This window comes from Hibiscus syriacus, unplaced genomic scaffold (genome assembly GCF_006381635.1).
Source record: "Hibiscus syriacus cultivar Baekdansim isolate YM2019G1 unplaced genomic scaffold, ASM638163v2 tig00111356_pilon, whole genome shotgun sequence".
NCBI lineage: Eukaryota > Viridiplantae > Streptophyta > Magnoliopsida > Malvales > Malvaceae > Hibiscus > Hibiscus syriacus.
In genome coordinates, this window is record NW_024063068.1 from 1,110,967 (window position 1) to 1,183,055 (window position 72,089).

General features: G+C 34.1%; 2 protein-coding genes and 1 non-coding gene across 3 annotated transcripts; 1 reads left to right on the forward strand and 2 right to left on the reverse strand.

The window, feature by feature from the left end:
- Window positions 1-23,977: 23,977 nt before the first annotated feature.
- Window positions 23,978-24,058, reverse strand: LOC120159325. The gene has a single exon (XR_005519343.1). It is a non-coding gene; the product is annotated as a small nucleolar RNA snoR35 (small nucleolar RNA).
- A 3,469-nt stretch (window positions 24,059-27,527) lies between these two features.
- On the forward strand, window positions 27,528-30,362 carry LOC120159273 (glucan endo-1,3-beta-glucosidase 13-like). Its single transcript, XM_039169905.1, has 4 exons — window positions 27,528-27,742; window positions 28,454-29,728; window positions 29,986-30,019; window positions 30,153-30,362. The coding sequence occupies exons 1-4, from the start codon at window positions 27,688-27,690 to the stop codon at window positions 30,301-30,303; spliced, it is 1,515 nt and encodes a 504-aa protein (XP_039025836.1). The 5' UTR covers window positions 27,528-27,687; the 3' UTR covers window positions 30,304-30,362.
- Window positions 30,363-37,490: 7,128 nt separating this feature from the next.
- LOC120159283 (profilin-3) lies at window positions 37,491-39,157 on the reverse strand. Its single transcript, XM_039169916.1, has 3 exons — window positions 38,994-39,157; window positions 38,300-38,437; window positions 37,491-37,820 (listed from the first exon to the last, which is right to left on the reverse strand). Exons 1-3 carry the CDS (start codon window positions 39,114-39,116, stop codon window positions 37,686-37,688), a joined length of 396 nt encoding a protein of 131 aa, XP_039025847.1. The 5' UTR covers window positions 39,117-39,157; the 3' UTR covers window positions 37,491-37,685.
- Between the last annotated feature and the right edge of the window lie 32,932 nt (window positions 39,158-72,089).

Here is a 72,089-nt window from a genome sequence, read left to right on the forward strand (position 1 = left end):
AAACAACAACTACAAAGGCTACGTTTAGAATAAATTTTGTTATAGATGTTACAGATGTTGTACATATAGTGAGATAAAAAGGATATTACAAGAGGTGTGTTGAAATGTGAAGTAGCATGATATGAGGAAAAAATAAGAAGAAAGTTGAGAATATGTTAAATTGTTAAGTAGTTATGTATGAGTATAATAATAAATTATGTTATAAAGATTAATCGTTTGAATATTAAATTAAGCAGTTTTAATTTTGGTATGAAATAGTATTAAACTACCTAGTTGCTATGTGAATTCGGATATAAATTGGAAATTAAAACATATCATTACTATTGTGTGATTAAATAGTATGATAATAAATGAGAAATTTGAAGATTTTAAAAGAAACAAAATTTTACCTATTTCAAGTTAAAAATGTTACATAGAATATGTTTGACATTCTTAACTTGTATTTGGGTATGAATGCGAGTTAAGGGTGTTATAGTCTTTATCTCTTCATCTGGCTTTATCTTGAAGTTCGCATAGTTCGAAGTAAGAATGTCAATATTGGACTTCTCACATTGGTTTGTTTCTTCATGTGTCACCTCCAACTTATCCCAAATTTCCTTAGAATTAGATAATAAAGTACTCTACTATATTCATTCGGGCCAAGAGTACAAAAGAGGAAGTGCATGGCTTTGACATTGAGTTGGGCTAGCCTCCAATCTTCACTTGTCTACTCCGACCTATTTCTTGAAGGGTTAGGAGAACCATCAGTGATGACATCCCAAACCGAAAGATCAGCGCTTGAATGAACAATATTATCTTATTATTCCAATAGGAGTAATTGGCACCATTGAAATAGGGATGCCTTGTGATGGAATGAGAATCCTTGAGGTAGTACGATCCAGAGGTCAAAGTCAACTTCTTGGTTCTGTAAAATATTGACAGAGCTCTTCAAGAATCATCTTAAGTTTGTTACACCTTCTAATGAGTCAATATTTGATACCAATTTTTAGGATTTTTGAGCTTATATGAACAACCGAAAAAGTGCTAAGAGAGGTTGAATTGGCCTTTTGAAAAATTTGCGTGTGGAAGAGAAATGAGAGAAAACTTTGCACAAAGATTTATAGTTGTTAAACTTCTTCAATGAAGTCTACATCCACTATCTTACCTCCACACTAAAGATTTATAACAAATTTGCTGATTTGTTCTTTCTTTTTCTAGGCTCAAGAGTAGCCTTTACAAATTCCATAGTTTTTCAAAGGCTAAACTTGAACCACTCTCCATTTACAAATGATAAGAAATGTAAACAAGAAAACCTCACAAGATATGTGTATACAAGATTTAATCTCACAAAAAAACAATTGAAAGATATATAATAAGCTCAAACACTTATGTACAAGAGAAAAAGGAAAATAAAAAGTGAAAGGGCTTTTCTCTATATCTCTATTGCTAAGATAGATGTTGTAACTTTCTTCTAGTTTCTTTGACTTATTTTTACAAGTTGGAACATATTTGTGGTCGTTCCTAGTTGTTGGAGGATGTTTGGAGCCGTTGGGGACTTTTGTTTTTGCAAAATAAAATTGTTCAGAACAGAGAGTATCGATATTGCCTAAGATATTAATAGTACTTCCTTCATAATATTTAAATAAACTAGTTGTTAGTGATCATTAGGCTTGACCAGTATCGATACTAGGATTTCACGGTATTGATATTACTATGTAAAGTATTATCGGAACTCCTAGAGTATCGGTACCAATTTTACATTCTGAAATTTGAACAATTTAGAAAACAACAAGTAGTATCGATACTACCAAAAGAATATTGATACTTCTCTTACTTGTGATATTGATACCTCAAGAACATTATTGATAATGTTCATGTGGTATCGATACTATAAGAACAACATCAGTACTACTTACCCAGAAAACTATTTTTGTGTTTAAATACTAATTTCGTGGACTTTGAATTTTTTTTTCAAATCTTTGAACAAATTCAATCAAGTCTAAAATCATTTTTCCCTAGTTTGTTATTGATAAGTGCTTAATTTAGTTAATATTTTGCTTTTAAATTACTCAATCATTGTTTTTTGTGGCTTAATTGTTCATTTTGATTCATTTTCTATGCATTACGTCAGACTCTGGAAATTACACAGAAAGGACAGAATTCGGCAGTTTTTTCTTTATTTTCGGAATCAAAGCTGACTGGAATTCGAATTTGGATTAAACTCAAGTTTTAGGATAATGTTTTAAACATTATATTTTATCTTTATTTTAGGTATTTTAGTTTAAATAGGTTTTAATATTTTAATTAAGTTTTAGGATATTATTTTTATATTTTATCTTTGTTTTAGGTATTTTAGTTTAAATAGGTTTTAGTATTTTAATTAGGATTTAGAATATTATTTTAAATATTATTTTTGTTTTAGGAATTTTAGTTTAAATATTTTTAAGTGTTTTAATTAGGATTTAAGATGTTTTAGCTTGTTTTTAGGAATTTGAAGGTTATAAATACCCTCTCAGGGTAAGCCTAGAAAGATATCTTTCACTTCTGAGAATTAAATCTTCTTTTTCTCTCTAGTTTTCTCTCTATTTTGTGCCTACTTCTTTATTTTCTTTTAGAATTTTGTTTTCAATTATGCTAAGTATGACATTGGTCATGCTTAGTTAATTTTCTTTTAAGTCGAAGGCTAAATCGATGGCTCAATTCCAAACGTGAGAATTGTAAGGTACTTAAATAGCTTCAGATTTCTTTCTCTGTTTTCTAAGCTTACTTTTCAAATCAAAACAATTTCGACATTGGTTCGGATGCTGTTATGGTTAACTTTTGAAGAATGATAGGCTTATTGAACCACATTCGACTTCCTGAGAACACACTTAGCAAAATTGTTTGCTAAGAGGAAACTGAGATCGGAATCAGTTATTGTTGAAAAGACACAATCCGAGTTGGCAGCGAAGAATTGTCCTTGTAAGCCGATGTGAATCTTGAAGTAAAAATTTGTTTCGATGATCCGAGGAATTTGAGGCAAAGCTGAAGTCTGAGACTACTTTCACTATAAGTTTCTCTTTATCTCAATCTCTTTCAATTATTTATTTAATTATTTCTTTTATTTAATTCTTATCTTTTATTTTAAAAATAACTTTTAAAACCCCCATTTTTATTTTACTACTATTATTTATTATTTTATTATTTTCTCTTTTATTTATTATTATCTATTTTTTATGCATTTTCAACTTTACGGAATTCTATCTTTTCCTAAAATCAAGAAAAAATTTTACTAAATCACAAAAACAATAGTCCATGTGGACCGACTATGCTTCTCTATACTACATTTTCATTTCTATTTAATTAAGAAGTCGGAATTATTTTGATTGTAAAACGACAGTTATCAGTAATATTAAAACATAGGTTCAAGAATGGCTATCATCGTCTCCCTCAAAAATCAAAACATTCATCCGCACCTCCTCCTTATATCTCTCAAACTACCAAAGCATGTGACGCCCAGTCTAATTGATCCATGGTAAAGAAGTCAGAGGGGGACACAACAGAGAGAAGGGAAGTGAGAATAAGGACAGCATGAGCAACACCGTATATCTTTTCGACAAGAATCACCCCCTCATGCGCGCTAAGAAACACGTTAGTAATAGTAGCATTGTTTAGGGCCATGCTACGGCTAGCTCCGCATCCAGCATTACCATGCTAAAAAGGAACGGCCACCTGTTGGAGGAAGCACCATGTGAGCTATGAGGAACCGTACTCAGGATGACACCGGTAAAACTGCTACAACGATTACCTTAATGCCTCACCACATGTTAAAATAAACACCTTGTGAGTGTCGAAATGCCTACGCTATGGCGTCAAGATGCCTTTACCCTGATTAGAGAAAAATTGACATTTCCTCCTTGATGTCACCACGATAATGATGCCTTTACGTGACAACTATGTCTCTCCTAGGGTGACGAGATGTTTCCTCCCTAACCGAGGGTTTTTAACACCCTCAATCTTATCTTTTGATACAATGACTCAACCATTACTACCAACGTCTAGTCAAGCCGATCAAGAAAACTCAACTCCTCACGGAAACGTCGAAGATACAAATATCCTCCCTCTTACCCTCCAAGTGAGAAGTTACATCGTGCGAGATGTTATCCTTTGTTAATCTTATCTTCCATATGAGATGTCATCTTTTGAATGACACATTATTCTTTGTGAGAAACTTCACTCTTTACAACTCTCTACCCTCCAAGCAACCCTACGCCCCTAGAGAATTGAGATACTTTTGCCCTAATTTGGTAAAGATACCTCAATTTACCTGTGGCGTATGAAACGTATAAAGTTATATTTTTAAAAGCTCTTACAAAATAAATACACATACATAAAGATTTCAGTATAATTATATTTTTAAAAACTATATCGATAAATTGATAAATAAAAGTTGTTAAAAAATAAATTATGATTTTAAATTCCACATTGCTTACTAAATTTGCGTACTAATAGAAAGATCATATAAATTAGTTTGTAATAATAAATTTACAGATTTTTTTATTGACAACACGAACACAATAAAATCGAAGTACATACACGTTAATTGTTTTTGTTGTTAATTTATGTTTAGAGTAATTAGGTGTCTATAGAGCATATTAGACAAACCCTATGAATGCAAAACTACTTACCAAGGGATTTATCTCTCAAGATCTTTCATGAGCACATTGCTTATATGGGTATAATGTCATTTAAGGATATTTAATTTTTGAGAAACTCTATGAATGCAAAATTACTTACCAAGGGATTATCACTCAAGGTCTTTCATGAGCACATTGCTTATATAGGTATAATGTCATTTAAGGATATTTAATTTTTTAAGAAGTTTGTAATTTTAAAATGCTCATCCAATATAGACACGATTTTAGTTACCATGATGTTGAATTAATATTTTGATATAAAAAATAAATTGTAAAATTAATTTTGGACTTGATCGAATTAGTTGAAAGATTTATCAAAAATAATTCAAAGTCCAAATTAACTTTAAATGTTTTCTAACTTAGTCGAACATTTTCAAAACCATACTCGATTGTTTTGGCACTTTAAAGTCGAGTTTTAAAGGTATTTTGGCTCAAAAGATCGATCTCTTTGACCAAAGGATGGATCCCTTAGATTCCAATAGCATTGGATTGATCCCTTCACCAAAGGAATGATCTTCCGATGAAAAGGATCAATTCCTTCACCAAAAGGATCGATCCCTTGATGAAAATGATTGATCCCTTCCCTTAAAGGATCGATCTCTTTCTTGCAACGATCGAATTATTTGAAAAGGATTGATCCTTTACACCAAAAGATCAATCAATTGTGCACTAAATGTTGTTTTTGGTTGTAGATAACGATTATTAATGATCTCCAATGACTCCAAACGGCTATAAATGATAGAAGATGTATAAATTGAAGATCAAAGCATATTGAATCAACACACCAACATCGAATAGGTCTTTTATGTTTAATTTTGTCATATTCTTTGTAACACACTTGTGAGCTACATTGTTAATTTGCTCAAGTATGATTTGGGTGAAAACTTATTTGATTGAAAACATATTTGTCTTTATGAGGTTTTCTTTAGTTTGCTAAATTTGTGAATTTCTCTTATCGAGAGAGTGCAAGCAAGATTTTGGGTATAAACCTTGTGTGTTGTTGTAAGGTTACACATTGTCCTCAAAGGTTAGCAAATCTAGTGGATTTGAGAAATCCTTAGTGTGTATGCTAAGGTAGTGGATGTAGACTTGGTTTAAAATTCGAACTACTCTAAAATTATTATGCAGTTTTCTATTTTTTGGTTGCTTCCACACCAAGATTTTAAAAGGCCAACTCACCCCTCTTGGCATATTTTGATTGTACGAAATAACTAACATACAATTAAAGATATTTTGAGGTTATTTTTTATAAATAAAGATTATTTGAATTTATCCGCACTCTAATTTTGATTAAATTTAATCTCACTTAAATTTAAACAGGGTCAATTGAAAATAGATATACTAAGATTATATTTTACATATTTTTCATGCTACACATTTATATTTGATATATGTCATTTAGTTATGTTAAGATACATGATTATAGATGGTTTAACTAAGTATATGTGATAAAAATTGACTTGGTTTTATGTTAATATGTTTTGATGAAAGAGATTGTTTAGAATACCTTTTAATTATGATAGTAATCTTTTAAGTTCACAAGGTTACGATGGCATACACTTAGGTATTTGTGTTGGAGATTGGTATATCACATGTACATTATATATATAATAAGTAATAATTACAAGTTATTCAATGTCATAAATTAGTTAATCCAAATATAAAGTGATCTATTAGTAATTTTAAGGTTAATTGGAATTTAGTAATTAAATAAAATACAAGATATATTGACGGAGCTAGCATAGGATGAGGGGTGTCAAATGACACTTCAAATTTTTTTTAAAAAATGCCTATGTAAATTTTTATATGTATAATATACATAAAAATAAATTACACCCCTTTACAAAAGAAATTGACATTATATTTAAAATATATATATATATATATAATTTTATTTAAATATTATAATTTAAAATTATGACACCATAATTTTAAATTTCTAACTCTTGTTGAGATACATATACACAAATAAACAAATAATTAATTTCTAATTAATACTATGTTTTTTTTATTAATCTAGAGTGATTATAAGTAGAAATATATGTTTTAAATACTCTCAATCATTTGATAATGAACGCTCAAATACCTTACAATTGTTAGTGTTCGAACTCCAAACCTTTAAGGGTAACAATCATCCCTTTAACCACTGAGATAACTTATTCTTGCGATAATAGCTTATTAGAAACTAAGATCTATGTGAAAAGTTATTTATTATGATTATGATCTCCAAATTATACATGTGTTAGCTTTTTGACATAACATGTTCAAAAAAAGAGAAAGTTGTCATCTCTTATATATTTGTTTACTAATTTGCAATGTTTTTAAAACCGGACCGGACCTTAAATCGGTGAAGGTATTGGTTCACTGGTTCACTGGTTTAACCAGGTTCAACCGGATTTTATATAAAATAATATTGTTTTAAATTTTACATAATATTCAAAACAATATTAATATATATATAACACTTTTTTTAAGTTTACAATATTAAAAGGTATAAAAATATCACAAGTCATAACATATATAATATAAAAAAACATAAAATCAAGTGAAACAAAATGATTCAAATCAACTACAACATAATATTTAACTATAATCAAAAAATAAATTTGGGGCTGAAAAAATCATAACAAACGATGTTGTTTGGTTTAATTTTTGTAAAAAAAATCCCACATGGCTAAGAAACATAGAAGAGCATCCCAAAAGTCTAAAGAGTAAAAATATAAGAACAAAACAATCACACATTGCTAAGAAACATAGAAGAGCATCTCAACTGACTTCTATAAATACTATAGGTAATTTGACATTCAAAATTATGGAGCCTTTTGGTGAGTACAGAGCGAACTATTCTTTCGCTTCAATTGAGCTCGAATTTCATGCTTCAATTGAGCTTCTAAAAATTTTTTGAGTTCGAGCCTTTATGAGTTCAAGTTTCAATATTATATTTCGAGTTCGAGTTGAACTTGATATTTTTTAGCTCGCGAGTTTTTGAGTCGAGTTGAGCTTACTTTTAAAGTTTTCGAGTTCGAGTCGAGCTCAGCAGTACTCGAGTTTGACCCGGCTCGTTTAACAAATGACGTCGTTTGGTTTAATTTTTTTAAAGAAAAAAAGAGAATCGGTGGTTCACACCGGTTTTGCCGGTTTTCAGCCGGTTCACCCCGATTTTGTCGGTTCTCAGTCGGTTCTTCCAGTTCTTTATCAATTCTGTGCTCATCCGGTTTTGGGAGTTAACCGGACCGGACAGGCCACCGGTTGACGGTTAAACCGATTGAACCGACCGGACAGGCCACCGGTTGACGGTTAAACCGATTGAACCGACCGGTCCGGTCCGATTTTAATAACATTGCTAATTTGAAACATCAAAATCAGAAGATTTAAGATTTTAACATCAAGATTCAAAGTTTTTCAATTTATCTATAAATTTAGATATATTCTTACATCTATTATTTTCCTTAATAGTACGAACCGAGCCAGCTCAGTGGTAAAAAATTATTGTTATTCTTTGATGTCCCGGGTTCAAGCACCAGGAATGTCAGGGGTGTTAGCGTCAAATGTCAAATAGTTGAAAATTATCTTTGAACATATATTATCTTATACTTACCTCATATTAAAAGAAATTAATATTCAGACGTGATATATTTTGAATTTTTAGTTTATATTAATTTTGTTTTGGTTACAACACAAAAACCATTATTAAACCTTTTTTTATAAATAAACCATTATTAAACTTTAAACATTATTAAAGCACTTCTGATTGGATCAAATCTTTTATAACAATTAATAACGTACAATCATGATGATAATTATTATTATTATCACTGTTATTAATATATATACACGTCCAAAATCCAACGTTTGAAAGGCATCTTTCCATCATGTTCTGCAGTTTCTCACGACGCCATGACAGTTTATTATTTTCTTATTTTTTTACAGTAATTATTTTTTGGGTAAATTAAACCAGTGACCACTCAATTATAGTCTCTTTTTAATTTGATCACATTTTTTAATTTTTGTCAATCAAATTATCCAACTATTTAAATGCATTCAATCAGACCACTTGCCATTAACATTTAACGGAAGTGTTGACGTGACAATTAATAAAATTAGTATAAATATACATTGATCCCTAATATTTATACATTCTATCAATTTGGTCATAAATTTAATTTAATTTAATAAATTTAATTTCTAATTAGATTTGGTCATAAATTTAATTTAATTTAATAAATTTAATTTCTAATTAGATGGTGACACATGTTGTGTGATTGGGGATTTTTTAATTTTAATTTATTTAATTTAATATTTTACCCTCCAATTAAGTGGTGACACGCTACCTAGAAGGGAAAATGAGTTAGTGAAAGATGTTTTGTTGGTGTTATTAGAACTTGGGAAAAATGGGTTTGATTCAGCGATCCTAAACCACTCGGCCAGCGGTATATTTAGTACTAATTTACAACAAATGTTATATATCCTATAGCAACTGATAATAGAGAAAAGGGAAGTCAAATTACTATGGTAGGGACCAAACCATGTATACTATGCAAAGGTGTAATTTAATCACTAGGCCAAATTATATATCTTAGCACATTTTACAACTTGTTTTATATATTCTTAAATATATTCAATGGTAAAAGTAATTGAATACAAGATTTGAAAATAAAATTATAATTATAATTTTTATTTTGTAATAAAAATTAAATTATTAATTAAGTTAAAAATAATTAATTTAATGATTATATATATAATTAGAAAAATAATTTGACCTAGTGGTTAAATTGCTAACACCATTTCCTGATGTCTTTTTCGAGTCTCCAAATTAACAATGTGACTTCTATTTTTCCTATCATTAGTACCTATAGGATATATAATAGAGAAAATAACCTCAGTAACCAAAAATGCCTTATAATATACGATTTTAACCAACTTTTTTTGGATTTGCCAAAATGACCAACTAAATCGCAATGCGATCGATAATTCGCAACGCGATCTCCGGTATCGCAAATCAGTTTCCAGATTCGCAACGCGATTCTGACTATCGCATTGCGAATACGTAAATCGCAATACGAATACGTAAATCGCAACGCGAATACGTAAATCGCAACGCGAATACGTAAATCGCAACGCGAATCTGACTATCGCAATGCGATTTACATAGCGCCATTCGTATCCAACGCGTATTTTTTTCAAATTCCAAACACGAATATATTAATATATCGGAACATTGAACCGTCCACAGTATATCCCGTAATCGTAACTCATAACCTAAACCTTAAATCACAACTCAGTCTCATCTCCATCTCTCACTCTCTAAGGCGACATTCGTCCCCATCTCCGACGAAATCAGTCCCCATCTCCGACGATATCAGTCTCCATCTCCGACGAAATCATTCACGGTCAGAAATGAAAAATCAACCAAATCAACCACCGAGGGTTAGTTTTTTTAATTATTTTTATTTTGAAATTTTTGCATTATTATTAGGTTTTTCATATTGAAATTGATGAAAAGTTTACTGGTGTTTTCAATAATAGATTAACCATTTCACTTAGATTGCTTATTATATTATTCGATTGCTGCCAATACTGCTAAACTGTTTAGTCTTTAACCCTGTGAAGTTAGTATTTGTCTTTGTTTTGTCTTTTGGTTGAAGTAATGCAATCCATTCAAGTTTCTTTCAATTTTAGTATTTGAAACCGAGAATGACTATCGCAATGCGATTCTGTCGTTGCGATTTTCATTTCGCGTTGCGATAGTAATTTTCGTGTTGCGATTTTCATTTTCGTGTTGCGATTTTAAGTTTCAGAAACTATTCTTCTTCTGCAAATTGAAACTTGAATGAATTGCATTACTTCAACCAAAAAACAAAGACAAATACTAAATTCACAGTGTTGGAAATTTAAGTTTGAAGAATAAACTACTACTCTTTATGTTTATTGTTCTTGTTATATCTTCACAGTGTAGGTTTTGGTATATCTAACTTGGTATGTTTATTGTTTTTGCAGAACTTTTATTCGGCTCAATTGACCTTAAGAAATAAAGTAAGCCTGACCAAAACAATTGAGTCGAAGCTTTCACCTGCACAAAGAAAAATATTTGAGGATACTTGCTTCGGGCCATGGCTGAAAGTACAACATCCGGGTGGAGATGCTATGTTGACCCATCTGTTTCTTCAAACCATGACTAGCGATCTACCAGAGACTATACAACGTCGTGATGAAGAGATATGGTTTGATTTTCCACCGGCGTATACGTGTTTTGGGCGGGAGGAGTTTTACTTAATCACCGGTCTACGCTTTGGACACGATGATGTAGATCGGTACACTAGACATATTACCCGCCTATCATGGTTTTCCCGAGTTTTTCCTGAGCTGTCAACGGAGAAGTCGAATTTACACGTGGAAGACTTGACGAGATTATTTAATAAGAAAGATGGTTTTACTCGGATTGATGATGTCGATGTTGTCCGAGTATGCCTTCTAATACTTTTGCAAGCCGACTTTTTAGGCAGAGAGGCCCGACAACCTATTCCTAATGATCTAATTAAATTGGTAGAGGACCTAAATGCATGGAATCTGTTTCCGTGGGGTTCGTATCTATGGAAAGCTACATGGAATAAGTTGTCGTCTGCCTTTGATGATCGAAAAAGTTTGCGTAGCGATGGTTCCAAAGACACTTTGTCAGGCTTTATTTGGGCCTTTAAGGTAATAATTTTTATATAATGTTTCCAAAATTATAATTAATTCTTTAACAATTACTAATGTTTGTTATTATATTGTTTGTAGATTTGGATATTTGAGGCCTTTCCCGCCATGCAGACATATGCATTAAAAACTTCTAATGATATTCCTAGGGCTATTTCCTGGAAGAGGAAACGGTCCTTGCAGCAATGGGAAGATTTACTACCGTATACTACAATAAATAATGTAAGTTAACACAAATACTACCATATGTTTATAAACAAGTTATTACTAGTACACGTTTAACTTTGTTTGAGCTTTTATATTGTTAGGAGGCCAACACTCCATTACAGAGGCTGACACCCACGAAATCTGAGCTTGCCACTGATTGGTGGCAAGCTAGTAAGCGTTTTTTTGATGGCACGGATGATGAGCAGCCACCACTTCGAGAGCCATCACCTCACCCAGAGCCATCACCTAATCGACCCGAATATACACCTCCACAACGAGAGTCATCACCTATTTTGTCACATCATCGAGCCTCTTCTCCACCATCACCTCATGATAGGCGACCGGAAAAGATGCCACGACGTTTATCTCCCTGTTCTCCACCTCCACCTCCACGGGATGAGTTAGGGGAGTTACGTAATGAGGTCAATGCCTTGCGTGAGGAGGTCGGTACTTTATGCGATGACAATGGTGCATGGCGTGTTGAGGTGTCTACTTTGTGTGTTGAGGTAACAGCTCTACGTGAGATTGTAGCATCGTTGTAGAACGAGGTTCATACTCTACGTAACGAGGTAAGTTTAATATTTTTCATATTTAACTTGATGATAAATTTACTCGTAATTTCACTTAGATTGCTTAGTAAATTCATTCGGTTGCTGCCAATATTGTTTATTCTTTAACCCTGTGAAGTTAGTATTTGTTTTGGTTGTCTTTTGGTTGAAGTAATTCAATCCATTCAAGTTTCAATTTGTAGAAGAAGAATAGTTTACTATCGCAATGCGAAAATGACTATCGCAACGAGAGAATCGCAATGCGAAATGAAAATCGCAACAACAAAATCGCAACGCGAAAATGACTATCGCAATGCAAAAATGACTATCGCAATACGAATTTGACTATCGCAAACAAAACAGGTTAAAGCATAGAAAAGCAACCATTCATTGAAATAAAAACTTAAACATCCAAGTGAACTCCCACCAAATAGGATTAGTTCATGGTGGGGTTCAAAATAAACAAGCACAAAGCAAGTTTCATCCATTCCTTACAACCCAATAACAAAATATGAAAGCAAAAAACTAAGGGGAGGAGAGAAAACCTTCGACGTGCACTGCCCAATGCTTCCCTCGGCCACCAAGAACTGCTCCCATCGAACTAGCTCCTCTCGGATGCTCAGGATGCCACTCCCTCAGGCTTGTCAAGGAGAAATGCTACGGCAAATAGGATTTACGGAGAAATATGATACCTTCTCTCTCTAACTTTTTAAGCTCAAATCTGGGTGGAACCAAAGTCTTCAACAATGTGGCTTCATCCTCTATTTATAGGGGAAAACTAATCCTAGGACTTGGTGTTGACTTTCCTAGAAAACCCCAAAACCATGGTTAATTTACATGGGAGTCAGGCAGGACATACTATGATACAACCTGGATAGCTGGCTGAGTGACCGGTATAATCCCGTTGCAAGTGCCCAATGACAGACAGGATCTACAGGGTCAGGCGATGTCATTAGCAGGACCAGCGGTTGCAGTTTCGATCCCTCAAGGCGGATCTTTAAGGTGGATTTCTCGGGCAGAGCTCTTAAGAAGTCAGAGACAGCTGGCTTCAAAAATATCTTCTCGCACTCAAAGCACTTTCGAAATGCCAGTAGAACTTGGCAATTGCATTTTGTTTAGCTATCTCCTTATGTCACGACATTTCCTTTCCTCTTTTCCCTTGCTTTCAATTCCTGCACATCATCAGACAAGCACCTTTCCCATAAGGCAGTACCGCTTTAAAAATAAAATGTCACGACAAACTAAATTCCACCACATGCAACTAAATTCTTCTAAATGCATGTACATGGTCCTAAATGTGCTATTAGACACTCAATAACTTAAGTGAGAAGGTCCCAAAATGTGACCTTTTACGAAGTTATCACACCCCCAAACTTAAGCTATTGTTTGTCCTCAAGCAATGGATAGTAATAAGCAAAACAAAAATACCATGACAAGTTCAGAAGCAGAATAGTCTTATGGGATAAAATTTCAGCCCTCATGACAGATGGCTTCAACATGCCAGACTGGTTTGAGAAATCTAGTAGTGTCTCCTAGGGCAAGATTCTTTGTGTGGGTGTGTGCGTGTTTGTATCTAACCCATGCTTAAAAAACTTAAAAATTTTCTAAGCAAGCTTTCTTAATTTGCCATGACATTTAGAAATTTTTACTCCCACCTTGTTTTCTTTCCTTTATTTCTGCTACGAGGGTAGTCAGCCCATCACTTTACCATCCCACACTCTAGGTGAAAGGGAGCATACCTTCTACCCCTGAGCTAGTCAGGTAGATTCATCCCGTGACTACTTTCATTCACTCATATGTCATGGCATAGCGGAGTGTCCCTCTACAGATATGCCGAGACATTTATTCATAACTTCATTCATTTTAATTTTTTTTAAAGCATAGAGGAGTTTTCTTCATTCAAAGTTTTAAGCCACGATATTTAGAATTCTCTTATAAAAAATTTCTAAGTTTCTCAAGCATGGAAAACATACAATCGAGTTTTCAAATATTTTAAAGAAGCAAGTCCTAGAGTTGGTTTTATCATTCTCAACCAGTCATATACATTATTTCCTAGACATCAAGAATTCATCATCATCTGGCATCCTTAACTAATTCCAGAAAACTATTCAAACATTTACTAATGTCATGGCATATTACTAATGTCATGGCATATTTATTTTACTGATACTATCATGCAATGATGCGAGAACTCTACTTCCCCCAAACTTGAGAGAGGCATTGTCCTCAATGCTTACTAAGACTAAAGAAAATGAAACTACATGCTATTAATGCAATGGAATGCAAGGTACCTTGACTCTAGGTGGGTGGTGGTGCAGCGGTCACGCGCCGAGGGCGCTTTCTCAGTTTGGCAGGGCTAGAGTGTTCGAAGTTAGAAGAGGGTACAATCGGAGGAGTATTAGGACCTTCTGGGAAAGTTGAGAGATGGGGCTTCTCACGCCTAGATGCCTTCTTCAGGCGGCATCGGATCCTACTCAAAGGAGCTTGTCGTGGCATCTCGAATTGTGACTCATCGGTTGACTCAGTGGACTGCGGTACTTCGGAGTTCTCTTCTTCCATTGGCGCGGTAGGTTGTGGCATATTAGGATGTTCTACTACCAGGGGTTCAACAAATTGTGGGGATTCCGGGTGATGACCGAGTTGGAGGTTGGCTTCTTGATCTACATCGGGTGACACAGCATGGACTGGATCAAGGTCGGTGGGCTCTTCTGCTTTAGTGGACTGGGGACTTTCTGTACAAGGTAATTGAGAAGCGTTGGCAGTGGCAGGACGAGGTACTTTTGCAGATGCCTCGGCATCCTCATTTGGTGGCAATAGTGTTTCAGGAAAGTCTGGGACGGTGAAGTTCGTATGCAGGAGAAACTCTAAGAAGGTGTTGGTGAACAACTCATCCCGGCGCTTAGCGTAGGCAAAATATGTCATTAATTTGTCAGACAGCTGCCCGATGTGCTCTCGAGTGTGTTGGATTACCTACTCCAGGGCATCTGAGTTTGCCCTGGCATATAGAGATGGTGAAACACGAGATGTGGTCGCCTTCTTTTCTTTTTCTTTTGCATCCTTCAGACCCAACAACATAGGGATTTTTGCCGTGGTAATTCCAGCAATACCCGATAAAATATCATCAAATTGTTCTTCAATAACCTTCTTTTTACGGTATAAGGTAGTGATGAGATTTGGAAATACCGCTGGCAAGACACGGTGGTGTTGTGGGAAATGGGCAAAAGCTTGTGCTTTATAAAATGGTTCCACAACTTTACTTGCGGGACCAGCTTCTCCCGGTCCACGGTCCTGTGACTCAGTTGCTGGTCGTTCCATTGGGTGTCGGGAAGACAGAGGTCTTCTAGAATGCCTTGGTATGTTTTGTTGTCTGCTTTATATGCGAATGTGGTATGGCGGTCTTCTAGAACCTGCAATTTAAAGTAACGATTAATAGTAGTAGGAGTAAATCGAATAGAAATGACGCGAACCATGACGACATGCTGGTTTGGCTCGGAGATGTTTGAGTAAAACTCCTTCACTATCGATGCGTTGATAGTGGTAGGATGCTTGGGAAATTTTTGCCACTTATGCTTGTTAACCACATCGAGCACCTCACTTCCGAAGGCATCATCCTCCTCTTCAGAGAAGACAAACCCCAACTCGAAAAAGACCCATCGATTTTTTATGATTTAGAACCGGTCTCGGGTGGCATCATCCACAAATCATGGTGGTACAGAAGAAGATGGTTGGGATCGTACCATGATGGGAATAGAAAAATATGAAAAAGTAAGGAAGCTTGAAGCTTTGGTCAGCTATGGAGGTGGCGGCGGAAAGGAAGAGAGAAGAAGATGAAATAAGTAAAAAATTAAAAGAAAAGTGAAAGTGAAAGGAAGAAAGAAACAAAAGAAATATTTGGGAGGGGAATATTAAATAAGATGGTGGGGTATAGGCAGGAAGAAAACAAAAAGAAAAAATCAAATCTTAAGTCAAAAGTAAAAAAGTGAAATTGTAAAAAAATTTCCCTCATTTTCTGTTTTCATTTACCGCCCAAATTTGCCCAACTTCCACTGTACACCTCACGTGCCTTGTGCATGGGATATCCCTTGCAATAAAAGTAAAATAAAAGAAATTAATTAAGAAGAAAAAAGACTAAAATAATGGCAAAGTAAAAATTATTTATGCACAGGAGTAAATTGAAAATGTTTCGGCATCCTTAAAATGATGGGCCAGTATCGACGTCATTCAAGAGAAGCGTCGACTTGTCACGCAATGGTGGGACTCCCTGGTAAGCCTTCAGGCGCTGGCCATTGACTTTAAAGATGGAACCATCGTCCATGATCTTAATATCAATAGTGTCGTACGAGTAAACATGGTGGACTTCGAATGGTCCCGACAACCATGACTTCAGTTTGCCCAGGAAGAGGTTGAGCCTAGAGTTAAATAGCAATACATTTTGGCCCACATGAAAAAGTCATGGCAACCATATTTTTTCGTGTCACTTCTTAGTCTTTTCTTTATAGAGCTTGGCATTTTCATATGCTTGCGCTCGAAACTCTTCCATTTCATTCAGATCGAGCAATCGTTTCTCCCCAAAGAGTTGCGCGTCAAAGTTTAGCTTCTTTATCGCCCAGTATACCCTGTGTTCTAGCTCAACTGGTAGGTGGCATGCTTTTCCATATACCATATTGAAGGGCAACATTCCTAGAGGTATTTTGAATGTCGTCCTGTAGGCCCAGAGTGCTTCACCAAGTTTTGGGGATCAGTCTTTCCTTCGAGGGTTCACCACCTTCTCTAAAATTTGCTTGATCTCATGGATGGACACTTCAGCTTGCCCATTAGTTTGTGGGTGATATGATGTCATAATATTATGTCGCATTTCGTATTTCTATAATGCCTTGGCAATTAGCTTGTTATCAAAGTGGGTGCCTTCATTGCTGATAATGGCCCGTGGTACTCCAAATCGAGTGAAGATATTCTTGTGAAGAAACTTGAGCACCGTCTTCGAGTCATTCCTCAGTGTGGCAATCGCTTCAACCCACTTGGACACATGGTCCACCGCAAGCAAGATGTATAAATCTCCAAAGGAAGATGGGAATAGTCTCATGAAATTAATGCCCCAAACATCAAAGAGCTCTATCTCAAAAATATTTTACAGCAGCATTTCGTGTCATATGGAAATGTTTCCAGTGCGCTGGCATCTATCGCATGCCTTGCAAAATTCATGGGCATCCTTAAATAGTGATGGCCAATAGAAACCTGATTGGAGGACCTTTGCATCAGTCCTCGCACCTCCAAAATGCCCTCCACAGGGTGTTGTGTGGCAATGGTGTAAGATATTGTGTTGCTCTTCTTCGGGGACACACTGTCGAATCATTTGATCGGAACATTGCTTGAACAAGTATGGTTCGTCCCAAAAATAGAACTTGGCATCATGCAGAAACTTATTTTTGCCCTGGTTGTTCAGTTCATAAAGAAAAACATCACTAACAAGAAAATTAACAAGGTCAGCGTACCACGGAATTGTCGTGGCATATAAAATTTTCTCGTTAGGGAAATCTTCTTTAATATAAAAAATGTCATGGTATTCTGAAATGTTTTCTAGCCTAGAAAAATGATATGCAACTTGGTTCTCAGTACCTTTCCTATCAATGACCTCTAAGTCAAATTCTTGCAGTAGTAATATATACCTAATAAGTCTAGGCTTGGCATCTTTCTTGTTCACTAAGTATTTTATAGGTGTGTCCAATGCTTGAGGTGGTATGTCCAGTGTTTGTTCTTTTTTTATGAGACATTTTCTGTTAGTTAATGTGAATGTAAATAAATGAAAAGAAAAAGAAAAATAATGCAAAATGTGCAAGAATGCATGATGCATGAAGTTTCGAGGAACTTATCCAAAAATGTGTCTGTTATTATAAATAATCTTTAGTGGGACAAAAGTGTTATTTCTAAAAGATCAAAACAACTTAAAGGTACATTCTGACTAAATCCTCTAGACCTCGAACGGCTTCCAATAGGTTGACAAGTCTTATTGCTTCATCTGTCACTGGTTGAATACCTTATCGAACTACTCTGGCTTCTCTCTCCAAACCGTGCAAGTTGTGTGCCACCTTCTGTACTTGTTCTAAGAAGTCTCGAATAATTACATCTTTAACCTTCACTTTTTGTTGAGCCTGTTCCCAACAGAAACACCATTGGAGTCCTTCATCGAAAGAAACTATCTGAAGTTTGTTGGCTTGTTTCTTGAATTTATCCACAATGGCCTCCAATCCAACTATGGTTTTTCCATCTTGTTCTTGTTGTTTTTGAAGAGACCTCTCTAGATCAGCTACCTTGGCTTTCAATCGTTTATTCTAGTGTTGGCTTTCTAACAACATCTTTGGGAAGTCTTTAATTATTATTTTAGTGTCTCTCTTTCATCTTGTCCCTCGAACTTCCTTTTCAGGCTACTGGCTTCACCTTTCCAGTATTCGGAAGATCTTTTTAAACTGGAATTGTTCTAAACTTGCTCTTGATACCCTTTTTTCAAATCTTTCAACTCAAAGAAGAATTTCTTATATTCCTTTTCTAGCTTGTCTACTTGATCTTTTTTAGTATCGACATCTAACGTCTATTGGAATCTATCATCCTCGAGTTCCCTTAGTCTTTGTTTCAGCTCATTCTTTTCAGCTTCGAATTTCTTCTTTGATATCTCTAATTCGGAGGGAATTGGTTTAAGATGCTCTTTCATGGTCCGAGTATTTTCATGATCTGGTATAAGAATAGTGTCATTCTTGCTTAGCTTCCTCCATTCTATATAATCTGGAGTAAGCATGACTTTAGCAGCTACGAAATCCATACAAAATACATTCTTCCATGACTCAACTACATCTTTGATTTCTTCTTGTAGTTGTCCGCATGGTATGCAAACTTTGATCCAAATATCTCATGTGTAACTAAGTCAAACTGATGTGCCCCATACTACCGAAGTGCCGAAAGCGGAGAGTAACCGACTCCTCCCCATAATCCTAGTAATATTATGATTTCTGAGTCTCCACGTCGATAAAGAATGTCACTATAAGTCAGTTAAGGGGCTCTCAAGACAGTGTCCTTATCTTGAAGGTGCATGAACACAATTATCCACTTTTTCTTCGGAATGCCTTCACGCCACTTTTGTGTAAGAAATTCCTCCAAAGGAAAGTAAGTGGTGTTGAATCGACGATAATAAATTCCATCAGTCTTCCAAAAATGACTATGGATCCAAACTTAAAGAAAATGTATACATCCTATAAATCTTCATCCCTCAGTCCTTCTGCAATGATTTAGTGAACGAAATGTTTCAGCTAAGATTGATTGCGCAAGGTTCACTCGTTTAGGTAGTTGTTCAAACAGTTCCACCACAGCCGCCTCGATGTATCCCAAAGTTTTTGAGAAAATAACAAGCCATAGATACCTAGTGTAAAAAGGCCGATCACCTTCCATTCATGAGGATGATTCCTTATTAATTTCTTGATGTTGGTCCAAGCAATTCCTTCTCCTTTTCCTTTGTGCTGAATCCGATCAGTTACCCACTTTTCATTTACACTGCAACCTTTGCCAACCTATTCTTGAAAGGCTGACTTTTGATAAATTTGGTGTAGACCCGATCCATTTTGATTCCTTCATAATATAGTAAAGTAGTATACTCCTCAATTGTGGGCACCATGTCTTCTTGGTTGAATGTAAAACAATTGTACCCCGGATTCCAAAATTGCACTAAGGCTTAAACTAGGGGCTCGTATATTTGACATAGAGTATATGTGCAATATCACTATACCGCTGGTAGAATCTCTGTTTCTTGTCATTTTTCCAGCTTCCCAAATGTTCCGTAACTTTTGAATATTGTTTTGTTTAAGGTTGAAAGAAGCATAACCAACCAGATCTAACACATAGTTACCTTACAGATTGTCTCCTTTTTCCCTCTAAGTATTCTCTGACCATAGACGGACCTCTTCATTTTTTACCTCTTGCAATACAATCCCTTTGTCCATAATGCAAATTATTTGGGTTTAACGAACACTTTTTGTGGATCAACAACTCTTTGAATAATGCAAAATGATAAAAATAAAAGAAAAAAATTAAAGGGAAACAAGTTAGTAAAACAAAAATAATAATCAAAATAATAATGTAAATAAAAATTCCTACCCCACAGGATATCTACCCCACACTCTTATTATTCCTATCTGGACATGATCTCAATCTCACATGTTAATTTTTTTGAATAAATCCTAAGCGCCTATATTTCTAGTTCGCATGCTTCGAATAAAAAATAAAGCAGGGAATAACTCAAACAACCTAGGTTTTGAAATGAAGTTTTGGGGTGGGCTCTAATTTCTTGTATCATCTCGGTTTAGGTTCTAAGAAAAGGTACCCGAGTTCTCTTTGCTGGTGCCCCCTTGGGCTTGCCAAACCCTCAGTCTTAAGCCCATCACAAGCTCATATGAACCAAGTTAAAATCAAGAGGACACATTCCCTTATGTCTGTACAGAGAATAAATTCACACGAAGACAAAAGGTATATGAATCCTGCAGGTTACTTGCTAGGCCTGTACGGAGAATAAATTCTCACGAAGGCATAGCTTTCACCTTCACTTATGAAAGGGTTTGGAGCTCGGGTATATAGTCTAAGATGAATCTTTGAAAAAGATAGAATCATTAAAAAACATCAGTACAAATATTTATTTTAAAAAAAATAATCAAAGATAAATAATAAGGATCAAAAAGATAAATTAAAATTTAAACTTACAATTTTTGCTTAAGAAGACAACCAGAAATTAATTTTGGCCTGACTCACTTACCTTTCCCCAGTGGAGTCGCCAAGTTATCGTAACCGTCCTTCGGGTGGGCTTGGAATTGGGCTTCGACTTAAATAAATGTATTAGAGCCACCACCGATCATTAGGTTGATCGGACACCTTAATTTACCATCTTACCTGATCTACGTTTTACCATAAATAAATCGGATTCGGGAGTCGATTACAGTCAACAAAGGATTAGCACCCTCGACTGCCCTTTCGATACTAATTTAATTTCTCGGTTGTCTTAATTGCAAAAGTTAAAAGTTAAATTAGAATTTAAAATTCTATCCAAATTACTTTCCTTTAATCAATTAAAATTCCCCCTAAAAAAGGTCAAAAAAAGTTAGATCGTAAAATAAAATAAGTGAATGTTAAATAAATCAAAGAGAAAATTTTTAAAAAAGGTTAAATTGAGAAATAAGAATAAAAATAAAGTTAGGATAAAAAGAAAGAATAATAAAGTAAAATAATATTACAAGAGAAATAAATAAAAATGAAAAAATGTTAAATTCCAAAAGAAATTTAAAATAAATAAAAATGAAGAAAATATTAATTTTAGAAGAAATAAAAATAACAAATTTTTAAAAATAAAGAATGAAGATAGTGTTAAATGATTAAATTGGAACAAATTAAAATTTATGGACCAAATTGATGCTAAAAATGAGCTACAAGAGAAAAACAAAATGTAAGGGGACTAAATTGCGAAATATCAAAAATTTAAACAGTGATTAAATTGAATAAATTTAAAATTCAAGGGCAATTTTACAAAAGGTGGCCAAATGAATTACGCATCAAAAGTCTAAGGACTGCAAAAATAATTTATAATTTTTATAATTACAACCTAGTCCCCCTATAAATACCCCCTAAAATAAAAAAAACTCATTCTCCCTCATTTCTCAAAACACCCTTCCCCTAAACTCACTCAACTTTCTCCTTTCTCTCCCCATCGGCCTAGGGCTAGATACCCCTCTAGCGACCGACCACCACTGGTCCGCCGTACCGGCCACCGCCTCCGGTGGTCGGGGACCTAAAATCTACCCCTTCGAAAGATCTCTACACCCTAAAGTCAGAACCAACCCTCAAACATCACAAAAATGTCTCTATTAATGTAGATCTAGGAAAAAACTTTTTGGGTTTTACCTTTTCTCGGTGAAGTCTCTCGTTCCTGGTGACCGTTCTCCTCCCAACATTAAAAATCGAAAACTATTTTGTTTCTTTTGTGATTTTTGTGTCTTATTGGTTGATTCATTCTTGCTATTTGTTTTTGATGCTTTTTGTTGCTTTTTCGTATATGTTGTTTCGCTTCTCTGATGGTTTTCCCTTGTGTTTTGATGGCCTAGTCGGAGGCGTTTTATAGCCAAGAACCCGACCATTGTAGCCCCGAAAGGGGCGGGATCTCCATTCGATTCTTTCACTGGATGTTCGGTCGAGTGTCGTTCTTGCGAGCTGTTACACTAATCTTGCAAAAATCCCGGCCAGTTTTCGAACACTGCTAGCGCGTGGCCTTCAAGCGCGCTACCACCAGTCGTTTGGTCCCTCCATGTGGTGCCCTTGACATTTTAGAGCCCGTTTGGATCAAGTATTTTAGAATTCCTAGCAGGCATATTTTTTTCCTGACTAAGGATACCCATGTTTGGTTGGGTATTCTTTCCAAAAGGAGGGTAATATTTCTTTCCCAAGTGTGTTTATTCCTGGAAATGTTATTCCCACACATCCATTAGGTATTCTTTTATTCCCGTGTTAAGGGCTAAAATACCCTTCTTTTCCCCGTTTAGCTCTGCAATGTCTTCTTCTCCCCATGAGAGCTTGCCTCTCTCTGTGAAAAATTTATCGTTCTCCTAGTAATATTTCTTCTCCTCTCCCTTTCTTTACAATGTTTTGCTTGTTTAATTTTTTCAGGGTTTCAAGCACCTAATTTATCTTTTCACTATTTCCTGGGTTTCGATCATGACTTGTCTGAGTTCGTTCTCCAATCGCACTAAGTTTTTTTTGGCTGAAATTTGATCTTATGATTTTTCTTGAATGTATTGTTTTAATGATTTTAGTAGGATAGTGAACTATATGCTTGATTTTTCTGTTTGATTACTGAGAAACCGTGGAAAGCGTGGAGAGACGGTCGATTAGCTCAACTGAACTGACCTGAATAGTAGTGCATTTTTCCATTCATTTCTTTTATAATTATTGAAAACTTAGTTGTTGGAAACGAAATTTATAGCTCCACAGAGAATATCATATATGTAGTTGTCTTTCCCTTTCTCCACATTTCCTCTTCAATGAAATACGGAAGATTAGTTTGTTTAAGATGATACTGAATCAATTACAATGACTATTTCTATTTTTCTTTTGCTCTTGTCTTTTGGCCTAAAAGCTTTTGCATTATCATGGCTGATGCGAATTTGGCTTTGTTTTATTGATGTTATTTGGATGGTTTGTCAAGGGATTGTAGTTTTTTCTTACTTTGCAAAATTTCCTTAATTTGAATACTGTGAAATGGTTTCAAGGCCCAAAGTTTTTGAATTAATTTCTTATGGTTTTCCCCGCTTTTAAAACTTCATAAATAGTAAGACATGCTTCATTGTTTACGGAGAACAGTTTATTTGGAGTTGCAATATTTTTAAAACATCAATCTTGTTTACGGACTTCCCTTTTTTAGTTTGTCTAAATGAAATATGTATCTTTTGTAGGTCCATTTAGTTGTTTTAGCATATAATAACCTGATCTATATTTTCATGGTTTGTAGTAGCAACATATTGGATTCTGTTATCTCTATTTTTGCGCATATGTGTATGTGCTTTCCCATATCAGTACGTTCTGGCGTACTGGTTTTAGGAACTTAGAGTAGAAATGTATTGATTATAGGTCAATGATCGCTAAATGTTAATTGGTTCGAAATATTAGTAATTACGGATCATTAATGATGGAATGTTTGGAAATATTCTTCCATTTATCGTCTACTGTCTTTTTAATCAAAATTTAAAACCAAATTTGGTATCTGGTTGCATTACATGTCTGTCTTCTATCAACTGGAAATTATAATGTGTATCTGGTTGCAGTCTTCTATCAACGGATCAACAACAAATCTTCCAGACAGTAGTGGATGTTCTTTTGCAACATCTTTCTCTGGTCAGTCTGGTGCAGCCTCTCATGTTTTGCATCATGCTGGTGGGTATATTTTGCTGGATTTCCACACAATTAAGTTCTTCGAAACTCATGCAATTGTATTGTTTGTTTTGCAGGCAATATTCAGGGCTTGCATAATATTCATGGTAGCTTTAATGTTCCTAACATGCCTGGTACACTCGCATCAAGAAACTCAACATTAAGTAATGTTCCAACTGTTGGGGTTCAACAACCTACTGAGAGCTTTTCTGGTGGAAGATTTGCATCAAATAATCTTTCTGTTTCTCTTTCTAATGTGCCTATAATATTCCCATCATACTATGATTTAACTTCCTATGATTACTGCAGTAGAAGTTATTTATGTTTCATTTACCCTTCATGCATGTCTTTGGGACAAAAACAAATAAAAAATGAAAATCAATAGGAAGGAATAGAATCTTACATTCTTGTAACATGTACTTCATTTTCTTATGAATGTCATTTTACAGTTATCTCATGGCAGCTCCCACAGACATTCAGGAGTAACAAATAGGGGAGGTATTAGTGTTGTAGGAAACCCTGGATTTAATAGTAACACAAATGGATTTTCCTGCTTGAATGTCAATCAATGTGATAGCATCCTACTTGTAGATTTCTGCTTGGTTGTGTGTCACCAATGTGATTTTTGAAAGCCTTTACTTGTAGATTTCTGCTTGGCTGTGTTTATAGTTAAATGAGAGTCTCACTGGCTCTGTTTTTAAAAGGTTGTATTCTTTTTTCGGTTGTGTTTGGTAGAGAAATCGGTCGATGGGAAAGAAAAAACATGGTGATGATGCTTCAATACCGATCGAAATTGGTTCTTCGCATCCTGGTATTCCATTATTTACTTCTTCTATTCTCCCCCACCCCCCCTTTCCTTTCCTTTCCTTTGTTTCTGTTGTTCATTGATTTATTAGTCAGAGACCTGTTTGGTTGGTTCTTTTTTATTATTTGATTTTTGTTTTGAAAATATTGAAAACAAATGATGTGTGTGATTATGAAGCTATATTTGGAAGAATTATGCACCAAATATGCAACTTTTCATTGAAAATATGAACTGTAATCAGAGACCCTTGATCTTTTCAGGTGCCACAACAAAGAAATAGTAAAGAATGTGGGAACTTTATTCTCTATTTCATAAAGTCATTTGTCGAAAGAGCCCCGGAGAAATTTAGCATTGAAGGCTACCCTTACTTTGTACATTCCTCGTTTAGTTTAAAAAGTGTATTTTTTCGATTGTGGATTATAAGTATGATGATGAGGTACGAATTGCCTATTTTACTTTGCATATGAAAAAGGACTGATTCAGTGCTGAAGAAGTGGAACGCTTTTGTGAGAGGCTCGATTCTCCGGCATGTGATTTTCATTAACTTTAGAAATGACATTTTTTATGAGCCTTTTTTTATGTGATCGATTAGCTTAGATGTGAGTGTAGATCAGCATCTATGAACTCTTTGTACGAATTTCGTTTCATTTATGAAGCATATTTTTTTCAAATGTGGATTATAAGTACTAATTGTTCATTTTACATTGTTGATGAAGAAGAACTGGTTCAATGCTGAAGTAGTGGAACGCTTTTGCGAGAGGCTTGATTCCTCAGCAAGTGATTTACGTTAGTTTTATGTAATATAAATTCATGAGATAAATAATAATGATAAAGTATGCAGAATTAAGTATAAATATAAAAGATAAATAAATAAATTATTGTATATAGAAGATATAATAAATCGTATATCTTAGATAACAAAAATAATTTACATCTTTTTATTATTATGAATATCTATGAAGAATTTTCACAATGTAAACATTTTGTTAAATGTTGATGTAAAATTTTAATATATTTTTAAATTAATTATGTAAATTTTAATATTAATTAAAATTAAAATAATACATGATATATTTAAATACTCAAGTAATATATTATCAACAAATAGAATTTTTATATAAATAATTTTTATTTAAATATTTAGAATTTCACTTGTTAAAAAATATAGAACAAGGACAATTTGGCAAAATATACATTTCAGTAATCTTTTATTCCTTCAACCAAACAATGTAATCTTACATTTCTGCCAAACCAACCAAACACAGTAATGCAACATTCTCATTAATCTTATTCTCTGGTAATCTTTTATTCCCACTGGTAATATTACATTCTGTGAACCAAACGCACCCTTAGGGTTTACACAACCCTAACTCAGTACTGGGCTTATTGGGTTGGGTCACGCTTACCCCCAACAGGGCTTGCTTGCTGGATCAGGTCTACTTGCTCAATTGGACTGCACTATGAACTAAATGGGCTCTTGGACCTAAAAAACAAAAACTGAATAAAAAGAATTAATAATAATAATAATAATAATAATAATATAAAATAAAATAAAAATAATATAATATAATATAATATAATATAATATATAATAAAAACTAATAATATGTTTTCAAAAATTATATATTATATATGCTTCCAAAAGAAAAAAAGAAAAATCATTTTTAAAACTATATATTATATGGTTTCAAAAATTGTTTTCGAAATTATATAATATATATGCTTTCAAAAAAAATGTTTTCGAAACTATACAATATATATGTTTTCAAAAACTATATATTATACGTTTTCAAAAATGTGTTTTCAAAACTATATAATATACGTTTTCAAAAATATGTTTTCAAAACTATATAATATATGTTTTTAAATCGTATTTTTAAAACTGTATTATATATTTTCAAAACCAAGTTTGAAAAGGTTTAAATTATATTTTTCCAAAAAATATTTTCAAAAACTACATTATATTATTATATATGTACTAAATAAACCTTGGACGAAAATAAGTTAATACATCTATAAATGGCTAGTTTTTTAAAATTTCAGTGAAACTCATCACCTCAACGTGACGAGTTTCATATATTTTTTTTAATTTCTTATAATTTTTAAATTATGTACTGAATTTAAAAAAATAAATTCTAGGGGACTCGTTTTGTCGACATGACAAGTTGTTGGAAATATACTATAATATTGACTCGTATGGGATCACTTACCTAAGACAATTAAAAATATTTTTTAAGTAAACTTATCACATCGACATAATAAATTTATCATGCAGTGTAGCTTTTTTCATAGTTTGCAAAATAAATTTCATTGTGACCTATTAGGGCAAATAATTTTGTTGTGGGGCTTATTGGGCCAATAAACCTTGTTTCCCGAGCTTTGTTGTTTGTGCATATGTTGGCTCATTTCATCTATGGTTGATTAAAAGCGGTAATTTTTGTATCTTCAATATTATATTCTCCCCGTACAAGAGAACAAACATGTTCAACGGGCAAAAAGGAGCGGAACCGAGAAGCTTTCTTAAATGAAACTCACAAAAATTATACTAAAATCCGGTCTCTCACACTCACTCTCACTCTCACTCTCACTCTCACTCTCACTCTCACTCTCAGACGGGGAAAAAAAGGTGCATCAAAACCTCAGCCAGCCAGCCGAACCAACCATAAATGCTCACTCTCGAGCTTTACATTTTGAACAGAGTGAAAGACTGAGAGTGTGATATAAACATTGCTGCCTTAGTTCATTTCACTAGGAATAAGAACGTTGCCAAAAGTAAAACCCAGTAGGATTAAAGTAGAAGAAGATAATAATCTTCTTTGGATGAAAAATGGCCTCAAGATTCAAGCTTCTCTTTGCAATTTCTTTCCTCCATTTACTTTTACGTATGCCCCTCTTATCTTTCTATCCACAATATATTCATCTTTGCTTAGATCTTTGTATATTTGAAGCATTAATCTTTGATTTTGAGCACCAACTTTTCTTCTGATCTAAAAAATCTTACCTTTTTTTTAGTATTCTGCTTGCATTTCAATATTTTCTTGCATTTTTACTCTCTTTCTCGTCTGGGTATTCTTAGTTTTGATTACTTGATCTCTGGGTTATTTGTTTCTGCCTTCGTATATTAAAATATATTAAATGTTTGTAGACAAGCTGTTATCCATTTGTATTTAAGATCATGCATGACATCAGATGCATTGTTTCAGCCTGTGGATCCCTTGATAATAGTCTATACAGAGTCGGAGTTGTGGGTGAGTGTCGGATATCAAAAATATTGAGGATGGTATCGGACATGGTTAAAATTAAGAGTTGGTGTAGTATAGATGATCATTAGTTCATTTCTTAGAGGAATTGAGTTAACTACAGGTGAGGATTGCTTTAGCTACTGAAATGATATTAAAAATGATTCCGAACTTGAAAATCTTGTGTGGAGAATGTTACGAATTTTGGACTGTGTGATATCTTTAGACTAGGATAACTTGAAAATCTTTTTGTATGTTCTGAAACATGGTGGGTTATCTTGCATTTTAGTTGCTGAAAGATCCATTTTTTTATGTTAGTTGAGGACTTTTGTCTGATGTCAATTGCTATGACAGATTTCTGCAGCGGGAGCATAGTCGGAGTTTGCTACGGAAGGAATGCTGATGATCTTCCGACGCCGGATAAAGTAGCACAACTGGTAAAACTTCACAACATTAAGTACCTTCGGATTTACGATTCTAATATCCAAGTGTTGAAGGCCTTTGCAAACACCGGAGTTGAACTTATGGTTGGAGTTCCGAATTCCGACTTGTTGGCATTCTCCCAGTTCCAATCAAATGCAGATTCATGGCTAAAGAACAACATCCTCCCGAACTACCCTGCCACGAAGATCACATACATCACCGTAGGTCTTGAAGTCACTGAGAGCCACGATAATGCCTCTGCCTTGGTTGTACCTGCCATGCACAATGTCCTAATAGCATTGAAAAAGGTTGGTCTGCATAAGAGGATCAAAGTTTCGAGTGCGCATTCTCTAGGGATTTTGTCCCGATCGTTCCCGCCTTCCGCCGGGGCTTTCAACAGCAGCCATGCGTTTTTCTTGAAACCTATGTTGGAATTCCTAGCTGAGAATCAGTCACCTTTTATGATTGATTTATATCCTTATTATGCTTTTAGAGACTCTCCAAAAAAAATCTCTTTGGATTATGCTTTGTTTCAGTCATCCTCAGAAGTCATAGATCCGAACACCGGTCTACTTTACACCAACATGTTCGATGCCCAGATAGATGCCCTTTATTTTGCCCTGATGGCTCTAAATTTCAAAACAATTAAGGTTATGGTCACGGAAACTGGATGGCCTTCGAAAGGTTCACCGAAGGAGAGAGCTGCAACTCCAGACAATGCCCAGACATATAACACCAATTTAATTCGCCATGTCATCAACGGCACTGGCACTCCTGCTAAGCCTGGTGAAGAGTTAGATGTCTATATTTTCTCATTGTTTAACGAGAACAGAAAGCCCGGACTGGAATCGGAGAGAAACTGGGGCCTATTCTATCCCGATAAAACAAGTGTATATAACCTTGACTTCACTGGAAAAGGTGTCATTGATATGACAAATAGGTCAAATGATACCAATTCAAACAGAACAACCTGGTGCATCGCTTCTAGCAAGGCTTCTGAGCTGGACTTGCAGAGTGCTATAGATTGGGCTTGCGGTCCCGGTAATGTGGATTGCTCTGCGATTCAGCCTAGTCAACCGTGTTTTGAGCCGGATAATCTAGTTTCTCATGCCTCCTTTGCATTCAACAGTTACTACCAGCAAAACGGGGCCACCGACGTCGCATGCAGTTTTGGAGGAAATGGGGCCACAGTTGACAAGGATCCCAGTAAGTCTATTATTTTCTTCAAAATCGGATTGAAAGATTGCATTGCACTTGTTTATCCATCCCAATTTGTACTGCCTGAGCTGGCTCGAAGATGTTATTCTTAGCTTAAGTCAACTTTTCTGTACCATCTTTTGATAAACAAACAACATGCTTGCTTGATAAACAAACAACCATGATCTGTTTGTTGATTGGTTTAGAATTTGGTTTTAGGATGGTCTTCCTTTCCAAGAAACTAATTCTCCTAATTATATATGCAGGCTATGACAATTGCATCTATCTGACGGCTAGAGGGTAAGCTTATATTCCGAAGCATGGCATCTCATGTATCGAATATATTTCTTCATTGCCTTGGTTTCCCCATGCGGCTATCGTCGACCGGATCCAACATTAAATGTACTAAGTTGTTATTATGATTATGATGCAGTATCAACAAAACTGCAACTAGTAACACGACTGCCTTGGCTGATGCATCACGGTTGGAACGTAGCGAGTGCTCATGGATTCCTGGTTTCTTTCTGATGACATTAATCTCATTTATCATAAACCGGGGCTATGTGTTTGGTGCATCATTATGAAAAACATGAAGATGTTTTTTTTCTAGGGATGATTAAATGAGGATGATAATGTAAATGCTGTGTCCATTGCCGTGCTCTGAATATAAATGTGGAATGTGCATTTATCAAGTCCAAGTTCTTAACATCATGTCTAAGTTCTTTAGCATCATATGACAATTTTTAGAATTCATACAAAAATTCCATAAATCTTATTGTAATTCTGTACAATAGGTCTTGAAGCAATCCTCCAAAAGCTTCAAACCCGAATTTTCATATTTTCTTTGATATTTTTTGACACTGGAATATTTCCAAAATCTAAAGATGACGAGGAGAACAATAAATTTTGATTTCACATTGATTAAACGATGATAATTATAAATCAAAATTATTTTCTTTCAAGATTAATGAGATTTTAAAAAAGTTTAATCAATAAAATGAGAACAAGACAGATAATCAAAGAACGACAAATCTTAGATGACATGAGAAGAAATTATATATATATATATATATATATTTGGCAAAAGGGTATTTGAGGTCCTTGTACTTCATCAAAAAAATCAATGTGGTCCTCGATTTTTTTGGTACTCAACGTGGCTCTCGAATTTAGAAAAATAATCAAATGTAATTCTTTGACCAACGGTTTCTATCGTTGACCATTACGATACTGACATGACACTTCTCGGTACTGACATGACAGTCTACGGTAGTTGTGTTGCAGAAGACGACTATCAGATAGAGCAAAAAAATAAAAATGAAGATAAAAGAGAAACAAAATTTACGTGGAAAACCCCTAAATAATATAGGGTAAAAACCACGGACAACGGTAGAAGAATTTCACTCTGAGAAAATAGGAATTACAACTTCTCTCGATCTACCAAGGAGAAAACAATGATAATTCTCTCTTGATAAAAAGAAGAAAACAACTCTCAAGAAACTCTCTAAATTCTCTAGTATTGGGAGAAAGCTAGAATGATTTGGGATGGTTTTGAAGCTAAATGAGATAGGGTATTTATAATTGAAGCTTAAGGATTAATCTTATAAATACCCTAAAGTACAATGACTAAATTGAATTATACCATTTCTCAAATTCAACAAAAAAACAACTACCTAATTTTCGGTGCCTACCTTGCTGAAAATTTCAATTCTTCTTTCTTCTTTTTTTCTACACAATTCATGCACCAAAATCACGCACAACTTGTTTGACTTTTACACAATCTCCCACTTGAAGATTTGATTAGAATAATCATATCTTCACACCATTCTTTCTACCTTGTACCTTCATGTTGCTTACGTTTCTGACAGGCCACAAGATGATCGACACCAAGTAAATTTATCGACATTGATCGCCTTCGTCATGAAATCTGCTATGTTGTCTTTGGTATGGATCTTCTGCATATCTATTGTCCCTTCTTTCACCTTTTCACGAATGAAATGGTACTGAACTCGTATGTGCTTTGTCCTTGAATGAAATGCTGGATTCCTTGCTAGATGCAAGGCGCTTTGACTGTCACAAAATAGAGAGACATACTATTGATTGTGCCCAAGTTCCTCCAAAAGCATCTTCAACCAAATTGCTTCTTTACTGGCTTGTGTAGCTGCTACATATTCTGCCTCTGTTGTGGATGTAGCCACAACTGACTGCAATTTTGAAACCCAGCTTACAGCTCCACCAGCAACTTTGAACACATATCATGTAGTAGATTTGCTTTAATCCAAGTCCCCTGCATAGTCAGAATCTACATACCCATTGATTAATAAGTTTGATCCTCTGTAATATAATGCAACATTTGAGGTCTCTTTGATGTATCTCAGGATCCTCTTTACTGTATTCCAATGCTCTTTGCCTGGATTCGCCATGTACCGACTAACCACTCCCACTGCTTGTGCAATGCCTGGTCTTGTGCATATCATAGCGAACATTAAACTTCCCACTGCCGATGCATACGACACTCGAGACATCTCCATCCTATCTTCTTCACTGCTAGGACTCATACTGGAGGATAATTTGAAGTTAATAGGAAGATGGGTAGAAATTGGCTTACAATCTTGCATACTGAATCGTGACAAGATCTTCTTCAAGTAATTCTTTTGTGAAAGCCAAATCTTCCTATTACTTCTGTCTCGGTGAATTTGCATCCCTAGAATCTTGTTTGCTGATCCCAAGTCCTTCATTTCAAATTCCCTAGCCAGTTGTGCCTTCAATTCTTCAATATGATCTTTGTTGGGTCCTGCAACCAACATGTCATCCACATACAACAACAATATAACAAAATCTTTATCACCATACCTCTTGAAATAAGTACAAGGGTCTGCATTAAGTCTGTTGTATCCAAGGCACATAATGAAGGAATCAAATCTCTTATACCAACACCTCGGCGTCTGCTTTAGACCGTACAGATATTTTTTCAACCTACAAACCAAGTTCTTCTTTTCTTTTTCTTCAAAACCTTCAGGTTGGAGCATATAAATCTCTTCTCCAAGATTTCCATGAAGAAAAGTTGTTTTAACATCTAGCTGCTCTAGATGTAAGTTCAATGTAGCACACATTGCCAAAACTACTTGAACTGTTATTAGTCGAACCACATGAGAAAATATTTCATTGAAATCAATACCTTTTTTTTGAGCATATCCTTTGACCACCAGTCTTGCACGATACCTCTCAACTTGATCGTCACCATTTCGCTTGATTTTGAAGACCCATTTGTTACCAATTGGCTTCCTTCCTTGTGGTAGTGGCACAAGGTCCCATGTATTATTTTTATGAAGGGCTTCGATTTCTTATTGCATCGCCATCATCCACGGTGAAGCATCTGAGCTGTTTATTGCCTCCTGGTATGTTGATGGCTCACCGTCCTCTATTAAAAGGCAGTATGCAATATTACCTTCTATAACATAATCTGAGTGCCAATTGGGACGTCTTCTCACATGATTTGATTGACGAGTTGTTGGAGCTTCAGAACTCTCTGGTTCTTGTTCATAATGTGTTGGTTCTGGTTCAAAAGAATCACCTTGTTCAAACTTCTTTTCCACATGTATCTGTGTAGTCTCTGAATTTTCAACGTTATCATTGTCTTCTTTTCTTTGTAGTTTATCTTCTACAAAGATAACATCCCTGCTGATGATCACTTTGCGGGCAGTGGGATCCCACACACGATATCCCCTTTACTCCATCAGCATACCCCAAGAATTTGCATTTCCTAGATTTTGGATCTAAATTCAAAATTTCTTGGGAGTTGTACATCACGTACACTATACTTCCAAATACATGGAGGTTTGAATAATCAGGTGGTTTACCAATCCACATCTCCATTAGTGTCTTCAGCTCAATTGCAGTTGATGAAGCTCGATTAACCAAATAACAGGTGGTATTGACTGCTTCTGCCCAGAATGATTTTTCTAGGCCTGCATCCCTCAACATTGCTCTTGTTCTTTCTAACAATGTTCTGTTCATCCGCTCTGCCACTCCATTTTGTTGAGGAGTGTTTGCCACTGTGAACTGTCTTTTGATGCCTTCTTTCCTGCAAAAGTCATCAAATTCTTCGCTTGAGTATTCTCCTCCATTATGTGTTCTGAAACACTTGATCTTATTTCTAGAATCAAGTTCCACCCGTGCTTTGAAGTTTTTAAAAGTTGAAAATACGTCTGACTTCCTTTTAATAGGGTACACCCAACATCTCCTGGAGTAGTCATCAATAAATGAGACAAAGTATTTTGCTCCACCTAGGAATGTAACTGGTGCTTTCCATACGTCAGAATGAACCAATTCTAGAACATTTTTGCCTCTAGAATTTGATGTGTTGAATTTCAACCGGTGCTGCTTACTTGTTATGCAATGCTCACACAAAGGAAGTGATACCTTTGTTAAGCCTGGAAGTAGCTTTTTCTCCACAAGGACTTTCATTCCTTGTTCTGACATGTGTCTAAGTTTCTGATGCCATATCATTGCAGAATCTGAACTACATGAGGCAACATAGGCTTCTACTTTTAGCAAAGTTTCTCCCTTCAGCATGTACAAGTTTGCTGCTATCTTTTCGCCTTTCAGTACCACAAGCGCTCCACGGAACACCTTCATGATTTCTTTCCGTGTTTCAATCTTGCTTGCATTATTATCCAACAATCTGTAGGATAATAAATTTTTCTTCAGGCCTTTCACGTGCCGCACATCTCGAACAACTTTAATTGTTCCATCATACATCTTCAATTTGATGGTTCCCACGCCAATGATCTCTAAGGCATGATCATTGCAACTATACACAGATCCTCCTGAGACAGGTTCATACTGATGGAACCATTCTCTTCTTGAGGTCATGTGATATGTTGCTCCCGAATCAATGAGCCATATATCTACAAATCTTTTTCTACCTTCCACGGTGGTTGACGCTTCATAGCATAGAGCATCTCCATCATCTGAAGTGTTTGCGATATTACCTTGTGGATTGAAGTTTTTATTTAGACTCCAACAATCCTTCTTCAAGTGACCCTTCTTTCCACAGTTGTAGCACTTTAAATTCTTCTTGCTTCTCGACTTCGATCTACCATGTTTGTGACTGCTGCTTTGGTCACGTTCTGTTGATCTCCCTCTCATCGTTGTCAACGCTTCTGCTTGTTGCAGATTTACTTGTCTATCTTCCTTGTTCTTGCGCCGATTTTCTTCTTGAAGAACAACAGTTGCTACGTCATCGAAGACTAGACTGGTGACATTACTGTTTGTCAAGTTGATGATGAGTTGATCATACGAATCAGGTAGACTTTGAAGTAGAAGTTCAGCACGTTCTTGTTCTCCTATTGTACATCTTAAGGATGTAAGCTGAGGAAATAACGTGTTCAGTGTGTTTAAGTGCTTCGTCACTGAAGTAGATTCTGGCATACGGAGAGTGTATAATTTCCTCTTAAGGAAAATTTTATTGTGCAACGATGTGGCCTCGTACAATTTGGTGAGATGATCCCATATCTCTTTAGCTGTCTTTTTCTCCTCGATGCTTAACAATACTTCATCTGCTAATGCTAGATGAAAGTTTGCCATAGCATTCCCGTCTATTTCAATCCATTTGTTGTCATCTGTGAAATTCACCGGCCTTTCACTGATAGCTGCTAGACAACCGTTTTTCCTCAGGATGGCCTTCATCTTCAATTTCCACAATGAGAAATTTCTCCCATTGAATTTTTCAATATCAAATTTCGTTGTCATAACTTCTTTTATGGATAGCTCCTACTATTTCACTATCGTGAATAGTTCTCTGGAACCTTCAAAGAATGGGTAATAACTTCTTACTTTCTTATGTTGGAGGATCCACCTTTTGGTGGCAACCACAAAGACAATAAGCAGATATTACACACTCAAATCTGGCTCGGATACCAATTGTTGCGAAAGACGGCTATCGGATAGAGCAAAATCGCAACTGATAATTTGAGAAAATAAAAATGAAGATAAAAGAGACATAAAATTTACGTGGAAAACCCCTAAATTTTATAGGGTAAAAATTACAGACAATGGTAGAAGAATTTCACTCTGAGAAAATAGGAATTACAACTTCTCTCGATCTACCAAGGAGAAAACAATGATAATTCTCTCTTGATAAAAAGGAGAAAACAACTCTTAAGAAACTCTCTAAATTCTCTAGTATTGGGAGAAAGCTAGAATGATTTGGGATGGTTTTGAATCTAAATGAGATAGGGTATTTATAGTTGAAGCTTAAGGACTAATATTATAAATACCATAAAGTACAATGACTAAATTGAATTATATCATTTCTCAAATTCAATAAAAAACAACTACCTATTTTTCGTTGCCTACCTTGCTGAAAATTTCAATTCTTCTTTCTTCTTTTTTTTCTACACAATTCATGCACCGAAATCACGCACAACTTGTTTGACTTTTCCACAGGTTGATGATGTGGCAGATGAGATAACTTGATGTTTTTTTTATCGAGTTCGAGTGCCAAGTTGATTTTTCTAAAAAAGTTAGTAGGCTTATTTTATTTTTAAAAAAAATAAAACTATTTTAAATTTTAAAATAAAAAATATTCAAAAAAATTAAATATAAAATACCAAAAATAAAAATTAAATTACTATAAAATTAAAAATATATCTTATTATTATTTTTTTGAAAATGAAAATAAAATAAAACTCAGAATTCAAATCTAAATTCTTTGTGAATTTTATTTTATTTTTATTTTTGTAAACCCGAAAAGTTTACACCCTTCACCCAACTCTAATAGACCCGAAATAATAATAAAAATATTATTTTTATTTAATAAAAATATAGATTTAATTGAAAAAAAATAATATATTGAGGGGTATTATTGTAATTATCCCTAAATATATAAGATAAAATTATATTTTTCCAGGTCGAGTCGGGTTGGGTATTTTTCATCCTAAACTCAAACCCGAATCAACCCAAACATTAACTTTAAAAAAAACTTGACCCGAACCGAACCCGAAATTAAAAAAAAAAACCCTACATGATCGGGTTGAATCGGAACCTATTGGGTTCGGATCCATACCCATCCAAGACTTCATATTTACATTGACTTTATAGAATTGTATCCTGAAGAAATTAGGGGTAGGTGGATATTCGTACTTTTTTGTTAATCAAGTTTATGTGAGATTTGCTTCTCTCTATCATGTTATATTCACTAAAATGTTTCTCTTAATTGGATAACAATTTTTTTTTATAGTTTCATGATCATTTATAAATAAATTTTAATTTTATAATTTTATTTTTTATAAGTTATAATATTTATTTAATTCATTTTTATAAAAATACATGTTTAGTGTCTAAACTATTATTGTTCGCTTTTAATACCCAAACTTCATTTTCTTTCAAAACCATACCTAACATTTAATTTAAGTTTTACTTTAGAATCTCACAAAACTTACCTATAACGTTAACTCACAACACTTATCTATAACGTTAACATGTCATCATAAAACGATATTATGTCATCATTAAAATATAAAATAAAATTTAAATATCAAAACAAAATAAAGATAATAACTAAACGCATAATATATCCTTATTTCTATAAATACATTTCTTATAAAAACGCATAAAGAATTTGATATAACTACAAATATATAAATTTTAGAACGTTCAGGTTATGCTATTTTTGTTGTGTTAAATTCAAATACATTCACAACCTAAGTCTGTTTTAAAGTAAAACACAAATCAAATAAACAACCTTGACAATTAAATTAAAAAGAAAAGTAGAATCCCCACTGTAAATGTAAGATAAAGTACCTCACTCAACAATCTTGATGGTACCTATCGAACAAAATACAGACACCAAGCCTTTCAATTCCGAAAAATGTTCCCATGATTGTAAATACTAATAATACCGTACATTTTTTAGGTATAGAAAAGCCAATAAGAATCACAACAAATAAGTCCACAACAAAGAGAATCAATAACCCTGATCGTTGAGATAATCGCCGAGCCTCTCAACAACCACGTTGCACTGGCCGGGAGTCATTGGCTCATCATAGATTCCGATGATCAATGCCAAGCTGGTCTTTTTAACAGTAACACCTCCAGTTCCCTGAAATTAAAATGTCAATAAGCTTGGAATACACCCATAACAGAGAAAACAAAATTTCTGCGATAGGTTACCGAATAGATAGAATAGTTACACAGTATTGGATTGCATATCACAAAAAAAAAAAAAGACACTGCCTAAGAAATATCAGAGCAGGAAAGCTTCAAATAACAGATGTATACAAAAGCGTAACATCAAAAACAAGTGCATATTGAGTAGGCATGAAAGTACAGCATCAATGTTTCCTAATCCGGGTAGCTAATCATCAATAATATCACTTTGGAATAAGCTTAAGTGTTGCATAAGTTTGAAAGTGAAGTTTCGGGGTTTCACTAATAATGGTTGAACTAAAATTACAATCCGAACAAAATGTAAAAGCATAAAGACGATTTCTATTCAGCAGATTGTAAGAGACAGCATGTGCAAATGAGGTTTTACAGTGCTATAGAAAAGTGAAACAGATAAAAGCCGGAGAGCATCACCTTCTTCCCTCTGATAACAGCTCCGGGTTCACCTTGGATCACCATGTATTTTGTGCCACCGAGGTGCAATCCGGTCGGAGCGAGTGATCCAGGTTCATCAAAGTCCTTCATGATGGCAATAATTTCTTCAGGCTTGAACTGAAATAAACATAAAAACGAGAAGCAATGAGCAAATCCTTGATCAAAAAAAGAGAGTTAAAAACATAAGATCCCACTGTTTAAGCCTGTATACCAGCTTTAAAACTGAAACAAACAGTAGGAGTGGAGGTAAAAACATTTCATCCTTTAATTACATCTATTATCATCATCTATAAAGCTGAGGCCACCTGCAGATCCATTAGCATATCTTCATTTCATTTGATTAATAAAACTACAAATAAACGAACCCACAACTAATACAGATTTCCAAAGCATGAAAGGGGAAAATCTGTCAATAATTCATTCAAATAAACAAATAAACCATAAAAAAAATCCCGACTTTGAAGAACATAAAACCCACAAAATTTAAGTCCATCAAGAGTGAATCAATCCTTTAGGATCAAATCAGATCAGTGAGAAAAAAAAGCATGCAAAAGATAAATCAATGATAAGGTTCAGATCCCAAAGTCAAAATCAATCTTTTTCACTCGAAAATCAAATCAAAGAAAGAGAAAAAGTAAACGAAAAATCAAGAGCGGAAGGAAAAGAAAAAGACCTGAGGGAAACTGTCGCTCTGGGCCCAAACGCTACCTTCATGGCCGATGATGGCGGCGGCGGAGAGATGGTTTCCTTCGATTTCGCACATCAAGTGATCATCTACGTACGCTTGCCACGACATCTTCTTCCTCCTTGTGTGAATGCTTCAAAGGGGAAAAGGTAGTTTGAGACAAGATGGAGCTTAGACGCACAAATATAGCGTTCAAGTTGAAACAGCTAGATCTACGACTGTCTTTTCTTTTTCTTTGGGCTTTTCAAAATTGTTGCCTACGCTCAAATTGGGGGCGTTTTTCTTCAAATATCACGTATACCTTATAATATTTTTTGTCAGACATACTTCGTATTATTTTTTTATCTAACATCTTTTGTAGTAAGACGCGCTCTTGCAACACGTTTTACGTTGATATGACGTCACATTGGGTAAGGCGCGTCCCCTGCAATACTTTTTACGCTAACATGAATACACGTGTCTAAAGCACGGTCCCTAGGGCGCACCTTACGACACATAGGGTTATAACGCGGGTCAGGAGTCACGTTTACCAGTAAATAACACCCGGCAATCCTCTTATATTTAATTCAGAAGTTCGTTCGATATTTCGTTATAAGGTAATTTTATTATAATATTTTTATTATACTTATTGTTTATTATGATTATTTGAAAAAATATTATAATAATTGTTTTCAATTAATTTCTATGACAGTTCAAGGGGAAAGCGGGAGCATACATTGAAATATTTTTGCGGTGCAGGTAATAATATAAAATTATATTATTTAAATTATTTACGTTTATGTGTAAAAATTTTATTGTGTTATATTTTCATTCATATTTTATTTATTTAATTATGTTTGTTTCAGTTGTTTTTTTGCAGATATAAAATTGTCGCACTTTTAAACTCTAAGAATGGCGCAACTTTCAGCTATTGTTTATTATAATGGAGAAATTCGAGAAGATGAAATCGGCGTTGTTTTCGTATCAAATGAGTTTGCTAAAATATCATTCAATAGAAACATAACTCTTGAGGAGCTGATAACGAAGATTTCGAGGAAGGTTCATGTTGGAAGTAGTAGAAGAATGTAGTCGTTGCAGTACAGATTTCCAACATCATTGTTTCCATTAACTTATACAACGTTCGAACTATCGAACAATGATGATGTTGAAATGATGGTTGATTCTCAAAGTAATTATTCAGACGACGATATTGAGATGTATGCAAAGTTTGTTCAAGTATGTGCTGTTCGGGGTCAGTCATTAAGCTCCCACTATGGGCTGGCTGAATAAGTTGACAGCACGACTACAGTAATGTGAAATGATTTTAACGCCATAATTGGGAATCCGCATCATGGTGCCGTTACATCAACTTTAATGGGGAGACATTCATCCGCAACTCCTTACGATATGTACCGAGGTGGGTCCACGAATAATCCATATGGCAACATCGCGTCCAGTTCAAGGGAAAGGCATTCATCTGCAAATTTCTTTGACCTTAATATGGAGATGCCATCGACGCAACAATCTGTGTAGTTTTCATTTGACACGATGGCTTCAAGCTCTAAGGGGAGGCATTCGACTGCGAGCTTTTTCGATCTCAATGTCGATATACCTTCTAGTTCAAGGGGAAGGCATGCAAGTAGTAGATTCTTCGACCTAAATGTGGAGAGCATGGAGGAACCATCATCTCCACCAGAAAAACCGCTTCGTGAGCCTGGTGCGGATGGTGCTGAGACTGGACTATTCATTCACCCAGAATCACCTCAATTCAACTCCGATGATGATGATAACGTAGATGAAGTTCCATTAAATGTGGCACAAACTGACCCTCCAGCACACATGTATGAAGCTGATTATGGTGCAATGTACGAGCTAGAATTTGCAGATATGTCTCATCTCAGTAACTACGGATATTACTCATCAATAAATAATGGTGAGTTATCTTTAGGCATGTAGTTTTCAAGCAAAGAAGAAGCGATGATGGCTATAAAAAATTACAATATCCGTAATTCTGTTCAATCGAGAGTCGACCGCTCCACGATATAAAAATATGTATGCTACTGTGCCCGACGCGAAAACGGATGCAATTGGATGGTTCGCGTATTGAAGAGGAAGATGAAAAACAACAGATGGGAACTAACAATACACAACGGTCCTCACACATGTTGTGCTGGAGGGGTCAACCAAGATCATCCCAACTTGGACTCTGAAGTGATATGCCAAGCCATCATGCCTATGGTAAAAGCAAGCTCTCATATAGCTGTTGCTGTGTTGATTTCAGTTATACAATCGCAGTATGGGTACACTGTCTCCTATAAAAAAGCTTGGTTGGCAAAACAAAATGTCATTGTCAAACTTCATGACGAATGGGATGCATCTTACAACGAACTTCCAAGCTGGTTTAGGCTGGTGCGGAGGTTGAATCCTGGGACAATTGTGGACTTCGAAACCTCCTATACATATCATAATGATCGAGTTCTTCGCGATTGATGCCAATTCTACCGGGTTTTTTGGACTTTCCCACAGTGCGTTAATGTTGTCAAATATTGCAAGCTTGTCGTCCACATCGACGAGACTTTCTTGTATGGAAAATACAAGCAAGTTTTATTATTGGCAGTTGTCTAAGATGGCAATCGCAACATTCTTTCAGTTGCTTTTGCTCTTGTTGAAGGAGAAGATACAGATTCTTGGGCTTTTTTCCTCCGAAACTTACGTGCACATGTTATCACGAGGGAAACAATCTGTGTCATTTCAGATCGCGGAGTTGAGATCAAAGCAGCAATGGAGTCTTTGGGTCCAATGTGGCAACCACCCTTTATCCAACATAGGTATTGTCTCCGACACATTGCTGCGAACTACCATGGAAGGTACAAGAAGAATGATGAGCGTCAATTATTTTGCGCATGGGTAAGTGAAACTGATGTAGTTTATTTTCTTTCGATCATTTTAATTTTGCAAAGAAAGCAAGTTAGTAAGTTATACATTTTTTGATCAAGTTACGAACTACTTCCTCAAACGTTTGAATCAATGCTTCAAGATTTGCAGGCGAAAAACGAGGAAGGATACGATTACATCAGCCTCATCGATAAAGAAATATGGACGAACACATATGATGATGGATATCGATATGGACACGTGACGACCAACTTGGCTGAGGCAATCAATTCAATATTAAAGGGTGCACGTCACTTACCTGTAGCGGCTTTGGTAAAAATTACATATTTTCGTTTGGGGCGCTTTTTGAGAAGCTCGGGGGACAACCTCAAACCTGGATACAAGACAATCATATCTATCACCCTAGATTAGTTGCAGATCTACAAAAAAAATGTTGCATCAAAAGGAATGTCTGAAACAAGCTTCTCTAGAAGACATGAAATGTTTCGTGTCACAGAGTTGTCGCGACCTCTTCAAGGGATTGAAGGTGTGTCGTTAAGAGTAAATCTACGGGACAGAACGTGCGACTGCGGGTTTTTTCAAGCTCTGAAGTATCCATGCTCTCATGTGATAGCAGCTTGCTCATATACACTTCAAGAATATAATTGTTTTGTGGATTCCGTATACCTACTAGCTGCAGTTTTTAAGGTATACGAATTTGAGTTCCCCCTATAGGTAATGACAAAGACCCTGATGAGGTTCAGGATTGGCTTCCGATTGTACCAAATCCAACTTTATTGAGGGAGCGTGGTCGTCCAAAATCCAATCGAATTCATTGTGATATGGATATTCTAGAAAGATCTAGACAAGACAGAAGATGTGGGCATTGTAGAAACTCAGGACACACTAGAAAAACATGTCCACTTCTGCTGTCATCAAGTAAAAATTGATAAGGAACTGATGTAGTTGTTTATCAAATAAGAATTCATGTACTTTAATTTGCATCTACTTCAAGTTAATGTCATTCGATCTTACAATAAGTGATAAACTAAAGAAAGTTATCGAGCACAATTATTAAATTTTATCAAAACAATAACAATTTGGTATTTGAATATAATTTTAAATACAACAAACTTACAATAAGTATTAAATGGTAAATGATAAACAAATTACAATAACTGATATTAAATGGTAATAAACAAAATTAACCAAATATATTAACAAAAAGTTCAACAAATTTAACAAAATAATTTAAAATAAATCCAACAAAATTAATGAAATAAAGTAAGTATTAAATGATAAATAAAAAAATTACAATAAAAAAGCCCAATAAACAACTAAATACAAATATAATAAAAAAACAAAATCTATCGATGCATGCGACGTAAATGTGTTCCGCAGGGCGGTGGCTGTCGGTCTCGAGGAGGATTTCTTCGTATCAGTGGTTGTGACTCCTCGATGTCATCATCATCACCATCGTCGTCGTCGTCGTCCTGATCAGCTACATTAGATTGATGAGGAGCTGATGACGATGAAGCACCTCCATAGAATAAGGACCCTGGAGGTGTATGACTGACTATCCCACCGGCCTGCGAAAACTGGGAAAACTCATAAAACCCAGACATCGCTGAGTGTGAAAACTGTACAGGAGGTGTCTGTGCTGCGGTCATGGGTAATGAGGTTGAACACGCCAAAATGTGGGCATATGAACCCCAAGTCAGATCTGCAAACATAGACCCATAGTATCCTCTAGGAGAGGTCATAAAACTCTGTGACGGTGGCGACGGCAGGGTCATAAAACCAGGTGACGGTGGCGACGACGACATTGGGTAAGGGAACGGTAGTGGCGATATCATATATGGTTGCGGTATGTAAGTCGCTGTAAACGGTGGCTGCTGTGAAGGTCATGCTGGTGCAGTTGAGGATGAACCGGAAGCACCTGCTCTCCGTCCACGAGTCGGGGGATGATGGTGCTGTGTCGGTGAACGACTCTGTCGACGTCGCTGAAAGGTCTGCCCTCGTACATCCTCGGAAAGTAGAAACGGTTTCCCGTTACTGTTGAACCACTCATAATAACCCTCAGCAACCATCAAGTGGTCAGTAAAAATGGGCTCTCTACGGGGAAGGCGCCGATGTCGATCCTCCCACAGCACGACTCACTCATGATGCCTCACCAGCCAATCTGTATCGGTCTTGCCGCGTCTATCTATGCTATGCAACTCATCCATATTGCGAGGTGCTTCCGGAATTGGTTGAAAACAACCAAATTGCCAGAGCACGCGATCAGTGGAGTGCCACTCGACGATCGCATAACATATCAAAGGGACCATCGCCATCCAAACATCTAATGGGCCCCTCAACTCAGGTGGGATCATCATCCTCACATCATCATTAGAATATGACACCCATTCAAACTAAAACAAATATATATAATTTTTATCAAATTAATAATCTAATTATACAACTATAATCTAAAATCGATTTTTACATTAAAATGCATACATGTGTGCCAGCCTTATGATCGATTAGCACCCTAATTTTTTATAAATCATCAGGTAGCTCCTGATGATTTTTCCTATCAGTAGACCACTTATTCAAGGAAAATAAAATTTATTATACACTGTATAAAATGATTAATATACGAAATCAATTTTATAATTACCTCAATAATAGCAGAAATACGAATGAGTTCTTGACAACGGGACATAAAAAGGGCAATCGGTACCGTGTCCAAGACTGCAGCAGCATGAGACATCCGTCGATAGCATTTTTCTTGTAGCAAGTGGCTCGACACATCTCCCTATACAGGAAAGCCAAAATTGTCGAGCCCCAACTGAGTGATCCAGCCAGACGAAAGTCGTCAAGATGTCGCAACCACATACAGTGAACTTGGTTGCGCGATTTGTCCGGCATCAGCAACCCTCCTATCAACTGCAGTATGCATGTCGTGCATACATTTTAACTTCATCATCAGAGGCGACCTCGCTCAACTCCCGAAAATTGGCATCTAACCAATTTAACGATATCCGACCACCGTTAAAACTTTCCGGGACACGTCCTAGATAGTCTCGGCATAAAGCAGTCCATGAACCGTGCGCCATCCCCGATATCACATCTTCATCCACCGGAAGCCCCAGGTGTATAAAAACATCTTCAAGTGTAATCATGCACTCTCCGCACGGAAGATGGAATGTGTGGGTCTCCGGCCTCCACCGCTCCACTAAGGCAGAAAAAAAGCCTCGTTCTATCTTATAGTGACCCTCATATCTACTTATGTAACCGAATCCAGCCTCTACTAAATACGACAAGACACGGCTAGACATCACTAACTTAAGGTTCCTAATAAAAGGGTCTAATACACGATCTCTCTCCTAAAATTAAATAATTACAAAAAATTAATTTTTAAATTAATAATCATGCATTAAATAAATAAATAAATAAATTATTACTAATAATTTAAATTATATTAAAACGTTAAAATGTTACCGTATTAGTAAAATGTCGCGATATATGATTTTCATCCAAGCGAAGTAGACCTCCTTCCATTTTATATCTGCAAAAAAAAATTAATTAAATAAAATATTAAAAAATTTAAATACTTAAATAAATTAAAAACAAAATATTAAATATAATAAAATATACCTTAAACAGTCAAAATATAATATAAGACTATTTGAGAGAAGTTTAGAGGATTTGGTGTGATGAAAGTGATTGAGAATATGAGTATTTATAGGGAGGGGTGGGGTGTGAAGCCGGAGTAGACGTGTCAGCATTAAAGGTAAAGTGCAACCCCTGCCCTGCACTATAACCCACGTAGCGCCAGATCAACATAAAGCGCGCTGCATGGGGCGCGCCTTACTACAAAGGGTGTTAGATCGAAAAAAATAGTCTGAAAGATGCCTGATAGGGAATATTATAGGGTATATGTGATATTTCGAGAAAAACGCCCCTGGTTGGGTCGGAGTCGGTAATATGTTTTAAAATTAAATAATATATATGTATTATTAAATAATAATTTTAGAATATTTATAAGATTAGATAAGATGGGAAGAATCTACGGTGAAACGCTTTAAAATAAGATTGGGAGTTACAAAAGAAAACCACTAAAGCTAGTGGGGTGACCTTAACTCCGTGAGATCGGAAAGGAGAGGGCGATGAACATCAGAAATTGGGTGGTCCAGCACTGTACGACCCATCTGCTGCCTTCTACTAGTTTTAGCAAGGATATCAGCCACGGTATTCTCCGTGCGAGGTATGTGATTGACAGTGACACTCCACGAACGGTTGAGGCAATCTCGGGTTCTTCTAAAAATAGTTGATTCATAGTGGGAAGGTGACGAAACGATGCACTTAACGACTTCGCTGCTGTCAACCTCCACACAGAGCTTAGTAATACCAAGAGACCAAGCAAGATCGAGCCCTTCAAGAACACCCCAGAATTCGGCCTGGGAAGCTGAGCAACGCCCGATGTTCGTACAGAAACCAGTAATCCAGTCGCCGTTGCTGTCCATGGCACCATCAGAATTGAGCTTAAAACAACCATTTTCTGGAGCTTTCCACCAGTTTGCAGTTCTCTTTTAATGCGTCAAACCCAGGTTTGTGGCATGATTAAGCTTCAGATATTGAGCCCAAGCTTTCGCCGAAAACACAGTGGCCATTGAAGATTAATTCCACCTGACCATTGAAAATGAATCAGTTTCTGCATTTCCAAAGACGCCAAATGGTAATCCCGAAGAGCTGGTCCCAGTTATAATCCGTAGTGTTCCAACCTGCAGAGTCAGAAAAGTTTAGATAAAGCCAATTCAACAAAGGAGGGGAGAAAAACTCCGGGATTTGACGATAAGGAACGATTAGCCTCCAAACCGATCGGGCGACTTGACAATCCCGGAGTACATGGATAATATCTTCAGTTTCGACACCACAGGCAGGGCAGCGATCATCGTCTGTCAACCCTCTTCGCTTTCGCTCCATGCTCTTCATGAGCCATTGTCGAAGGACTAGCCAGATAAAGCTACGAATTCTTTGAGGGCCAAGAAAGTGCCACTCCAGGTTCCACTTGCTATCGCTCACGTCCCAAGCATCCTTATTAAGCAGATTGAAAGATGAGCGAACCGTGCAAGTTCCATTTTGGTTCCATCGCCATGTTGGAATATCCTCACCTGCGCCATCTTTAGGAGGTGGTGTTCCCAAAACCTGCAAAACTAGTTCTTCAGGGAGAGCTTGCCGAAGCAGATGGAGATTCCAATCCCCCTACATGTAGCAAAATCACTCACAGAGGCATTAGGCAAATAAATTTGGTTAGAAGGAAAATTCTCGGCTAAAGTTTTAGATCCGGTAATCCACGAATCGAACCAAAACCTGGTATCCTTCCCATTATCAATCGACCCGCAAACAGTATCTCTAATATGCTTCCAAACCTTGGCAAGAGACTTCCAAACGAAAGAAACAGTATGACCATTAATGGAAATAGGGACCTGATCATGAATTTTATACTTCGCTCTAACAATCTTAAACCAGAGCATACTCGGACGCATAAAAAAACTAAAGCCAAGCTTAACCAAAAAGGCTTCATTCTGGTTCCAAAGATGACGGAAACCCAGACCACCATTTTTAAGAGGCTGACAGCAGTCATCCCATTTGACTAACGCGGCCTTAGAACTATTTTCGGTACCGCCCCATATAAAACGTCGGGTGATTTGCTCTAATTTCTCGCAGACGCCTTTAGGAATAACAACGTTTTGGATGAAATAATTAAGAACAGCAAGAAGGGTGGACTTCACGAGGGCAACTCGACCGGTAAAGGATAGATTAGAAGCCGTCCACCCACTGAGCTTTTGTTTAACTTTATCAATAACGAACTGGAAGGTACTCTTAGTTACCCGTCTAAGAGGGACATCCTAAGGTACTTCCCCAGATCCACTTAATGCTGGAAACCAAGAGAATGACAATAGAGAGTGAACCAGGTCTTGGTCCACGTTCTTAGAGAAAAAGACTCGGATCTTATTGGAATTAACTCTAAGCCCAGAGAACCTGCTAAACTGATCTAGGATAGCTTTTAAAAGATTGGCCTGATACTGATTTGCCCTACAAAATAAAACCAGGTCATCTGTGAAAAACAAATGAGACAAAGGAGGACTACCTCGAGCCATCACCATGGGTTCAGATTGGGAAATATTTTAAGAATAAAATAATGAGGTTTCCATTAAAAAAAACCCAAAAAAGATGAATTTTCCATTAAAATACAGATATGGATAAATTATGTATCTAGTACTTATATTATCAATTTAGGTCCACTTTAGTACTTAAACTTTCAAAAATTTTAAAATCACATCTAATGTTTAGTTTTTGTTTCATTTTAGTACCCACCAATTTTTTTTTCTAAAAAATAACGTTAAATTTTAAATAGATGTACTAAAATGAAATAAAAACTAATTTTTAAGTATGATTTTAGAAAAATAAAAAAATTAAGTATTAAAATAAATTAAAATTTATAATTTAAGTATTAAACGAATAATTTATGCTAAGAGAAAATTGTCAGAACCAATTTGTATCTGAAACTAATCCCCCATGACGTTTACTTACCAGACCCAATTTGTATCTCAATAGGCCCAACTAATAACCAGGTCAAAAATCTCATTTTTCCACTTTAGTAAACTTCTTAATTAGTCTCTCTCGTCATCCCAAATATCTTGGCCACCCAAACCCCATATATTTAAGGTCAAATATTCGGGATTAATTACTAACTAATCAGTCCAAATCAAATACCAAAAGGATTTTTTTTTACTTTATAAAAACCAACTAGTTTTATTGATAATATAAAATATCCAAAATTATAATAAAAATTTACAAACATAATAGTAATATCCATGACGTTTACTTACCAGACCCAATTTGTATCTCAATAGGCCCAACTAATAAACAAGTCAAAATTCGCATCTTTCCACTTTAGTAAACTTCTTCATTAGTCTCTCTCGTCATCCCAAAAATCTTGGCCACCCAAACCCCATATATTTAAGGTCAAAGATTCGGGATTAATTACTAACTAATCAGTCCAAATCAAATACCAAAAGGAAAAAGTTTTTTTTTTATTTTATAAAAATCAGCTAGTTTTATTAAAAATATAAAATATTCAAAATTATAATAAAGATTTACAAGCATAACACTAAACCTAAAATATAATTATGACATTTTTATATTACTATTGAGACAAAAACTAACTAACTAGATCACATAAGGACCAAAGAAGAAAAATATTAAAAAATCTAACCAAAAAGTTTGAACAAAATAAAGATAGGAACAAATCTGACTGTATTGGCAAACAAACCACAAAAATAGATGAAACTACTAAAATACCACTGACAAATCACAAATCAGAGTCGAGCGACGTGAGAAAATTATCCACGAACGCAAAATGTGTATCTAAATCAATACGAGAGTCCAAAGTAAGGAATATCAGCATGATAACAAATAAACGTTATATTGATCAGTCGTGGTGATGTCAAATCCAACCCTGATAAAAAAGATAAATAAAATCAATGGCCAAAAAATCGAAAACTACCAAAAGACAGAGATAAACGTGTCATAAAGACAAAGATAAATGTGTCACAAAGACATAATTATTCTTATTAAAAAACTAAAAGAACAAAAAAGAAAAGAAACCGACGGTCCAACAACCAGTATCAAAATTGATGATGTTGTCGGTTAAATGAAATCAAAGAAGAAAAAGTTGATTCGAGGTATAAAAATGACTATCACCTAAGTCACTCATTGTTCACCCTTTTAAACACCGAACAACCTTAGCCCTAATTCTTTACTGTCTAATTTTAACCAACCCAATACACTACTGTTCAAAATTTAACGTTAAGTTTTGATGAAAAAAAATTAAAGTTTAGGTACTAAATAGACCAAAATGATAGTTTAAGTACTAAACATATTAAGTTTTTAACGACTGTTATTAAAATGAAATGAAAATTAAACATTATGTATGATTTTGAAAAAATTAAAAATTTAAATATTAAAATAAATCAAAATTGATAGTTTAAATATTAAATGCGTAGTTTATCCTTAAAATAATGCTCGATCCGACGACTAGATTTTAAGATCAATGAAGGCAAACTTTTCAAATCTATGTATTTCATATAGTTTTTTTTTTAGAAAAAACTAACTGTAGATTTCAATAATAAAGTGTAAAAACATATTAAATGAGTCTTTTTAAAATTTCCCATACAATCATTTACCGCAACTGACAGCCAGTAATAAATGATATAACTTTATTAATTCTTTGATCAATTGAAATATACTAAAAGGGACAAATTTTACTTAAAAATATTGGTACAATTATGGAAGCAATAAAAGATAAAAAAGAAGAAGTGATTCAATAATTTAGAATTATTCAACTTCTTAATCAAATCTACGTTCATTATCTTAACATCTACAATAAGAAAATTAGATTTGTTAAACTTTAAAAACAATGTGTAACCTTAAAACAATTCTCAATGTTTATACCCACAACTTTGATTACACTTTCTTCAAAAAAGGAATTACATACTTAACAAAAAAAAAAATACTAAACAAATATGTTTACACAAGTAAACATTCACCCAAAGATAACACTCGAATAAAATAAACAATTAAAACTCACAAGTGTTCTACAATGAAAATATGAAAAATAAACACTCTACAACTCTTTGATTTGATACTTGCATTAAATATTGTTTCGGGTTGTTTTTAAGATTTTTGGGTTTGCTTTTATATCTTCTCCATGAATTATAGCTGTTAGGAATTGTTGGGTATTTAATATAGTCGTTACCTACAAAGAAAAATACCATTTATGAATTGAGAGATCAATCTTTTTCAAAATTTTGACCATTGTAAAAAAGGATCTATTCTTTTAGGCTTGTTTATGAGTTAAAGTGATAGATCTTTTTAGGCTTACTTATAAAAGGGCCGATCCTTTTTAAAATTGAATGAGTCCAATGATTGCTAAAATTCAAGGGACCGCCTCTTTTATTAAATGGATCAGTCATTTAATCAAATAGATCGATCCTTTAAGCCAAAATTCATTGGAAACTAAATTTTAAAGTGCGAAAAAGATCGAGTACTTATTTAAAAAGATTTGACTAAATTGAAAATATTTGAAACATGATTTTAAAGTTCATATGAACTTTGAGTTATTTCTAAGAATTTAATAAATTCAAGTCTAAAATCAACTTTACAAATATTTATTATATCAACGTATAAGTTTAACAAACTTGGAGGTAATAAACGACTTGTAGTTCAGAGCAAAGAAGAGAGGGAAAAAAATTAGAAGAAAAAATGAAAGTGAATTTTTAAATATAACGGTCGAGTGTTTGTCTGGAAATGAATTTTTTAGGAGTGGAGGTTGTCTCCTCTTATCAGTATTTAGCTTTTACTTTTATTTTTGTGCTGAAATTAGAGGTGAATGTTCATCCAAGTCGAGTAGATTTTTATGAGTTTTTTGAGTTAATGAGTCATATTTTATAACTCAAACATTATTTAAGATTTTTTTGAGTTGAGTTGTTTAAGTTACAGTTTAAATTTATTTATAAATATTTTATAGTATTATGATACTATTCAATTTTAATTTAAACGATTTTAAATAATCATATACAATACATATATATTTTTCATAATTTTTCTTATGTGATATATATATTATACAAAATTAAAAGAGTCGACTCAAACTTGAAAAACTAATACACTAATTACTAAAAATTTCAAGTTACTCGAATTTTATTTTATAGCTCAATTCAAATTTGAAATTTTTTTGAGTCAATTCAAATTTATACAATTATAAATCAAGTTTTTTCAAATCGAGAAAATCAATATTTTGTGTCAAGTTTTATTCAACGGTAACTAAAATTATCTTGATAACAACAACAACAAAACCATATTCTCATATGCAATGGGGTAAGGGGGAGGTAGGGTAGTAGGCTGCCCCCAACGTCAGGTTGAGAGCAGCTTCCGTGGAAGACCTCCGACAGTCAGAAAATTAAAAATAAAGATAAAATACAATGCATGTATAAATAAATAAATACATAATTAAACAATATTCAAATAATTAAAAATAAAGATAAAATACAATGCATATATAAATAAAATTATCTTGATAAGATCCATCTAAACTAATTCAATTGTTCACTCGCTGTGATAGTTATTATCGTGCATGCGCCATAACACAAATAATTATACATTTGAGAAAACTTATTAAAGTTCTCTCTCTCGTAGATTTCTTTTTATACAAACGATGTTATGTTTAATTTTTTTTATAATTTATAAAAATTAAATCAAATTATATATATATATATATATATATATATATAAAATAAAAAATTAAAATTCATATAGGAATATTATACATTTAATAAAACGATACATTGCACAGATTTCAGAATTTTCTGTTATTCATAAACACACAAAAAGTAGAATATTTTAAGCATCGTCATAATCAAAACTCAAACCGTAAAAGAATTAAAATATAATAAAAAAGAAAATGGATATTCGGCCAACAAAAAGTAGATAAGAAATACATATAATAGATAGTCAAAAAAGGGAATAGGTGAAAGAAACAAATCAATCATCCAAGCGCCAATTTTAATAACCATAGTTTTGAATGACAGAATTAAGGAGTTGTCTTAGAAAACACGGACTAATATACGATTAATATACGGCGTTATCGGAAACATAATAATATATTTAACAAAGTCGGTTTAGTGCTACCGAAAATGTTGAGTAATAATAATGCTGTAGGTAGAAATTATGAAAAAATATTAAAAAATTTGACAACCGAAAAACTTAGCTTGTCGGTAGGTATCGATACCATTCAAATAAGTATTGATACAAAACAATATATTAGGTAAAAAATTGACAAAACTAATTTCAATAATTGCGCCTATAAAGTATCGATACACGTATGAAAATTATCGATGCTTAAAACTTCGAAACGAATTACTTTAAAGTAATATGTAAATTTACAATGTAAGCTTTAAAAATATACCGATTTAATGACAATATACATTTACAAAAAAGTATTGATACTTTTGGTATATGTATCTATATTTTTTGTCCAATATGCTTCCCAAACTAGATGCACGTAGGAAGTATCGATACCTATGACACATGTATCGATACATGACAATATAACAGGTTAAAAATTGATAAAGCTGGTTTCAATATGACAAAACCGGTAAATAGCTACCGGTTTTGAAAAAAACCAAACATCTCGAAAGTATCGATACCGTACATAAAAGTATCGATTCTTACGTAAGGGTAATGATATTGATTAAATATAAATAACAAAACATGTTTATCTTTTTTACAAAACTGGTTTCCATAATTGTGCCTATAAAGTATCGATACACGTATGAAAAGTATCAATTCTTAAAACTTCGAAACCGATTACTTTAAAGTAATACATAAATATACAATGTAAGCTGTAAAACTATAGTGGTTTAATGACAAAATACATTTACATAAAGTATCGATACTGTTGGTATATGTATCGATACTTTTTTTCCAAGATGCTTCCTAACTTGATGCACGTAGGAAGTATCGATACCTATGACACATGTATCGATACATAACAATATAACATGTTAAAAATTGATAAAACCGATTTAAATATGACAAAAGGGCAAATAACTACCGATTTTGAAAAAAACGAAACGTTTCGAAAGTATCGATACCGTACATAAATGTATCGATGCTTATGTAAGAGTATTCAAAATAAATAACATATTTGGTTACAAAGGAAACCCTAATCTAGAGAAATAGATAGAAGACGGTAGTAGTTTTAGAGATCGATGGAAGTTAGTTATTGTGAAAAAGTAGTAGCGCATGTTTGGAAGTGTAGTTGTTTGTTTGTTGATGCAATCGAATCGAAATGTATGTTGTTAAAACCCTAATTTTTTAGTATTGCACTATTATGAAATAGGGGTTAGGTTTTTGAGTTTGGTGTTTTCGAATTAAATAAGCATTTCTTCGCGAAGATGATGACCTTGAAATGGACCTATTATATGTTGAAAGTTCAATCCTTGTTCGCGAAGATGATGACCTTAAAATGGAGCCCGAGAGTATGAACATTGAAGAAAATCGAAAGTAACCACTGTGTGGATATATGTACTTCTAGTAAGTATCAATGTATTCCTGTAATTGTTCTAGAAATGGTAATTGGATTAAAGTATTTAAGAACTTTTAATTGATTACAAATTTCAAATCTTTACAGTATGACTGAATGCCAAAGGATGCAGGAATCTAATAATAATGTTGAATGTATAGCCAATAAAACTTGGAGGCCATGGTCCAAATGGTAAGTCAGGAATTGGTAAGACAAGCTTTCTTTTGAGGGTTTGGGGACTCAACCCCTTCGAGGTAAGGACTATATGATTGAACATTAAATACAATAGTTTTATTCAGTTCTTTAATTGTTCTTCATTGTATGTAAGGATATCCTATATGATATCCGTTCATGTTTCGAAACCAAAAAGTTAGATGCATGCAATACCCTATATCCTCGAGGCGAAAGACAAGAAATCCGGCACTTAAAGATTTACCAAGAGTGTTAGCTTCTGCACTCCTTACGTGGGAGCAGTTCAGTCCCTAAACCCTCAAAGTAAGCTTGTCTTACCAATTCATATCTTACCATTTTGACCCTGTAAGGGGATTTTATTGGCTATGCAGTTAACATGATTAACCTGGATAATCCCAACTACATAACTGATTCCTTCCACAATTTGTGGGAGACTCTATTCTACATACTGTTTGGCAAGGTTCAAGTACACAATACAAGGGAACATATGGAAAGGTCCAAGTATCGATACTCCAAGTACCGACTAAAAGTAAACAATTAGTGAATTGACACCCCATTGACGATTTCCTTTGCTTTACATCTTCAAGGGCATTGTAGATGTCTTTATGTGTAAATCCAACATTCTGATAACCCATATATAAAGTGCTTTGTAGAAGTAATAGTTAAAATTACAAGGTACAAGGTAAAATTATACCAGTATAATGATAATAGCGTAAACTTTTATATATGTATCAATACTTTGTTATATCGGTCTCGATACTTTTAATTCCACATGAAGGCTCAAACAATCTGCACGCAAAATATATCGATATATATATATATATATATATATATATATATATATATATATATATATATATATATTCCATACTTATAATTACGAAACCTATTACTTTAAAGTAATAGGTTAATTAACAATGAAAATGGTTAAAGTCAATCGGTATCATGAAAATATAAGTAAACAATGTACATGGTAATATGTTGATAAATCTTGATAACAAATCAAGTAATTAACCGATTATGTTATTGTCGGTTCTAAGGCTCCATCAACTTTAACTTTGGTTAATTCCACTTAAAGGCTCAAAAAATCTACATATAAAATGTATCGACACACACACACACACACACACATTCCATACTTATAATTTCGAAACATATTACTTTAAAGTAATAGATTAATTTCCAATGAAAACAGTTAAAGTCAATTGGTATCACTATAATATGCGTAAACAATGTACATGGTAATATGTTGATTGATAAAGCTTGATAACAAATCAAGTAATTAATCGGTTATGTTATCGTCGGATTCCTAAGTGTTGAATACATTTTGATATTTCGATATAACAAATTAAGATAAATGAATTTTAAGATTTTCTAAGTATATTCGATATAATTATTCGAATATCAAAATATTACTCCAAATCTTTCAAAAGTCATTTTTAATTCTTACTCAAGTGTAAAATTAAGTTTTAATCTCAAACTAATTTCAAAATAATTTTACAAAGTATTTCGAACCATTTCAAAGCAAAAAATTCCAGTATGTCCAGAGGGAATTCCCCCCCAAGGGGGTACCGATTCCCCCTAAATGGTTTGGCTCCGAGAAATTCCAGTATGCTTGGAGGGAATCGATTCCCCCCAAGGGGATACCAATTCCCCCTGATCAACGGTCGAAATATTTGAATTTTACACTTAGGGAACCGATTCCCCATGAGGGGGTACCGATTCCCCCCACGCTCCAAGCAGAAATATTAATTGTTTTCACACTTAAACGGCTCCAATAACTTCATTAATGATCTCCAACGTTCAGAAGTGATTCAAGGTGTATTTAAACAAGCTTAGAAGTCATTGATCAACAACAAGAAACAACAAGCAACTAGAATCAAGAGAGAATCAAAGAGAAAGCATCAAACCTCAAGTTTGAGCATTTCAAGCCTATTTTTCATTCAATATTCATTTTGCTTTCAAGAACACTACTTTTACTCAATTGTATTCATTCTTGAGTGTTCTTTTCTTTGTTCTAGAATTGTGCAAACAATCTACCTTGTGAGGATTTCCTTGTAAGTTTTCAAATTTGTATTGTTCTCTTTGGGAGAGAGTGTTCTCAAGAATTTGGGGTATAATTCTTGAGGGTTTGTAAGGTTACTCTTTATCCTCAAAAGAAAGAAAAATTAGTGAATTTTTGGAAAATCCTTAGTGTGGATAGCTAAGGTAGTGGACGTAGACTTTGGTTGAGAAAGTCGAACCACTCTAAATCGTTGTGCAATTACTTTCAATTTTCTGCAAAAGCTTCCACCAAATTTTTAATTGCCAATTCACCCCCTCTTGGTCGATTCCGTCAATTGATTAACTCAATAATTGGCATCAGAGCTTAACTCATTTAAAGGTTTAACCACCTCTTGAGTAGATCTGGGAAGAGTTTAACCGATAAAGATGGCGTCCACTTCCGGTTCATTCTCCATGGAAGAATCTAGACCAATTGACGTGCCACCACACTTCAATGGAACAAATTATCGTCGTTGGAAGAATCTTATGATTTTATTTATCCAAGCATTTGATATGGAAGCTTGGATGATGATCGAGAAAGGATATTCTTCTCCTACAAAGAAGGCAAAGAAGTGGAGTGATCAAGAACGGAAGAAAACTCAACAAAATAAAAAAGCTATACACATGTTGTGTTGTGCAATTAATCCTAATGTATATAAAGGAGTTTCTTCTTGTTCAAATGCCAAGGAGATGTGGGATAAGCTTGAGGAGATCTATGGAGACAAGGAAGAAGAAGAACCAATAAAGGTGATGTCTCTATTAGCTCTCACAGAGATAAAGGTATCTTCTAACTCAAATAGATTAAATTCAAAATCTTTTAATGAGTTACAAGATGCCTATGATGAATTATTTTTGGAGTTTGAGACCATGAACTCTAAATACAATAAATTGATTTCTAAATTTATTGCTAAAAATGATCTTCTTTTGAAAGCTAAAACAGACTTGGAAAATCAAAATGAAATGTTGAGAAAGGAGTTAGAGCTTTCAAAAATGAAATTTGAAAGTATTGAAAAAGAAAATTTCGATTTGAAAGTTAAGCTTGAATGTTTAACAAAAGAAAAAGATATCATTTTAAATAATTCATCTAGTTCAATAATGACAATATTTTCACATTGTCATTATCATGGTTATAAGGAACATACTTGTACTTTAAAGAAAGGAAAACGATTTAAAATTAGACAAGTATGGGTTCTAAAAGGAACAAGAGGCATTGAAACTAATGTTCAAGGATCCAAAGCAATTTGGATACCAAAATCTACTTAAATGTCTCTTGTAGGTGTGTGGGAGCAATGGTGATGAAGATGATGATATTCAAGATGCTCTAGCCACACATGAAAAAGGAATGGGTAACCTCTAAACTTAATGTTTTTATTTTATTTGGTTGCTCATTTAGTTTATGCATGCATGAGGTTTTAAATGTTGAATAATTCTAAATGATTATGTTTTATCTCATGTATGTTGAAAAATATTGTATGATGAACATAGTAATTTTTGGTAATGTTTTATAAACTCTAGTTCATCATATTAATTTTTGGTCAAAATTGTTTTTGATATATCTTTAACAATTGATATCGATTTTTTTTCAAGAACTTTGGTTTTTGCAAAATTTTGACCTTAAATTTTTCTTAATGTTTATACATTTTTTTAGTTTTATTGCATAACATTTTCAAAAACTTTATACATGTGCTTTTAATCTCGATAATCAACATTGCATAATGTTTTGTATGTGAATGGATTAAAGCATAATCCGATTAGATGAATTTGACAAAAGATACAATATCTTATTTTTAAATTAAGTGTTTGCAAAATTGATTGACATTGCATCTACTTTGATTATGCTTGTTGGTCATAGAATAGGAAACATTTACAAGGTGCATTTAGATTCTATCAATATGACTAATTTATGACTAGTTTCTAAGAATGAGCATGATAGTTGGTTATGGCATAGGAGACTAGGACATGCTCGTATGAGTGTTTTACAACGATTGATTCAAGGAGAATTAGTTAAAGGGTTGCCAAAGCTAAAATTTGATAACGATAAAATCTGTGATGCTTGTGCTAAAGGAAAACATAGAAAAGCTTCCTCTAAGTCCATTAATGATGTATCAACTAGTAGAGTATTACAATTGATCAATATAGATCTTTTTGGGCAATTTAGGACTACTAGCTTGGGTGAAAAATAATATGCATTTGTCTTGGTAGATGACTATTCTAGATATACTTGTGTTCTATTCTTAAGTGCTAAAGATGAAGCATTATAAAAATTCATCACGTTTTCAAAAGTAATCCAAAACGAAAAAGGTTACTCTATAACTAGTGTTAGGAGTGATCATGGAACTGAATTTGAAAATCTTGGATTTACTGAATTTTGTAATTCTAATGGTTTTAGCCATAATTTTTCAGCACCTAGAACCCCTCAACAAAATGGAGTTGTTGAAAGGAAAAATCGAACTTTAGAAGAAATGGCTAGAACCATGCTTTGTGAAAACAATTTGCCAAAATATTTTTGGGCGGAAGCCACAAATACCGCTTGTTATGTTATTAATCGAGTAATGATTAGGCCTATTTTGAAGAAAACTCCATATGACCTTTTTAAAATAAAAAGCCTAATATTAGTTATTTTCATCCTTTTGGATGTAAATGTTTTGTTTTAAACAACAGTAAAGACAATCTTGGCAAATTTGATGCTAAAAGTGATGAAAGGATTTTTCTGGGTTATTCCTTGAATTCTAAAGCTTAGCGAGTATTTAATAAAAGAACTTTAGTTGTAGAAGAGTCTATACATGTTTTTTTCGATGATAATCCCCTTCCGAGGAAGGATTCTTGTGTGAATGATGATGTAGGCATTATAAATATAAATGACGTTGGACATGACGTTGGAGAACCATCATCAAAGGAAGAAACGAAAGATGAGGAAACTCAATATCCTCTCGAGAATCCAACCATTGAAGAAAGAGAAGTCTCTTACCCAAGGGAATACAACTATGTCAAGGATGGTGAAATAATAGGTGATCCATCCAAAGGGGTAACAACTCGATCCTCTCTTAGAAATTTTTGTAATTATGTTGCATTTATCTCATGCATAGAGCCTAAGAATATTAAAGAAGTATTAAATGATGAACATTGGATTATGGCTATGCAAGAAGAGTTAAATCAATTTGAGAGGAGTAAAGTTTGTACATTAGTTGAAAGGCCTAGTAATAAATCTACACTAGCTATTAGATGGGTATTTAGGAATAAGCTTGATGAAAGTGGTAATATAGTGAGAAACAAGGCTAGACTTGTTGCTCAAGGGCATACTCAAAAAGAGGGCATAGACTATGATGAAACATACGCTCCCGTAGCTAGGATGGAAGCAATTAGAATGTTATTAGCATTTGCTTGTTTTCATGAATTTAAATTATATCAAATGGATGTTAAAAGTGCATTCTTTAATGGTTTTATAAAAGAAGAAGTGTATGTGGAACAACCTTCATGTTTTGAAGATTTAAAATTTCCAAATCATGTTCTTAAATTGACAAAAGCGCTTTATGGTTTAAAACAATCTCCTAGAGCTTGGTTTTCAAAGAATTTTTTAAGCTAATGCAAAGTGAATTCAAATCAAGCATGATGGGGGAGCTCTCATTTTTCTTGGGACTCCAAATCAAGCAAAGAAAAGATGGCATCTTCATCAATCAAGATAAATACATCAACGATATGCTCAAGAAGTTTGGACTGGAAAATGGAAAACCTCATGAGACTCCAATGAGCTCATCAACAAAGCTTGACATAGATGAAGGAGGTAAATGTGTGGATTATATAGGTCAATGATTGGCTCTTTGCTCTATCTAACTGCAAGTAGATCGGACATTATGTTTAGTGTTTGCTTATGTGCTAGATTTCAATCATGCCCTAAGGAATCACATTTACTAGCTGTTAAGAGAATCTTTAGATACCTTAAGGACACTCCTAGTTTAGGACTTTGGTATCCTAGAGACTTTAGCTTTAGGTTGCATGCCTTTTCTGATGCGGATTATGGAGGATACAAATTAGATAGGAAATGCACCTCCGGTACTTGCTAAGGTAAATTAGTGAATTTGTGGAAAATCCTTAGTATGGATAGCTAAGGTGTGGACGTAGACTTTGGTTGAGAAAGTCGAACCACTCTAAATCGCTGTGCAATTACTTTCAATTTTCTGCAAAAGCTTCCACCAAATTTTTAATTGCCAATTCACCCCCTCTTTGCCGATTCCGTCAATCGATTAACTCAACACTAAGGCTCCATCAGCTTAAATTTTGTTAACACTTAAGCGTTACCTAATATGTTGATCATACTAATGACAAATTAAGTAATTAACCTATTTTGTTATCGTCGGATTTCAAAAGCCCCATCAGCTTTAATAATGTGATATCTATTACGTTACATAAGGGTTACCTAATATGTTGTTATGCTTAATAATGTTTACAGTAATTAACCGTTTATGTTATTGTCGGATTTCTAAGGCTCTATCAACTTAAACTTTGGTAACATTTTAGGCGTTACCTAATATGTTGATAATAATATGTTGATAATACTAATAACAAATTAAGTAATTAACCTATTTTGTTATCGTCAGATTTTCAAAGCCCCATCAACTTAAAAATGTGCTACCTATTACGTTATATAAGCACTACCTAATATTTTATTATGCTTGATAATGTTTCTAGTAATTAATCGATTATGTTATCGTAAGATTTCCAAAGCTCCATCAGCTTTAAAAAGTCGCTACCTATTACGTTATATAAGTGCTACCTAATATGTTATTGTGCTTGATAATTTTTTCAGTAATTAACCGATTATGTTATCGTCTATATTTTTTTGGCGCATTTAACATAGGACGATAACTTAATCGGTTATTACCGTTTTTATTACCAACTCAAATAATATTTCCGATAAAATCATATAATATTTACGGTATCAATTTTAACCAGTCACTTGTTTAACCAATCACTTGCTTAACCAATCACGTTGTTTTTTAGCCGTATTTTAACTGCCTTAGAACAGAACTTCCCCGAATTAAAGATCCATAAAAGAGGAAAGAAAAAAAAAAGTGCATTGATATTGAAGATTGGGGTTTTTCAGAGTCCTTGATCAGCGAGATAATCACCCAACATCTCAACAACCAAGCTTCGTACACACTAAATACAAGAGCCTGTCCTGTCTTCTTTATAGTCACTCCTCCTGCTCCCTGCCATACACACCTTCCCGGTTACATAGCAGTAAAAGCAGCGGTGGATTTAAAATTTTATTGATTGCAACATTCATAATTTTCTTCATTTAATTATTTATTTTATTGATTATGTCCACCTAAAAATTTATTGAATAAACTACTCAAATTATATAATTGATGTAGTCGTTATTGATTAACCGTGAGTCAAAAGTCCACATCAATTACACTATTTGTTTTTAACCTATAAGTGATTATATTAAAACTATTTAAATAATTATACAGTCATATTACAAATATAATGGTGATATCAACACGTACTCCATAAAATGGTCATTTAAGTAATTCATTCTAGATGTTGCATTGAGGAAAAGAAAATGCAGATGTAGTGGAATAATGGAATGGATAACCTTTTGGCCACGGATGACAGCACCATATACTTTGTACCAGCAAGGTGTAAACCTTTAGGTGCAAGATGGCCAGGCTCGTCAAAATCTTTCATGATATTACTGATTTCACTACCACTTAACTGCAAAATAAAAAAGGGGAATTAAATCAAACACCTATCTTACAGCCAAATGACGACCAGAATTAGTATGAAATAGGACCTGAGGGAAGGCGGAGCTCTTAGCACGGACACTGCCATCATGGCCGACGATGGCAGCGGCGGTTAGATGCTGGCCTGTGCCTTCGATGTCACACATAAGTGCTCATCTACGTAAGTTTGCCACGACATCCTCACTTATTCTGATTAGAGGATTGTAAGTTCTATTTGGGGTTTCGCATTAGATCTTGGGAGCTATGAAGGCATGACAAAGATTGGAAATGATAAAAAAGAAAGCGGTAAGAAAGTGGAGGTTAGTAAAAGCTAAAAATGAGGCGGTTTTGGACCTTTTCATTTGAATTGCCTGTCATTCGTGTCCCCATTATTTTCGTAGCCATTTCGCCATGACCCTCTCTCCCCCTAATAGAAACCTCTTGCCCCGATATTGTGTCCTTACCTCTGCCTCCTCTATTTGACACGTATTTCTCTTAATAAATTTCTTTAAACGATGTTTTAATATTAAAAGTTTTGACCTTGATGTTGAATCAATCGAAATGATGAAATAACCAAGAGGAGGTGAATTGATCAATAAAAATTTTGGTGAAAACTTAAAAAAAATGAAACATTGAACACAAAAATTTTAAAGTGGTTCGACTTTCTAAACCAAAGTATACATCAATTACCTTATCTATGCACATTAAGGATTTTCACAAATTCACTAATTTGTATCAACCTTTGAGGACTCTAACCTTACAACTTCTTCAAAAAATTATACCACAAATTCTTGAGACACTCTCTTAAAGAAAAATTTACAAATTTTTAAACTTAGAAAAACTTCAAAATAGAATTGTTTGCACAATTCAAGATCAAATAAGAACACTTGACAAATAAAACAAATAAGTACAAAAATGTTCTCTGAAGCAAAAGGAATATTGACTTTGATTTTGGCTCAATGTGATTGCTTTGTCATTTCTCTTTGATCTCTTGTCTTCACATATGACTTGTAATCTTGTTTTTATACCTCTTAATTCAATTCTAGTCATTTGAGTTATTGTGAGAGTTAATAGAGTCGTTGGGAAGAAATTTCCCACAATAAATGTTGCTTAGGCACTTAGAGTATCAGTACTTGTGCTTAGAGTATTGATATTACATGCATTAAATACAAAATTATAACTGTTATGGAATGGGAGTATCGATACTCATCAAGGAGAGTATCGGTACTCACCAAGGGAGTATCGATACTCACCAAGGGAGTATCGGTACTCATAGGAATAGTGGTACTAAAATGGAATATTGGATTTTGCATTTGTCAAAAACATAAAGAGAGTATCGCTACTATCATCTCAAGTATCGATATTTATAAGGGGAGCATCAGTATTTCTCTTAGAAGTATCAGTACTTCTTCACATTTTATGCTTTTGTATCGACACTGGTATTCTTACCGCATGAACAATATCGATACTATTCTTACAATATCGGTATTGCATGGTTAAAAATTGATTTTTTGACTTGATTAAAATTCAAAACCCTTTGTAAAAAATGTTTGAAAAATATTTCTAGTATATAACTCAAATTTTCAGTAGAGTAAGGAGTAAAAATAAAGTTTCTAACCTTAAAAATAATTTCTATATTCAAACGATTGAACTGACTGAATATAAACTTGAAAACCAAATTGAAAATAATATTAAAATTTCTTTAAAAATATTTAGTTTTGGTATATCAAAATATTAAAGCATGGTTCAATAATCTCTCCCTTTTTGATATAACAAAACCTTTGAAAAATTTTAAGATTTTCTCTAAAATAAAATACTCTCCCTTGCTCTAACATTTCCCCTACTTTTTGTTAAATCAAAAAGGTAAAACAAGATAAATATATATATATAAGTTGTGAAGATCAAATTTGTCAAAAATGTTAGTCAACATAAATAATATCCTTAAGCAATAAACATGGTCACAATGAAAGAATAAACATGTCTCAAATATCAAATATCGTAAAGCCATAATAATCATCCAAATAGCATAAATATCCAAACTAAAGCATCTAAGTGCACAAAAGATGCAAATCCAAAGTATAAAAACAACCAAATCTAAATATCCAAAACATGATGAAATAATATCCAAATCCAAATATCAAAACATGCAAGACCAAATGAAAAGTGATCAGACATCCGATGGACAAAAAGGATCAAGATCCAAAGACAGAGCGCGAAAGAAAGCAAACTTGTGAGAGAGAGCATTGATTCTATCAGTCACTATGTTGAATCTAGTAAGAAAATCACCCCAAAAGTCCGCATGCATTCGCAATAATCTCTTAAACATGAGCCTCCAAAGTAGTGAAGTGAGACTCCATGATAGCAAACCTCGAGTCCATCATCTCCATAAACTTCTGGAAGTAAGGAGGCATCACACTAGAATCCTCACCACCTACTTGAAGAGGATCGTCAGGAACATAATTCATGGGATCATCAATATCATGCATCACATCGTCATCTTGAGGTTGAGCTACTCCATAAGAAGAACCAACTGCTTGCTTATATTTTCTTTGCCAAGTCGTGTCAATTTTCTCCCATCCTGATTTGCAAAGAGATTAAAGATCGATGTAGGAAGTGTATCATATTTCTTAAAGGAGAAGCTATTTATGGTGTCAACGATCTCACCGAAGATAATTTGGAGGAAATTGATTTGTTTATTGTTTTGAAAGCAATTGATCCACCAAATGTCTATGGCACGAAGGGAAGAGAACATACCTCAGAATGGTCAAAACCACTAATAGATAATGAGATGCAAGAACCACTCATGAATGTCTAAGGTATTAACACTCTTGCTGACCTCATACGGGGAAGCTACATAATCCTTCTTATTATCTATTCTTTGAGTTTTAAGCCTAGGTCATTGGCTGTGGAAGCGACATCGATTTGAATTTATCACCCCATAAGAAAGGAGCGAATACTAATAGTGGAACTTTAGGCTTCATCATGAACACACACAACATTGGAATAAACCATGCAAACATGCTATTGATAGACAACGAGTTTGATCTTAAAAGTTTTGTCTACATTCCAAGAAGTTTTGTCTACCTTCCAAGATTTGAGAATAGAAAGATATTTGAAGTTAAGTTCAGTCATGGCAGAAAGAGAGGGCATACACTCACTCCTAAAGGAGTAATGTCTCAAAGGTTTGCGTGTAGCTATGCCAAAGGTTCTATCGACTGGGTTCATTGAAGTAGGAGTTTTGAATAGTGATTTCATTTGGATTTTGAACGAAGATAGAAATAGGATTGGGAAGTGGATTTTTATGAGGAGGTGCTCAAAGAAGAGGATGAGCTCAGGAAGAACGAGGACGCTTAAATATTTTTCTGTTAAAATCGGGATAAGCAAACCTGCAAAATAAAACAATATATATGTATGCTAATATCAATTCCAAAAATCAAAATGAGTCCACAATTCAAGATATTGAAAGATAAATGAAACTAATAGGCTTAACAATTTATATGCGTATGTGTAAGTAAAATGGTAAAGAAAAGAATGTAATATATATAGTAAATGTATATAAACAAGAAAAAATATTTAATTAAAAAATTTGATAAAATTAATGAAATATGAGTGAATCATTCTATATTATAGTGCAAAAATGTTTAAAATATAAATCCCAACATGTATTTTTGTTGAGTTAATCGATCGATGAAATAGCCAAGAGGGGGTGAATTGGCAATAAAAATTTTGGTGGAAGCTTTTGCAGAAAATATAAAATATTTGCACAGCGATTTAGAGTGGTTCGACTTTCTCAACCAAAGTCTACGTCTACTACCTTATCTATCCACACTAAGGATTTTCCAACAAATTCACTAATTTGTTCTTTCTTTTGAGGACAAAGAGTAACTTTACAACTCCCTCAAAAATTATACCCCAAATTCTTGAGAACACTCTCTCCCAAAGAAAAGATTACAAATTTCTCAAACTTACAGAAAAACTCACAAGGTAAGATGTTTACACAATTCTAGAACAAAGAAAGAACACTCAAGAATGAATATAATATAGTACAAATAGTGTTCTTGAAAGCAAAAATGAATATTGAATGAAAATAGACTTGAATTGCTCAAACTTGATGTTTAAAGCTTTCTCTTTGTTTCTCTCTCAATTCTTGTTGATCAATGGCTTTGTAACTTGTTTAAATACACCTTGGATTGATTCTAGTCGTTGGGAATCATTTGGGTGATGTTACAACTTGAAAAAGGCTACTGGGAGTGTGGGGTATTGATATACCCTCAATGGGTATCAGTACCTATAGTATAAAATTCAAATATTTTGACCGTTAAATGACTAAGGGTATCAGTACCTATAGGGGGTATCGGTACCTATTGGGCATTCTGTTTTTCTCGGAGCCAAAATTAACACAAGGGTATCAGTACCCTATGAGGGGTATCGGTACCTATTTGGCATTCTGTTTTTCTCGGAGCCAAAATCAACATAAAGGTATCGGTACCTATGACTTAGGTATCAATACCTCCTTATTTAAAACTTATTTTTGGCTCGATTAAGGTTCGAAATACTTTGTAAAAATTGTTTCAAAAACATTTGAAGTTTAAAACACAATTTTACACTTTAATAAGGATTAAAATTGACCTTTGAAAAACTTGGAGTAATATTTTTGATATTTGAATAATTTAATCGAATATTATTTTCAAATCGAATATAAAATCTTAAAATTCATTTATACTTAATTTGTTATATCGAAACATCAAAATGTTTTCAACAATCTCCCCCTTTTTGATATAACAAAACATTTTAATTTTAAGATTTTCTTATTGAAAATCATTTTTTGAAATCATTTTTTGAAAATTACTCCCCCTTACTCTATTCTCCCCCTTTTTGTTAAATAAAAAAGACTCTAGAAAATGATTTTAAACAAGATTTTCAAATTTAAGCCAATTGATATTTAGATAAAGCTTAAGCTGCTAAGATCACAATCAAGAGAAAGGTTAGCCATTAGTTCCATAAGTCAATATTCATAAATAATGTGCAATGGAAACTGTTCATAATATGTCTAAAATGTAAATGGTGCAAAAACTAATAAAACCAATATAAATCAAACCAAATTCAAATAGTCAAAACTGAATATATATAAAAACATTCAAGTTCAATCATCCATATCATCCAAAATATATCAATCCAAACATATCCAAAATGTTTTAACAATTATGTTCTAAGTTCAATCCAAGAAATCTAAGCAAGGCAAGGTCTAATCATCCATTGGTGGATCGGGAGGAGGAAAATGTGCTCGCATAGAGACCATCTCAAGTGTGAGCGCATTGATTCGTTCGTTCGTTGTTTCATTGTTCGCGCGCATCACCAGCAGAATTTCTAATTGTTGATCCCCTATAGTGGTTAAATGGGACTGTATGGATGCAAACCTCAGATCAAATGACTCCAAAAATGATCGAAAGTATGGAGGCATTTGATCCTCTTGTTGTGCCAGCTCGTCCTCGGGTATGTGATCGTCAATATCTCACATAGGTTGTTCAAGCTCTGGATCATCATCCGCTGCCCGTGTCGGAGGAGCTTGTGAAGAGCTAGCTCATGGTGTTTTCTCGGTAGATCAAACCCATTGGTCCTTTTCCCTTTTCCATCATGATTTCTTTAAAGATATCAAGTTGATTTCTTTTTTAAGAGGGATGGCTACATCAAGTCGTTCCTTAAGCTTGGATTTGATAAACAAGTTACTCAAAAGATAACAGTAAACTAGAGTTTCAACAAGCTTTTTATTAGGGACATTGTTTACGGTTTCAACGAGTTTAGTAAAGATAATTTGTGGTAGGTTTATTTTCTTATTTTTCTGGACACAATGTATCCACCAAAGGTCTAAAGCTCTAAGAGTGGAGTATTTGCCTCCGGATGGTCTAAACCACCAAGAGATCATCAGATGAAGAAAACGATCGTTGTGATCTAACATACTTGCACTCGACTTGGCTTTGTAAGGAGTACCTACTAGTTCGTTTACATTATCTAAGTTGTTATTATCTAAACCAAATGCATTAGCTATGTAGTCTGAGTCAATATAAATGTATTAACCTAGGAGATAAGACCTAATACTTACTGTGGAGGTGTGAGGCTCATTTTGGATGCATACGACATTGGAATAGAAAATTTGAACAAGTTGTTGGTAAACTACTGGTTCGAGTTGAAAATTTTATCAAATTTCCAAGTTTATAGGGTAGGAAGATATTTAAAGTTCATATCTATCATTGTTTGAAGAGAAGGGATACGTTCTTCCCGAATTTTATAAGACTTGAAGAGATAAACAAACCTATGGTGGAGATTTTCGCAAAGGCCAGGTTCGTTAAAACAAGAATTTAGTATAGTCATTTTAGGGTCATCAGGGTTAGGATTTTGAGGTGGAGGTGGAATAGAAGGTCGGTTTTGGTTTGAACGACTAAATGATGACCTAGGGAATTTTGGATTAAACATGGTTAAAAATCAGAATTGGTAAGGTAACCTGCAAATTTGGAACAAATATATGCAATATAATCAATCCCAAAACTCAATATGAGTCCTCAATATTCAAGGTTTTCTAAAATAATCCTAATGGGCAAACTTTGAAAAGTATTTTGAAAACAATGTTTGAAAAAACATAATACGTATAGTTTTCATGAAAACAACATAATTTGATCAAAACCAATAATTAAATCAAAAAACATTATTTCAAAATTTTTGATAAAATCTTGTGTTTTTTTATGAAATTAGTTGTAGATTATAGTTCTAGATTACAATCTAATAAATGTCTGATACATGTTTCAACCTAGAACTAATCCTAAGTTCAAAAATCAATAAAACAAAGGTTTTTGAAATATTACCTTGAAAATTCAGATTGAGTGAGAATGTGATGATTTTTGCAAGAATTTGATGATTCCAACAGGTTTAGAAGTTGAAGAACAGTTGGATTCCGACTAGATTTTGTTGATATAAGCAAGAATGGAGAGTAGGGGTTGAGAGGAGCAATACAACGGGAGTGTTTGAGTTTGTGAGGGTTTAGCAAAATATGAAATTTTAGGGATTTAACACCCAAAACCTAATGGGGGTATCGGTACCCTTATAGGGGTATCAATACTGTAACATCCTCAATATCAGGTTAGTGACTAAATTATAAAGTTATGGAATTTGGTACTTAAAGTAGAATAATTGAATAGTTTAAGGACTTATATGAAATGTGGTATAGGAACAAATTGAAAAGAATGAGGAATAGAAGGATAAAATGGTCATTTGCAAGGAAAATAATTAAAGAAAGGATATATATATTAACTACACGTGGAGGTGAATAAAGAAAAAAACACAAGGTTCCAGAGTTCTCTTTTTCTCTTCTTTCTCCTCACGTGAAGGCTCAAAGCAAAGGTGAGTTTTCTCATGAGATGATTATTAGCTGAAATTTAAGTTTGATTTTGATCATTAGATGCTAATTAAGCTTAAGGAAAGCTTAATTTGTTTTAAAACAACAAGATGATGGAATTAGGAGGAATCAAAGTAAGGAGGTGAATAAGTGAAATCTTGATAGAAGGGTATTAATTAGATTTCAAGACTAAATTTGACTTGTCATTAGTGGAATTAAAGAATATGAAGTGTTAGAATGGGAATTAGAAAATGTTAGAAATTGAGTATGATTTATGAATGCCATATAAAGGATAGAAATTTGGGTTTAAAGAAGTGATTATTGAGTGGTAATTAGTGTAAGTATATGTATACAAGTTAGGGATATTAAAGAAGGTGAAATATGAAGAGTTGGGTTGAAAAGAGAGTGAATTTCATGCCTAAACTGGAATTGTTGGGTTGTCTGCATCGATACATCTTCAATGTGTACCGATGCACTCTCAAATAAATAAACATCGAATGCAATTAGTGCATCGATGCATAAGGAGTGCATCGATGCACCCCCCTTACGATGAAAACATCAAATGTGATTTGTGTATCGATGCATGGATAGTGCATCGATGCACACGTTAAGGGATGCATCAATACACTGTAGAGTGCATCGATACATACCTTCATTAAGAGATGAAAATAACTTTTATTTTAGCCTAAGAAGTGATAGTTTAGAATATATCAATTAGTATACTGATAAGTATCAATGTATTGCTATGTAGATTTAGAGCGTAATCCTGTTCTGGAACAATCGAATGATTAGAATCGAGTCAAAGAAAGACTAAGGTGAGTGCATATCCTAGATGAAATTGTATTAAGATAAGACTTGCGATGAGCCTATCTCTTATAGTTATAATTCCATATTCATGCACATGCATATTTATATATGTATTAATGTTATAGTGATTTTATGCATAATTCATTCATGCTTTAATATGAACTTATATGAATGAATGCAATGATATGAGAATCCATTCAGGTATGGGAAATAATGAAAATGATTATGTGTACTCATATGAAGTGAATTATGTATTATGTGAAAAGTGATAGAAGAGATATGAAAATGAGAATTGTATTATAATTAAGCCCATGTTACTTAATGTGAGAGTTGTAGGTATAATTGGCATGCCAAGAGTCGAGGGATTATCAGTGGTCCTTCGAGACATAGTGGTCATTCGAGAAATATTGGTCATTCAGGACTTAGTGGTCCTTCGTGAAAAATATTCAGTGTCCCTAGTGGGATTTTATTCGAGCTGTGCTGACAACATTATGCACAACCTCAGTGTACTCGTGTACCTTCTGTTCTCAATAACGTACATGGGTGATCCAAAGATAAATTAAAGTGAAACTAGCATAAGAATACAAATTTTATATATGTTCATGTTATCGTCATATATGTTATAATGTAATAGGTACATGCAAGTTGAAATGTCATGATCAATGGTAATAATGCATGATCATGAATTCATTGTTATATATGTATATACATATATTTATGTTATGCCTCACTAAGTATGTGACTTAACGTGTAAGTGATTTACACGTAGGTACCAAGAATCCAGAAGAGCAAAAATAGGGGTGGCAAGAACAACATCATTGCTAGAAGATCAGATCAGAAGTAACTGATAAGTATGTATTTTGTTGTGTATAGTGTGTTGACATGTAAGTAATGTGTTAGTTACAAATGCTCTGATCGATTTTGCTTTGTTTTGGTCAACTTATGTAAAGTAACAATGTTATTTCAATGAAAGTTTAAAATTTCTTTGGTTTTCTTTAAAAGTCAAAGTTTGAAAGGTCAATGTGACACCTCAGACTTGTATTCGGGTCAGGTACGGGTTAGGGGTGTTACAGATACACATTCAAAGAGGGCATCGATACACGTTAAAGGAGTATCGATACCTAGCAAGGGATTATCGATACATGTTTTAGGAGTATCGATACACTGTGCACAAAAATGTCAAAATCTAATTTTTTTAACACTTAAAAATACTAAATTAATTAGCTCTAGTGGTATTGGCAACTCATATATAAAAAATTAACAATGTTCAATCAATCAAATCTATTCTTAAATTTTATTTGAACATAATATTAATTTTCACTAAAGATCATAAACTCCCCCTAACTATTAGCAAAGAATGCAATCAAAAATATTATTTTTATAAGCATTTTTCAAAACTAATTAAAAGTGCTAAAATTATTTTAAACACTAATTCAAGGTAGCTTTGTTAAACCTAATTCTCTCCTAAGTGTCCAAAATCTTTCTTTATCTAAGGGTTTTGTAAAAATATCTGCTAATTGATGCAAAGTATCAACATGTTCTAGAACTATATCTCCTTTTGTGACATGATCTCTAATGAAATGATGTCTAATTTCAATGTGCTTAGTTCTAGAGTGTTAGATGAGATTTTTAGTGAGGAAAATAGTACTAGTATTGTCACACTTGATACGAATGGTACCAACTTCAATTCCATAATCTAAAATTTGTTGTTTCATCCATAAAACTTGTGCGCAACAACTACTGGTTGAAATGTATTCCGATTCAGCGGTAGATAATGCAACACAATTTTGTTTCTTTAAAACCATGAAATCAGCATATTTCCTAGGAATTGACAAGTACCGGAGGTGCTTTTCCTATATATTTTGCATCCTCCATAATCCGCATCAGAAAAGGCATACAAGTTAAAGCTAGAGTCTCTAGGATACCAAAGTCCTAAACTAGGA

What these genes read in the sequence shown, in the direction of transcription:
- LOC120159273 (XM_039169905.1), top strand. Translation starts at nt 27,688, where the DNA reads ATGGCCTCAAGATTCAAGCTTCTCTTTGCAATTTCTTTCCTCCATTTA. An exon ending in CACAGTTGACAAGGATCCCA is followed by an intron (nt 29,729 to 29,985) that starts GTAAGTCTATTA and finishes TTATATATGCAG; the next exon opens with GCTATGACAATTGCATCTAT. An exon ending in ATCTATCTGACGGCTAGAGG is followed by an intron (nt 30,020 to 30,152) that starts GTAAGCTTATAT and finishes ATTATGATGCAG; the next exon opens with TATCAACAAAACTGCAACTA.
- LOC120159283 (XM_039169916.1), bottom strand. Translation starts at nt 39,116, where the DNA reads ATGTCGTGGCAAGCGTACGTAGATGATCACTTGATGTGCGAAATCGAA. An exon ending in AGAGCGACAGTTTCCCTCAG is followed by an intron (nt 38,438 to 38,993) that starts GTCTTTTTCTTT and finishes TGTTTATTTCAG; the next exon opens with TTCAAGCCTGAAGAAATTAT. An exon ending in CTGTTATCAGAGGGAAGAAG is followed by an intron (nt 37,821 to 38,299) that starts GTGATGCTCTCC and finishes TTTTAATTTCAG; the next exon opens with GGAACTGGAGGTGTTACTGT.